Genomic DNA, 72,089 nt, shown 5'->3' on the forward strand with positions numbered 1-72,089 from the left:
TGAGGTCTTGCATTCATAATCCAAATGATGCATGGCATGCATATTATTTGAAAATGGGTAGGCGTATTTTTACGTCCAAACACAGTGCAAATGCTAATATTTAAGTATCTTCGTCCTGTCAAGCCAAAGACTCCGTCTCTTGACTCTCCAGACAAAGAAACTTAAATAGGGGCAGCTGTTATACCCTGTTTTTGGACCTAAAAATACTGGGCCCAATTTCATTTCAAACTTTGTCAATTATCAAATTTCAACTGCACAGTTCAAATTGTCTCTGCCTCGCAGTATTTTCAATCACAATTTCACCTATGTTTTTTCTTGCATAAAACCTTTTGAAATATCTTTACTTGTCTTGTAAGTCATTCAAAAGTGTCTCTGAATCATTACATTGCTTTTTCTACAGTTTATTTCAAAATTTGCAAAAGTCATACAGAAGGGTATTTTGGTCATTTCCTGCAGTGGGACCCATTTTCATCCTTGTGACTGTCTCTGAGTCTTTTCAGATTGTTTTTTTTACATTTCATCAGTAAACCTTGTTAAATTCATTTCAAACTTGCATCTGAGTCAGTGTCAAGTCTGTTTGAGTCAGTTTAGGTCATTTTTAGCCCTAGGGGCATTTTGGTCATTTCACACGAAATTTTGGCATAGAGAGGTTACTTTGAAGTACCTCATTTAGGTCATTGGTTCGTTTTAGTCCGTTTTGTCAATTTTATTTTTGTTTCGCTTTACGTTTGATCAAATTGCGTTTTATTCAATTTTATTTTTTATTGCATTTTGGTCCAGTTTCTTTTCCAATTTGCATTTTAGTCCTTTTTATTATTTTCATATTAGTCCCTTAATTTTTCAATTTTGCAGAAAGGTCCCAAATTAATTCTAAGTCCAAGGCCGCACCATTCTTTTTTTTTTTCAAGTCCAGGTGTCACTTTTTCATTTGATCAGATGCACACATGTCAGCTATAAAAGCAGTGGGTCAGAGTCAAAGCCATTAATCACACGCACACACTCACCTTAGATGTATGCATAGGATTGTATGGTTAAATAAGCGTTTAGGTTTTAAACACTTAGAGAAAATCCATCTTTTTTAAAAAAAAAACAATTGAACTTCACTTCAAAAATTTTCATAATAAATATGAAGTCAACACTTCATTTTTTTTCTTTTCTTTTTTCTTAAGAAAAATTCAATTCATCTTAATCATTTAGACTTTCTTTTTAATCACTAATCAAACCTCACTTTTTTGCTAAATCTAATGCCCTTGAGGCCTCTCATCTCTATTCTTCAAAATCTCTTTTCAAACTTAAAATCAACCAATAAAAACAAAAACCATCTTTGAGCAAGAACTACGCCGGTTTTGATCCCGTAAAACGGTACGTAGGCAATGAGTCAAAACTCATCCAAGCCGAAATAAAATCAAATTCTACTTCTTCTCACCTCCGTTCTTAACTAATCATACCTCCCCTTTTACAAATAAGCAATAAAACTAAAAGCGTAGAAATAAACTTAGGAGAGCGGTTCTTATGGAATACCATAATCGCTCCGGGTGCCTAACACCTTCCCGTAGCGAAAACGACCCCCGAACTTAGGATCTAAGGGTTTTTCTCAATTTTGCCCTTCCCAAGAAAAAATAGAGAATATCAACGGTCAAAAGGTTCAAGTCCAATTAATGGCTTGGCACCCAAAAACCATGATAACACAATCACACCAATAATTCATCACCACGTATATAATCATACACCATGTCATAATAAACATACACATGGATTCACCAATATCATCACCTTCTCATAATTTCATATCAATTACATGATTTACAATAATCAACAAACATCAATTATCACATGTGGTTTCACCAATATCAAGCACTCTCATATTCCAAGTAAGAGGGAAAACAACATCTCATGATAAATATCATATTCAACATCTACGATTCATCATACATCAACATGATTATCAATAATCAACAATGTCATTCAACATCATATATATATTCACCCACCATATCATAATAAGGAATGTATATGGATTCACCAAAATCATCACCTTAAGATAAACATCACATTCAAACAATCATTCAATCATACAACTTCACTTAGTCATATAAGAATAGTCACAACAACTCATAAGATAATTGGCTAAAGAAACATTTCCGACAAAAAATCCAAATCATGTGGCAAACGGCCAACATTGATAATTTTCAAGCTAGGCAACTTATTCAAGTTTGAAATCCTACAATTCAATCTTAATCAATCATGTAGTGAAGGACTTAAGCCACTTGCAAACTATTAGAAATTAGTTCAAAGTATAGCTTAAGTTCGTATGAGAAATTCCAAGACAAAACAACATTTAACTCAAAACCCGTTTTCACTGATTCAACTCCGCCCAAAATATTTCTTAAACCATCAACACATTCACATTCCCAATACATAAATGCATACTCAATTATTCACTCTAAGCACTTCATTAAATCCAATATCAAGTTTGGAAAAGTCTCACGACTCATAAAAAAAGTTATGCTAAGTTTTCACAAAAATCCACATGACTCGTGTGTAGTAATTTAATCATATCTCAAGTTCTAAAAATCATTTGGACGTCAAACCAAAACCATTAGAAAGCTAACAAAATTATCTAAAACTTTCATGTTTACACCAAAGTCCAATTCAAAACAGAAATAGGTGAAAAAGATGCAAGAATGCGAAACAGGGGGTGCTGTCACTGTGCAACTCGCCCCGCGAGTGAATCACTCGCCATGGCGAGTTGACATAGTAGCCACTCGCCCCAACTCGCCTCCAGCTCGCCATGGCGAGTTATGACAGTATGCAAAAGTACTGTTACGGGAAAAATCCATTTTTCACCCCAAAATCCCAATTTTGACTTCCCAATGCCCAAATTGATCCCAAAGTTCGTCTAAACGCTTCTAAACATGAAAAGACACTCAAATCCATATAAAAACTTGAATTAAACTTCATTTTAAACAAAATCATCATTTGACCCATTTTTGCAAAACAACCAACAACATCTTATTTCTCATCATCAATCCACAATTAAGTATACTCAAATCATGATTCACTCACAATAGCATCAGTTAACAATAACAACATCAATGGAATATGAATTACATCTCATTTCAATCAAAACATATCAAATTTCATCCATTAAGGATAATTTCATAACTTAACATTTATACATACTTTGAAACATGTAATTTCACCCACAAACATACCATAATCATCAATTCATGCACAAGAAAATAGCATCACAGCAAGAGCACGAATTTAGCAAGAATTGTTCATCAACCCATTTTCATACAACATGACAAAATGCAAAAATTGAACATGATTATGATGGTAACTAACCCCCTTACCTTAGGTTATGATCAATTCAAACTTGAGCTTCACCTTAGCTCCTAATTCTCCAATCTTCAAGTTTCCCCCTTTTGCTAACCCTTGTTCTTCCTTTCACTCACTTTCTCTCTCTACCTCTCTCTAACTTGTGAAATGAAATGAATGAATGAATTTCTCTCCAAGTTTAGGTTTAGGTGTGTTCCCACTCAATTGGGCTCAATTCTAGACCCTAATGGGCTTAACCCATTCTAACATAATTCTAAAAAGTTTCTATACACTCAACGGTAATTACTAACAACGGTAAAATATAACCAACGGTCACTAAACGGTAAAAACTAATCACTACACTAGTAACTTAGTAAAATAAGGGTTCTCACTAAACATTAAAAATAATTCTCACCAAAATTACCATTTTACCCTTACCCGTCAAATGACCAAAATACCCTTCTAATACGGTAATCCATGAAAATGCACCCAATGACAATTAAATACACACAAGCACACATAATCACATAATAATTAATTAAAAATAAATCAAGCGAAAAATCGGGCTGTTACAAAATCCACTTATGAAATGGCACCGTTGGTGGGGACTTGTCTTTAAAATATTAGAAATTGTTTCAATTTTTATTGTTTTGAATATCTGTATATATTTTTCTCTATTATGCTTAATTCGTCAGTCGATGCTTGTTCTCCCATCGAACAAGTCCGAACCTGTAAATATTTTTCTTTGTTTTACTTTTAGTTGTTAATCTTGTAAAGTTTTGGTTTGTACTAACCTATTTTTTGCATGACAAAGAAAAAATTTCTTGTTAGTTATATATGTTTCATATTCTCTCCATCATAAACGAAACCATGCATGATTGTGGTTATAACAATTTCTATACTCTATGTGACTATGAATCATATCAACAATATCAACAAAGTTCTTCCATAGACGAACGAGAATCAATGATGGAAGATATTTTGAACGTGTTCATGGAACAGTCTGTGATAAACATGCAGAATACCAAACGCAAATTGAAGAATTTGTCATGTACGTTGGAGATGATGAGTGCACAACTAGCTTTTTTGTCACTAAACATGGAAAGTCAAATCAACACTAAAACCATTATGAAAGATCGAGACGATAATCCAAGTGATGACGAGGCATTTAAAAAGAGTCTTGGAGAGGATGTTGAGGAGGAAGCGATAGAATTATAGGATGTGGAATAATGAAAATAGTAGAAGGAATAGAGACGTCACATGAAGTAGAACTTAATTAAGAATGGTCATATATTGAGGAGGACAACACTATTAATATAGAAGAAGTTATGATGGCTGCAGAGGAAATAAAAGGATTACTTGACAAGGAAGTATCATGTGAATAGGGGGGATGAAAGAGAGCAAGGCAGAACTTGATCGTGTAATAAACGTAATTTGTACCTTGTTTAACAAGCAAAATTTAGGAAGGATATGATCTCCACATCAACTCTACTTCAAATTTATGGAATTCCTCCCAAAGAAAAGAAATACAAAGGAGGATGTGTTGCCAGTCTCATCTTGGCCACTGTAACACCCCGTTATTAGAGAAAGTTAGTCTCACCTTTACCTTAGATTAGATGATCGGACTCTACAAGATTGCTCCTCTTCTCACAAGATTATTCTCTTCTCTGACTTCTCACTTTTCTCAAAAAAAAAAAAAAAAAACAGTTTGCACGTATTCTAAATTTTCTAACTCTAACTATCCCCTTTATATAAATCATTAACCTACTTATTTTTCCCTTATTTCCAATTCTGCCCCCCAAGCCTCATTATTCTAATTAATTATATTCCTCCACTAAATACTAAAATAGGGGCTACTAATATATTTCTCCACTAAATAATAAAATAGGGGCTACTAATAAATATCAAACACAACAAAAATATCACTTATCAAAATAAATCGATTAAATTATAAAAAAAAGACTCTAAACTCAATCAAATAAATAAATCATAAAATAGGGCGTTACGGCCACCCTATCAAACTTAAGTTCTCCCAAACGATTCATTTTTGGTGAATCTCATTAACCATTTTTACTTTTTCAGTTAGGCTCTTAGGTTATAGTTGATCCAAGCTAGGTGTGATTTTGTTGAACCTGTACCGGATATAGTCACACATAATACACCCCCTCTAGAGAATGTTGAGAATACTGAGCAGATTGATCAGACTGAGAATACGTCCTAATTAGAGACGTCAGTTGTCCCCCCCTCCACACTATTATTGCCAAATACTTTGGAAGGACCTTAAACTTCTTAGACAGATGAGGGTTTTGCAAAATAATAAGATCACATAAGAAGCTCTTACGCCTTATCTGATGAAGTAGAGGAAACAATTTAACAAATCTATTCCTACAATCTCGATCCAAGGGTGAACCGAATGATGGTTGAGCAACACCTTTTTTCTTAAGGACCACATTATTATTTTTTATTTTAACATGGTTTTCTTTTGAGGGTTTTGGTTTGGCCACCATCTTTACATATTTTTCCGTTGTTTTAATCTATATTACGAGTGGGTGGCAGAGGAAAATAATTATTGGGTGGACACAAGAATTTGGACTTTCTATTTGGTCACACACACACACAAAAGTTGACATACTATAATCATTTGAAAATTAATTATTATTTAATTATTATTTTTTCTACTTTTGCTTTTTTATGTGTGTGTGACCAAACAGTGAGTCTAAATCTTTGTGTCCACCCAAGAGTTGCTCAGCAGAGGATATAAGTTTCTTGGGATGTCAACTGAGTTGGGATCTCAGAGCCCTTCTCTTTAAAAAAAAAAGAGAAACGATATTTGTATAATCATTTTTCTAATAACTTTTGAACAACTTTCTATTTCATACTCATGTGATGTTATCATTTCTCTTCATTTTTCACTCTCCATTGTTTTTTAACCGATAAAAAGAAAGAAAAAGAAGGTTCTCATGGAAGTTATCAATAAATAGATGTGTCCCTTAATCAACCATTAACCAACAATGATGTGAACAATTACATGTTAATCAATTTTACACTTTTTATTTATGGGTCATGTTAATTTGTGTCCTTAGGACACAAGATAAGGAACTAAAAAGTAGAAATATTTCCTCAAATTTTGTGCATTTTATTTATTATAAATTCAAAAATTAAATTGAATGCACACATTCCAACAAAAAGTTATTATTATGGATTCCTTATCTTGTGCTCTAAGGATACAAGTTAACATTTTTCTAGAATCAGATTTACTCATTAGTATCCCCCTAATATTCATACAAGTATTATTTTATTTATTATTTTACAAAAATACATATTTTATTTTAGTAATACAATTTATATTTACCGAATCCTTAATTTTCCATTTCGCTTTTACAAAGGGATGTCACCAATATAAAATTTAAAAAATAAAATAGTCCAAAGGTTTAATTTTAATTTTAATTTGTTTTTCTTCCAAATTTAAAGACAATTTCAAAAAAATAAACCTTTGTTTTTTAAAATATTTTAGGATCTACAAAATTAATTAAACCTTTGTTTTTTAAGAAGAGTAGTCATAAGTAAACCGAAATGATAAAGGATTAGCCAAGGGAGTAAGGTGAGGGGGGTAAGGTTCCCGTTCTATCCATCTATCTATGCTGTGCTGCCATGGATGGCATTAGATTTGTCTCCAATTGTTACACCTTTCAATTCTCCAAAACCCCTTCATTTTCTCCTTTCCCTACTGCTTTTTCCACATACACCCCCTTTGTTTCATCACTAAGAGCTTCTCGTACTACTACTGCTACAACTACTACAGGTTAACCATCTTTCCTCATTTCTCTCTTCTTTTGCTGCTATAGCATTAATTTCGTCATTTTTATTTGAAAGTTAACAATTTAAGATATGATGATGTGCCTTATGAAGCACATACTCAGAAACCTTTGATACTTAGACACCGATAATAATTTGAGAAGATAGAAGCTATTGAATATAATTATATGTGTTGGTGTCATTATTTGTCGAACTCCAATGAGTAGTTCCTTCTGCTTCAGAAATAAGAAATTCAGTTCGGAATTTGAGATATCATGTATATATAATATATCACTGTTTGTTAACTTAGAGAGCACACATTATACTTTCTCCGTGGACAAATTAATTGAACAACAACAATAACCACGTCTTATTTCAATAAATGCGGTTGGCTACATGATTCAAACGACACCATATCGCTCTATCAAGCACAACATTTTATAGTATTTTGTTTTGGGTTTTCATAATCTTGATCTATGCTGACTAGCATGATCACAAGAGAATATGGCATTGCGAAGTAAAATATTTGGTTAAAAGACTAATACTCTGATTTAATTAGGTATGATACCGCCTTAACCTGTTATTACTTTTTTAGTATATGTATAATTTTTAGAGCTTAGATAACAAGAGCATTGGATTAAAAAGAATAGAAGTTTGAAATTCTAGTTTAATACCTTGTTGATACATTCAACTTAAGGGTTCTTCTAAACAACGGAACAAATGTTGCCAAGAACAGGCTTCTGCTATTTGATTGGGAATTTAATGGCCTCTTTGCTTATATTTCATATTGTAGACTACATATTTGGGTTTCAATTTTCTCCCTAGCCCTTATTATTAAAAGCTAATCAGGTGACATTCTTACAATGTTGTTAAATGACGGTCATGGCTGCCAAGGTGGAAATGGAATGGTGTGGCGGATTTTTTTTACCACTTCCATTGCCAATTTGTGAAGGGATTCCTGCCATGGTGGTGCCATAGGCTGCAATTGTGTGTTTATATGGCAGAATGTTGGCCTTCCGCCACGACAACACTGAATTCTTATCACTACTTTCTTTTTTATTCTAGGGTCTTCTTTTCTTTCCATTGATAATATTGTTAGATGTAAAATTATTCATGAACTTTCTTTCACTTAACGGCGTAAGCTTTGGGGAGAACTGATCTCGATTTGGTATCAGTGTCTCTTTGACCAAGTAATCAAGGTAGCTGAGCATGAGCATTGTCCTCACCTCAAGCCCCAAAAAACAAGGCTTTTGCATGAGGTGGCATAAATGAAAGTTGAATTTTAGCACACGATAGCATTGCAGGGCCGATCCAACTTATACTTTATTTTTAGTTTAGTATAGTATATAGAATATAATAGCTTATGTTAAAAAAAGGGCATCTGGTCTAATGGCTAAAGCTCCTAATTTTAATTAGAGGAGTGCTAGCAAGACACTCTATAGGCTTCATTTGATAAATTTTAATGGGTTTTACTTATTTTTCATACTAAGGTTAAACTTTATTAGATTTAACTTAAAAGCCTTGCATTAACATTTGCTTCATGCCTACAAATTTGTTGGGCCGGTGCTGGAGCTTTGTCCACTATTCATCAGTTGTAGGGTTTGGCAAGTAATTCAACGTTGTAGTTTCTATACCTATTGAAGTAAATGTTCTGCCACCATTATTTCTATCCATTGTGCACCTAAAAAAATTATACCTAATCATTGACATGGTATCCTATGTTTTCATGTCATTGGCATTCCGTTTCTGCTGAGAGCTAATTGGTTGGAATCCTTAATGTTTAGTGAGTGATGTAGATGAGGATGTCTTGCAAACATTTTTGAAGGATAGAGAATTAAATGGTGATTTTGTATCAAGAACTTGTGATTTACTATGGCGAATGGATATCAGAGATTCTGGTGATTATGATGTTAGTGAGCTCAATGACGACAACAATGCTCAACAAATAGAACAGGTGCGAATTTCAAACTATTCTGATTCAATTTTATAGTATTGATCGTGTGAGTTTTGGAAATTCTACACCTTGTACCAATCCAGTTGCGAATTCTGTGTATGGTTTCTTTGATCAGGCAATTCAGTTTCATATCATTCTTCTAATACTTGTAGATCATAGAGACTAACAGTGATGGCGGTTTTTTGAAACTTTCAAGTACCCAAGAGTGGTTATTAGGCGACAATTCTGCACCAGTAAACAGGAAGATGACTGCAAAGGTATGGTTTTTGTTTTTTATTTGGATTTGGTGTACAATGATTTTCTTGCATATGCCATTATCCCTTAACAAAAAGTTGGAAACTGGATGTGAAATTAATATACTTTTTCAACTAATTTTCAAGTTTGCCTTCTTTCCTGGTAACTAAATAATAATTCAATCATTTTATAATGTTTGATGCTTCACTTCATATATCAACAGACAATCCTAGACAACAGAGCAAGACTCAAGAAACTGAACGCGCTCAAATACCAATCTGTATGATACCTCTCTTGACTCAGTATGTTCTTTTGCTAAAGTCGGTAACACTTGCCTCAAGGCATGTATGTTTTGATCAGTAACTATTGTTCTGATATTGTTTAACCTGCTGATTTTTTATGTTTTAAAATTTTAGCTCAAGAAAGAATTATTACTTCTCTCTGTGGGTATTGGATTGGGTTGTAGCGGATATTGCTTGGTAGTTTTTTCTGTACAGGTAAACTTTAGATTTGCATACCTTTGTTTTTCCAGTCTCGTCAACTCACTATTATAATTCGTAACTAGATCAATTTAATGCTTCTTACCGCTCAATTATGTTCTTTCTTCATGATAAGATTAACTTTAGATGGATGTTATTTCCTATGTCTTATCATAATGGTTTAACTTTCACCATCTTGGTGTAAGTTCCAAATTATCTCTTTCATCTTGTAACAAAAATATGCACATCCACACATGTTGTCTATGTGCGTAAATTTTTTGTAGCGAACTGATTTTAATGCCCGTCTTTTCAGGCTGCTATAAGTTATGCAATTGGGGTCCTTTTCAGGTTTGTTGTTGCATTTTTCTATATTCTGTCTTGTTGAATTTAAATAGATTTGTGCTTGGCTCAAAAGTATAAAATTTTCGAAACATCACTTCAGATAAGTTTATGAGATTACTTTTGACGTACTGTAAGTGTAAACTCTTTACACTGTCAACCGATCATGAACTATCAATTGTATGACTTTTAAGGAAATATGATTAAAGTCAAATAGGGGGAGTCTTGACGCAATGGTAGAGTTGTTGTCACGTGACTGAAAGGTCACGGGTTCAAGTCCTGGAAACAACATCTTGTGTAAAAAACAGGGTAAGGCTGCGTACAATACACCAATTGGTGGGACCCCTTTCCAGACTCTGCGTATGTGGGAGCTTTAGTGCACCGGACAACTCTTTTTTGGTGGGACTCCTTCCCGGACCCCACTTATGCGGGAGCTTTAGTGCACCGGGCTGCCCTTTTTTATTAAAGTCAAATGTTTCTAATGATCTCATGGTTATGCTTGATTGACATTGTAAAAGTTATTTACACTGTCAGTGCATATCAATTAAATATTAAGTTTATTGTTCTATAAAATTTTAGAAACGCTTTTTTGAATCTGAGAAGCCTAGTGAATTTTAAATGGTTGGCTATCCCTATTTTAAACCAGTACTACATGTGTGGATTAAAAACAAGCTAATTAGCATTCACATTATACTATTTTAATCAGGCCAGTTAACTTAATATTTGTTCATGACAATTGCTCTCTCTGGGTCGAATGAAAATGAAATATGTAGCTGTCAATCTTCGTTGCTTATTTTGGTACTTCACTGATATACTATTTTCAATGCAGTTGCTTGTACCTTCAGCTCTTGTATCAACAAGCAGACAACATATCCAGTGAAACTGTTCCTCAAATATTCATGAAAAAGAAGTCAAAGAAGTACGGCCGAAAACTTTCACTTTGAATTTGTTTTAGTTGAGACAGTTAGCATTCTGTTGTTAATATTCGCTTATCCCTTGTTTTGATCAAAAAATATTTTATAAGCAGAATTGGCATAAGAAGCGAAGACCTTAGTGATTCTTTCGAGAAAACAATCAGGGGTAGCGGTATAGCACTTTCGTCACCAAGGCTTGTGATCCCGGCAGCAATTTATGGACTTTGGGCTGTGTCTCATCAGTATTTTATCAACGACTTGTTGGATTTTCAGGTAAACCTTGGAAACATCAAAAATTTGTATTAAAAACCACACTTTCTTGAGGGATTTAGATCGCATGCAGTCTAAAATCTGTCCATTAATGCAGTCAGGACATTGGTAGTCGTTGGATCAAGATCGAACAATGCATATTTTAAGTTTGGTATTTTAGATTTAAAAAAGAAAATCAAAATTTGCATGTTTTCTGCAGCTTCCGATTTTTATCCAACAACCAACAATGTTTTGACTGCATAAATGCGCGAATGTATAACTTCATGCAATCCAAATCCCTTTCTTGAGAGCGCTTTATTATTCTACTATCGTCTAACACATTGGTCATTTTGATTACTGTTTCGTTCTCCCTCAGCTTGTGCCAGCCATGTTTGGGATGTTTGTCTACAAAGCTGCTGCTCTTGTGCAAGTTTATAGAGACAATAAAGACTTAGGCTTTGAATTTCCGGAAGAATTTTGAAGGAAGGCTGAAGTGGCTGAAATATTTATTTTGCCATGTTCAGCAGATCACACTATTATTCCCTACATCCTCAAATATTGGAAATAACCAGCTGCATCCGGAACTAAGCACTACTTACATTTATCTTGTACCAAAAAATGTCATGTAGTATGTGTATATTGAAAGAATGGAAGATAATTTGAAATGATAAAAAAATAAAAGTCTGTTTAAGTCCAATGGTATGAGTTAGAACTTCTAATGAGTATAGAGAAAGTTCAAAGTTCGATCTTTGTTGCTAACAATTTTTCGCTCTAACAAACTAACTATTAACATTTGCCTATAAAAAATGTCTTTGTAGTATGCGTGTAAATGTAAGTTTGTAGTTATTCTACTTGGCCGTTGTTGTACACTTATTTAAGGCACCGTGTTTTTGGTTCGGCAATCATGTGATCATGAGAAGTCATCCAATGTAGTGTGACAAAATTGTTTCTTTTACTTTGGGAAATGTTACTTAAATGTAATCATGAGGTGTAAGGGAGAAAATAATTGATATCATTGCAGAACCATGCGTCAATGATAATTGATAAACCATCATTAGTCTTATTAATTATGGAATTCCGATTTTTTCAACAAAAAAGGCATGAGGCGACTTGCATGTCATAAGTATTTGTTCAGAACCTTGATCTTGATTAGAAACTAAGATACATACTCCAACAAAACACTAGATAACAATAATTTACAAACTCCCAATACAAGCTAAATTTATAAGGAATGCATATCCTACAAGAAACAATTTTGCAATAAACAATATTACAAACTCCCAATGCCTGCAATTACAAGTTAGAATAACTCCACATAAGACAATTTTTCATGTTAATCCATTAAAACAATCCACTAGATACAGCATACAATATATCCTACAAAACCAAAAAAACCTGCTCTAAAACTGTACTCCCAATGCAAATGGAAATTAACATCACAAACTATGTGTGAATCTGTCACACAGAGTATCCAGATTGCAGAATCCTGATTAAACCAAATTGCTCACATCCACAGTTTAGAAACGTGGCATACAAGCAACAACTTCCAACTCAGAAAGATGTGGTGCCAACTAAATGTACGAACACTTGGAGGATTAGGAAAAACTACACTTGCAAAGGCAGTGTTTAATGTTAAGAGTTTAGATGAGACTTTTCCATTGAAGATGTGGGTGTGTGTTTTGAACTTGCAAATCTGCTTGTTAAAATACTCAATTCAGCTAGTGTTAGTGGTTCTGTTGCTCCTACTAAGCCAATTCACCAAGAGAAGTTTAGAAACCTTGATTTGGAGCAGCTAGGAAATCATCTGAGAAAAGATGTTTTGCTTGCTTCTCCCTCTTTGGAAAGGACTTTCAATTTGGGAGGCACTTGGTTATGGGAGGCACTTGGTTTTCATGTTCATGTGTTATGGGAGGCACTTGGTTTTCTTCCACAACCAAACAGAGGTAAAACCTTGGTAGATATTAGCATTCAGTTTCTGCATGAGCTTTGGTCAAGATCATTCCTTCAAGATTTTGAAGACATTGGTGATGTTTGTTGTTACTTTAACTTGCATGATTTAGTGCACGATCTTGCATTGTATGTTGCAAAAGATGAGTTTCAGTTGTTGAAATTTCATAATGAAAATATATCAGAGAATATTCTTCATCTGTCATTTATTGAAAATGATTTGCTTGGCAAAACACCAATTCCTACTGGTCTAAGAACTATCATATTTCCTAAGGGAGCCAACGATGAAGCTTTCTTGAACATTTTGGTATCAAGGTGCAATTAGATAACGATATCCCGAAGTTAAAACTGAAGTTGCTAAATCTTGTATCTTTGCCAAAACTTGTGAGTATTCCTAAATGGTTGCAAGGATCTGTCGACACATTACACACCTTGCAAATTGTTTACTGTGAAAATCTTGATGAGCTTCCTGAGTGGTTATCAACTCTTATTTGTCTCAATAGACTTGTTATTCTAAATTGTCCGAAATTGCTTTCGCTTCCTCAAGACACACATTGCCTTCCAAACCTTGAAAATTTATTAATTAAAGGTTGTCCTGAATCACACATCAAACAAGTGAAGGTTGACTCAAGAGAAGTAAAAATTAAAAGGGATTTATAGATATATCCCGATCAAGATTTAAAGGTATTAAAATGCTTGTATTTTCTTTTTCTTTTTTGTAATAATAAATTGTTTATAAGACTTGTTTTTTTTACTAGTCATGTATGATTTATTTTGTATGTTTGTATTTCGCTGTCTTAGAATAATTGTATATTTTTTCGGAGCAAATCGACCAAATAGCTCGAAAATCGGATTTTCGATTAGAACATGGCAGGAACAACTAACAATGACCTAAAACACGAGGATGTAGGTTAGAATGGTTAGTATGGTTCTTAAACTGACTATATATGTGTTACAAACAGGCTCAGTCTTTATGCTAATACAGTTTAGATTATATAATCCGAATTATTTTCTCTGAATTATTGGCACAAGAAGGGTGTTTAGTGGGTGTTCGGATTTTATAATCCAGAAAGAAAAAAACAAGGAACACGCCATAGTTTTTGGAGTGTTCGGATTGTATAATCTGAATTAGTGAAAAACTCATTTTTCACCCCAAAACATGGGAAAACTCATAGAATCCAAAAACCTCATGGGTATTTTTGTAAAAAAAAAACAAAAAATAGAGTGCGCGCGAAATGAACAGAGTGGAAAAAGAAACAGTCTTGTATTAATATCTATTCTCACACAAGTCTCACACTTACGTTTCAACCCAATATTTTGAGATCTAGTCAAAATGGAAATAAATTCAATATTCTACATTCTAACTGTGTTTATTTCATTTTAGGATGGTGAAATGGTGATGCAAGTCAATGAAGATGTTTGAAGTTGAAATTTAGTTTGTTTATCAAATCATTTAACTAGACTATCTGGTCATTTTAGTGAACTATCATTATAATTTATATTTAGAATTTATTTCGTATCATTTTATGTGAACTATTTGGTTTGTAATTAATTTGAGATTTAAAGTTGTGTGTTAAAGTTTGTAATTCGATATTTAATATGCAATATGTTGTAATTTGAGATTTAATACGCAAGTGAAACTGATTTAGAATGCATGTTTTCAACCGTAAAGCTAGCAATATTTTAATGAGGTGGCCAAACATAAAGATTTTTTTCTTAAACTAATCTAACTAGGCAGGAAAAGAAAACTCACAATACTTACTACTTATATAAAATGTTCTTTATAAAATATACACTTGATTAAATAAGAACAGATTATACCAAAAATACGGTAATAGCATATTGTACCAAAAAAGCCACAATAGAATAGCGAATTGTACCAAAAAATCTACAACAAAAGAAATAAAAACTAATAGTAGCTATATATGAAAATTGAACTCAGCGACCCTTCAAACACTCAAATTCATCCATAATTGCATCTGAGCTAAACTGACTTGCAATTTCCTTTTCAATGTAAATAATCAAGCTATTTGCAAGAAAATCATCTATCATTTTGTTTCTTTGTTTTGTCTTGAGATTTTTCATTGATGAGAAAGTTCTCTTCGTTGTTGCTGTGGAGATTGGGAGTGTTAAAATGAGAAAGTTCTCTTCGTTGTTGCTGTGGAGATTGAGAGTGTTAAAACAAGATGAATCAATCTATCAATTAAATGATAACGCATTGACTTCCTCGATCCTACTTGGAGATTGGGAGTGTTAAAACAAGACGAATCAATCTATCAATTAAATGAAAAATGCACATGAACTTTGAATTTTCGAAACTTGGTTTTAATGAACGAAATGATGAGGTTATGACTTGTCTTCTGTAACAATGGACTTAGAACAGCAAAGTAGGATTAATATGACCTTGAAACTTGATTTTTGTGAGAAAAAAATGTCAAAATGGATTAGCTTTGGAATTAATAGACGAACTTTGATGAAATGTTGAAATATGACTTGTTAGCTTGCAAATGACTTATGCTCATGATAATACGTTGGATTAGGGTGGAATTGAGGATTAATATGCATGAGAAATGATGAATTGTGTGAAAATGTCAAAATAGACGATTTTGTGAAAATAGACGAACTTTGGTAAAATAAGGAATTTTGATTTGATAACTTGTAATTGACCTTGCATTCATGATAGAATGATGAAATATGAATGAAACAATGATTGATTGATGTATAATAGGTTTGTTATCATGATGTGAGTGATTGTTGTTCGTCTATTATGTGAATTGTGCTTCATGAAACGATGTTGTTTCTTTGTGGTGATGATTATTTGATGATGAATATGTAGAGATGATTATTTGATGATGAATATGTAGAGATGATTATTTGATAATTGTTGATATGTGGATGTATTTTTTGATCATGTAATATGGTGAAAATGTAGAGAATATGAAGAGTTAATTGGTGTTGTGCATTACCAAGTCAATACTTGGCATTCATGCATTCATAAGTCCTATACGTAGAGAATATGTGGAGAATATGTAGAGAATATGTAGAGGGGTCAATCAGTAAAATTACCTCTGACATCCAAATGGTACCACATACATGTATAGTCGAGTCTAGAGCATTACATGCACTTGAGATGTATGCTAAGCTAAACATAGCTATTTTCTCTTGTTCTATTTCTTCTAAATCTGATATATGGCTTCTAGATTCAGGAGCCAATGAACACATTGTTTCATCCGCACATTGGTTCACTTCTTATAATAAAATTAATCCTAAGCTTGTAAATTTACCTAATGGTACTTCAATACTTTTTTAATATGTTGGTACCATTCATTTTTCACCTCAATTTCACCTTGACAATGTTTTGTATTCACCTTTATTCAACTTAAACTTGATTTATATTTCCAAACTTTGTCAGACTTTGAATTTTCATGCCATTTTTCGTGATAATAAATGTTTCTTACATGATCTTCACTCCTAGAAGATGATTGATTTGGGTGATCAGATTGAAGGTCTATATAGATTAGCTTTAGATTCCTTTAATCTTCCTTTATGCAATGATTTTTCTGTTAATCGTGTTTCCTCCAATACAAATTTAACCATTCCTTCTTCTGCTTTATGGCACTTCAGGTTAGGTCATGTATCTCATAAGACACTTTCTTATATGTCTCAATTATATCCTAGTTTTACTTTTGATCATAATGCTATTTGTGACATATGTCATTTTGCAAAACAAAAGAAATTACCTTTCACTTCTAGTTTGTCTGTTACTTCTAGCAAGTTTGCACTTTTGCATTTTGATATTTGGGGTCTTTATCCATTATTTCTGTACATAATCATAAATAATTTCTTACCATACTTGATGATTACAGTATATTTGTTTGGATTGTTCTATTAAAATCCAAGTCTGAAGTATCTCAACATGTCAAAAATTTCATTTCCCTCATTGAAAATCAGTTTCATATTACTCCTAAAGCTGTCAGGTCTGATAATGGTCCTGAATATTTACTTCATTCCTTTTATGCCTCTAAGGGTATCTTGCATCATAAATCATGTGTTGAGTCCCCCCAACAGAATGGTAGAGTAGAAAGAAAACACCAACACATTCGCAATGTAGGAAAAGCCCTTTTATATCAATTCAAACTTCCCGCTTCTTATTGGTCATATGCTCTCATGCATGCTACTTTTATCATCAATAAAGTTACTTCTCCTAATCTTCACAACAAATCCACATACCAGTTACTCCACAATAAGATCCCTGATATTAAATCTTTCAAATTTTTTGGTTCTTTATGTTACTCAACTACTCTTCAAACACAAAGATCCAAGCTTTCACCTAGAGCCAGAAAATCTGTCTTCTTAGGTTACTCTATTGGTTTTAAAGGTTTAGTTCTCTTAGGCATTCATTCTAGACAGATTCACATATCCAGACATGTCAATTTTCATGAACACATTTTACCTTATCCCTCTAATCCCTCATCCATAACTACTACCTGAAACTATTTTTCATCTGATACTTGCTCTGTAAGTAACCTCATACCTGACAGTCCTCATACTCCCTCTCCACCTATTATAGATCTTGATCCACCATATATTGAACCTACACCACCTACACCATCTATTTCGCCACCTATTATCAGAAAATCTTCCAGAACATAAATCTCCCATCAGACTTACATGACTATATCTGCAATAATGCATCTGCTTCATTTCATGCTTTATCTGTCAATGTTAAATATCCTATTTCACCAAAGTCCATCTATTTTTTCCAAAGTTCGTCTATTTTTACATATTTCATCAAAAACCAAATTACACAATCATAAACATCCTAGTCAACCCTACATGCTTCTTCTATATTCATTATCATAGTAGTTACATAATCATTACATTCAAGAAAACATTATTTCGTTTTAACACATGCTTATGTTCAAATTCTAAATCAAAGTTCGTCTCAAAATTAACATAACTCATTCATTTTCAAGCAATCATGGTTACATAACTTTAATTCATCAAAACAACATAAAAAAATCACATAAGGAACACCCAGGGATGTCGGAAAACATCCACAAAAGGCCGAAACGCACAAAACAACATGTGATGTTCGACACATCTGGCGAGATACCTGCTCGCTCAGCGAGCTCTGATCCCCTAGGAGTTCAGAAAATGGGTTCCCTCTCGGGAAACCCTCAAAACTTCTCAGAAATCCCAATTGTCCCAAAATCGTTGTATAAATATCACCCAAAGTATATACAATTAAAATGAACATTTAAAACACATCAAAACATGGATTTCACGTTTAAATTCATGAATTCTTCACTCAATTTTCCAAAACTCAAAAACATCTCATAATCACTTTTAAACAATGAATTCATCACTTAAATTGCATACAAACAACACCCAAATATACCCAATCATTAATCAAGAACATACATCATGAATTCAACAACATTCAAAACAACATCATGATTTTCACACGTTTAAGTCATAACCTCAAGAACAACGTATTCTATATCATCAAATATGAATTTAAGCTCATAAACAACTTAATTTCACACCCATAATTAACACAATCAATTAGCACGAAAATCAACTTAACATAACACAAATTTCATGAAAATCACATATTCAAACATGACCCATAACCACTCTATCACTCATAATCTCTAAATGGTGAATATAAACTTTCCTCTTACCTTAACCTTTCAAAAGCTAACTTTAATCTTCAATCTACTCTCCCTCTTGAGCTTTTCCCCCAAGCTAGATCTTCCTTTCTCTTGAAGTTATTCTTTCTCCTCTTTCTCTCTATTTTCTCTCTTCTCCCAACTTTGCCTCTTTTCCCTAAAATGTAACAAATGAGCTCTTGACCTATTTGTTTGTATCATGAATACTTGTAAACAGTTGTTTCAATCTAACTTTTAAAATTCTCATGTCGAGTTTAATCGAAGACAAATCAATGAGGTAGTTCATGCTTTAGTAAAGTCAGTCCCATTTTATGCTAGCTTCCACCTATTTGTTGATGTACTCTCATATATTTATACTTTAATTGTTAATAAAATGCATTGAGTTTGTTCTCCTGAAAAGAAAGACATGTACTAAGGAGTAATTTGGATATATATTTAAGGATTATAAGAATAAAATAATTGTTTGCCTGATACTATAATATCTCTTCATGTTATTAACTCTAATTGTTTTTTTGAGGAATTAACTTTAATTGTTTTTTTTAGGAATTAACTCTAATTGCCTAACCAATGTTTTTTTTTTTTTAAACTTTAATTGCATTTCTATTATAAAAAAATAAAGTAGAAAATACACACTCCATCCAAAGACAATGATAACCACCAATCTCATTGAATATTACAATCTATCACTTGTGGAATTATGAACTATAACCAATAATTCAAATTATAACAATTGTGAGTAAAATGTCTAACCATATGTATCAACTGCAATCGACAACTTTATTTTCTTTTTAAAAATTATAAATACTATTCAAACAAATTATTAAAAACCTTTAAATAAAGTATTATAAAAAAATAATAATTTGTATTTAAAGGGTCATGCACATATGTCATGACTCTTAGATCGATAAATATTGGGTTTACTATGATTGATTTTGCTATCTAAAAAAGCGTAGCGGATATGGTATTTAGTAACTAAAAAAAAATCTAGATATATAGACAAAGACATTTCTTTTAGGGTTAAATATGTTTTTGATCCCTATAAATATGTCAACTTTTCATTTTAGTCCTTCTAAAAAATTTCTTCAACATTTAGTCCCTCCTTTAAAGTAAACTCACATGTAAAATTCATTTTTTTGTCAAAAAGTTTGCAAAAAAAATTCATAATATTATAAGAATCTCTCCCACAAAAAATTAGATTTTTTTTAACAAAACATGAATTTAATATGAATTTTTATATTTTTGACGGTAAAAAATTCATATTTAATTTATGTTTTGTTAAAAAATTATAATTTTTTTGGGATTTTTTTTACAATATTCTACACAATTTCACTAAAAAAAAATACAAACATTAACTTAAAAATAGGAGTTCGGGTATGCTCCATTTACTCCATTTAAGATTTGGATGCAAGACATGCGACAAAAAAAAATCTAACGGTTGAGATTTTAAATTAAAAAACAAATATTTGTTTAATAAAAATACATAATAATAACAAACAAATCATGTTCCATTTTTCTCTCATATCGCAACAACCTTTTATTGTTTTTTAATTTAACATCTCAATCGTTAGATTTTTTTGCCACATGTCTTGCATCCAAATCCTAAATGGAGTAAATGAAGTATTTTAGTACTCAAAAATAGGGACCAAAATTAATGATTGAAAATTTTATAGGGACTAAGAGTTGAAGGAAAATTTTAGAGAGACTAAAACGAAAAATTGATATATTTATAGGGATAAAAAACATATTTAACCTTTTCTTTTATAACATGTAAATCTTTTTCTAACTATCTTTTAATCTTAAGATTTTCCCTATTTGGCGAAGGTCTCACTTTATCACCTTAAATTTAACAAAAAGATATTTATTCAACTCAAGAATTAATGTATTTTATTTAAAATCGAATAGTTGAAGATGATTTAAATTCAATTTTTAGGTGAACAATCTCGAAGCCCATTTCTTACCAACCATAAATCTACAAAGATAATAGAAAATAGTTTATTTGTATAATTAAAAAAAACATTTATATTTTTAATTAAAATTAAAATTTTATAAAAAATACTGTTCATAATTTTCAAACGTGTAGGAAAAAGATCGAAAAACGGGCACATGTTAACATAAAGATCACACTCACTCAATCATTTTAATTTATTTTATTTTGAAAAAGAAACTCAATCATATTATCAAAAAAGAACAAAAGAGAAAAAAAAATTCACTCGTCCCAGTGAAGTAAGTATAAGGTTCTACTGAACTGATAGCTGCATAAGTAACATCGCTTCATTCTTGATCCCTCTTCGATCTGCATCACCGATCTTCTTCTAATATGATAAATTAACAACAACAATCACAATCATTATTATATTAATATTTATCATATTTAAGACTAGATCGGAATCATTCTGTTAAACCCTAACCAGATCCAATCTCAATTCTCAATTCTCAACGCCACCATGGCTACGGTGTCGAAAAAACCTCGCAACCGCGAAATTCTCTTCGACTCCGTAATCGCACTCGTCTTCATCCTCGTCGCCTGCGTCGACCTCTGTGACGGCGCCACCGTAGTAGATGTTTACCGTCTTATCCAATACGATATCTCCGGTGTTCCGTTTGGATCTCGTCTTGCTAGCATCAATCACCACGCTGCTTCTCTTCATTTCGCTCCGAGTGCTGATCTCTCTCGTACTGTTCTTCTTATTCCTCTTCGTGAACTCAACATGTCCTTTGTTCAAGGTGAGATAATTTTCTTCTAATTGATTTTTTCTTTTTATTTATTTTTTAATTTAATTTTTAGTTGTTTTTGCTGATTGTGAATGATTTTGACGTGGAACGTAATTTTTGAATTACGGAAGTTATTAATAGTGTTTATGAAACTGTTGAAGTGTTTTTATGTTTAATGCTAATTTTTTTTAGTTGTTAATTTTTTATTTTATTTTCTGTTTTTATATCTATTTTATTTTCTGATTGTTTATTGGAAGATATAAATTTGGAGGATAATTTTTAGTTTGCGACAAAATAAGTAAGTAGAGATATATGAGTTGTAATGTTATGGTTCATTTAATGTTATAGAATAAGAATGTATTAATTATTATATATTTCTGAAAAGTATATTAAGGAAGAATCTTACGAATACATTAGGGATTTTGATGGTGAGTGTAAAATTAGAAGATGCTACATCTGTTAAGATGTCTTTTAGATATAGGGTATGTTTGGATTGAGTTATTTGAGCTTATCAGCTGGGAATAAACACTTGATTGTACTGTTTGTGAGAGCTTATTAAAACAACTTATGGCCCTGTTTGGATAAACAACTTAATTTGCAGCTTATAATATAGGCAATTATCATGATAAGTGCTTAGTCATAAGTTATTTTTATAACAAGAGATAAAATGAAGTTAATTTTTTTTTAATACGCTATAACCTGTTTTTATAAGCTATCTTGGAGAGCTTATTAGCATAAGCTGATATAACAAGAGATAAAATGAAGTTAAATTGTTTTTTTAATATGCTGTAACCTGTTTTTATAAGCTATCTTGGAGAGCTTATTAGAATAAGCTGATATAACAAGAGATAAAATGAAGTTAAATTGTTTTTTCAATGCACTATATCCTGTTTTTATAAGCTATCTTGGAGAGCTTATTAAGATAAGGTGAACTTATAAATATGCCACAAGTTGTTTACATAAATTCAGCCAGACAGTCTTGTTAGCACTTGTGCAAGTAGTTCAGCTCAAATAAGCTAATCCAAACAGATCCTATGTCCATAAGCTACTCAGCTTATTTCCAAAAACTCTCTAATATGGCTTATGTTAGCAGGTTATAGCTTTTATGAAATTATTTTGACTTTATTTTATCTTTTTCTAAAGAAATAGCTTATACATAAAATAAGAGCATGATTAAGCAGTTTATACAAACAGGGCCATAGTAATGTAGCTGGATCTGTAAACGTAAAACATCATAGTAATATATTTGTTGTAACAATCAGGTTTGAAATTGGTCTTGTCCATGTAGCAAATAGTTGTTGTGTTTGCCTCATCCCAAAATTATCTGTTCTAGTTGAGCTCTGAAAATTGTCGTTACTATTCTGTTTTGATCATTGTTTGAAGAATGGGATTTTCATTCATAATTATAAATTTAACAAGATCACAATTTTGTGTGACTTGTCCGACAGAGTATATTGGTGGTAGCAAGCCTCTGGGGGGTTTAATATTTTTGCTGCCCCAGATATTCAGTTTTAAAAACAAAGGTGGTGCGAGTAGTAATCATGATGATGGGAGCAAAGAACCGCTGAAGAATGTGCTGGACAAGCTTGAACAAATACTTATACACACCAACTTACCTGTGAGTAAATTTCAGAAAGATGCTCCTTTATCCAGATTGTTGTAAACTTGTAATTATTTTTCTTTTGGAATTTCAAATCAAATGAACTGTTTGCTTGAATTCAGGTAGCAAAGTTTAACTGCTTAGTTCATTAACTTTGAATTCCTTAACATTATCATTTTTTTTTTCATTCTACGTCATCAAGTCATATTTTACCGTTTAAAGTAATTTATGCAGTGTATTTGTGTTCTCCTAAAAGTTAACCGATGTTACTAGCAAATTTATTGGTTTCTTTCAGTGATTTGTTTGATGAAGTAGTACGGGTTTTTTAAATTTCTCATTGATTTGTTGATGATTGAATACTGTGGCTACTGGCTAGCTTCTTTATGTTCAAGTCAAATTTGTTTTGAATTACAAATGTCATCATGTGCATGCAGTAGTGATCTACAGGTCTTGTTTATTCGCTTGCTCTAGATGATTTAGTTATTTATTTTTTTAATATAAATTGTGGCAGATGATTTATGATTATGAACCTAATTTTGATATGTATCACTATGGATGCTTTCTCAAGTTGGCCTTGTGTGTTTGCATGTCTTGGTTCTTGATTGGTCAGTTTCAGTTTGTGCCTGGAGTTACTGACAAAATTGGAATGTTTACCATAAGTTCTACTGTACATCATAGTCTTTGTCCTCTACTACCATTTCTGTAGCTTATAGCGTGGGCTATTACACATTCTTAAATTTTGTCTCATAATCAATGCACCTAGTAAGGTTCTGAAATTGGTTTCTCAATTTTTTGAAGACCAATATCTGTGTGCTGCTTGTTATGATGATGTTTTTAGTGTGGTGTGTCAGAAAGGAAAGGGACACTTCTATGATATGAATTGCATCGTTCTTCTATACTTAACTGTTTTTTGCTTTTAGTATGTGATATGGCATCCTTTTCGATTAATGTGAAGGAGCTCGGTTCTTGCAATTTGTTTTGTAATGTTTGTTACTATTATGCTATCTTTAACTTCTATTATTTTTATTTATTTTTAGTTTAACTTTTGTAGTGCTGTGTTCTTTTTGCAGTATCCTGTTTATTTTGCTTTTGAGGATGATAACATTGACACCGTGTTATTGGATATCAAGAAGAATGATGCCTCTGGTCAGCCTGCTACTGCAACTACTGGCGGGTAAGTTTAATTCAGAGAATAATGCTTTCATTGTTTTACGTAAATTTGGAAATTTTTCTTGATGGTCACAACAAGTGACATTGAATTTTATGAATTGAATATTACATATTGTTTATTCTACATAATTTCAACTTATGGGTGGTAGATCTTGTGTTGTGTTATTGAATATTTTAGGGTTAACAGTCCTTTTCACCCCTGTAATATATGTCATTTTCGGTTTTCGCCCCTATAAAATTTTTGGTTTGATTTGCACCCTCGTAAATTATTATTTTTCCAGAAAACACCCCTAATAGGCCATTTTCAGAATTTTTTTTCAAGAAATTTTGGTTTTTGAATGGCCTATTAAGGGTGTTTTCCAGAAAATAAAATTTTTACGAGGGTGCAAATCAAACCAAAAATTTTATAGGGGCGAAAATCGGAAATGACATATATTACAGGGTGAAAAGCACTATTAACCCAATATTTTATGTTCCATTTCTTCCTTTCTTTCAGTGTTTTATTTATTGTTTTTTAAAATGTTGTAGGTACAAGTTTGTAGTTTCAGCCACTGAACCAAAGAAAGTTGGATCTCCACCCATTACAAATATTCAGGTGTTTGTTCGGCCTTCTTTTTGTAGAAATACTATGGGGTTGATACTTTTGGGTGATGGGTGTGCAAATAGCTTTGAATTTTTTAGACATCATTTTAATCTTTATTGAATATATGAATATCTCAACAATCTTATTTGAAATCAAACTAAATTTATTTCAAATAAATGGATATGTAAGTTGAGAAACATGTTTTTAACATTGGCCTCCTTTTGTTTTACTGTATTTTCCCCAGTAATTCTCAGACGTTATCTGTGAAAACTTTTAAGCTTTGAATCTAAGTCCCTAAATAGGTTCGAGGGTTGTGTATTGAGCAACAGTTTAGCTACATGTTTAAGCAAAAACAATAAATACTCAGTACTAATAGGATAATCTGCTTCTTGTCATATACTTTTTCCTGGATGTGTGATTGTAATTTTATTTTCTTAATGCATTTTAGTGACGACTCAGGAAATTTTGATCGGTTGTAGACTCTTGTCATACTAGTTACCTGTTTGAATAATGAGCTACATGATTGTGAAGTCTCAATTCCTTACTTCTATATCACTTTCATTTGTCTTGCTCTATATTTCTACTTAACTAGTTTTTTCGTTTTGATTTTTTCTTCTCGATTTTTTTTTCGAGAAAGCGCAGGCATGCTTAGTTTTGTAATTTCTTAAATTCTTGTCTCCTTTCTTGTTATCATCTTCCATAGTTTGTGCAAGTTTCATTTTAATTATAATATCGAAATGTGAGCTTGCACTTTATGTTATAAACTTGGAAAACATACAGTTTATGCTTTATAAAATGTAACAGATAAAGACACGTGTTACATATATCTTTATAGTCACAAGCTTTCTAAGGTTAATGTGTTTTGGGTAGAAAGAACTTGTGTGGATATTTGATATCTTTTATATGGTTGCAGGGATGGTTGCCAGGGCTGAAGACAGATGGTGATTCTCATCAATTACCCACCATTGCGATAGTGGCATCATATGACACCTTTGGGGCTGCTCCGGTATGTTATTTATTAATTCCTCCACCTATTAAACAATACTGAATTACCTTCTTGGTGGCTGTGTTAAAGCATCTGTAATTGTAGGCGTTATCAGTGGGAAGCGACAGCAATGGAAGTGGCATTGTGGCTCTTCTTGAAGTAGCTAGATTATTTTCTCTTTTATATTCAAATCCGAAGACAAGAGGACAATACAATCTGCTGTTTGGGCTAACGTCTGGTGGGCCTTACAACTACAATGGAACCCGTAAGGTGATACATCCTGTTTGGAAGATCATTTATTTTTTTGGCTCAAATGCTGTTTTCATCCCCTTAAGATAGTCAATCTGTAATTTTGGTCCCGTGATTTCTAATTTCAAATTTAGTCCCCTAATTTTTTAAAATTTGTACATTTTGCCTTGCTTTTAATTTTGACCAAGATTTTGATGTTGTGCCAATTTGGTAAGTAATGTGGATACAAATAGGTTCCTATGTGTTTAAATAGTTTTAAACACATTTATTTTTGAAATATAATAAATGCTTAAAACTTTAAAAAATCTGTTTTTAAAATAAAATACAAATATGAAGCATAAGGAAAGTTTTCCATATTTATATAAATCAAGGGACCAACGTTGTGAAATTAAAATTGAGGGGACCAAAATTGTGGGTTGACCATAATAAGGTGACCAGAACTGCTTTTATGCCTTTTTCTTTCTTTCTTTCTTTCGTCTGTCAGGTCTGTGACATGTCAGCATGCTCTATGTGTTATGATTCTTATAACTAATAGTTTTGTATTTCAGTGGCTTCAGAGCTTTGATCAACGTCTGCGCGAGAGCATTGACTATGCTATTTGCTTAGATAGTATTGGCTCATGGGAAAATGATCTATGGATTCATGTGTCTAAGCCTCCAGAAAATGCCTTTATTAAACAAATTCTAGAAGTAAGTGACTCTGTCACAGTGGCTTGGACTTCACTAAAATAAATTGATTGACTTGCAGTTGAGTTACTGACTTCTTTTTATGGAAAATATTGGTGTAGGATTTTTCAAGTGTTGCAGAAGATTTAGGTTTCCAAGTTAATCTGAAGCATAAGAAAATAAATATTTCAAATCCTCGAGTAAGTGATAAACTCTCACATTTCTGCTTCACCTGCATAGCTACGACAGTTTATATTTAGCTTCCATTGAATCTCATGTGGCTGTGAAATTCGCATCCCTGTCCAACTCCTTTTATTGCCATGAACTGGACATCTAATCTTATATGGTTTGCACATTGATCAGAGAAATTTGAAATTGTGATATATCTTTTTTCAAATTATAATAATCTGAAATCAAACCTTACTCTTCATTTCTATTCTTTGTGCTTAATTCATGAGATCCTTGAGATCTTGTTCTTGAAAGAAATATTTTTTTAAGGCAAAACTACATTGGGGGTCTTTTAACATACTTTAAAGTTTCAAACATGTCCTTTATTTTTTTTTTTTTAGTGTCAAATCAGTTCTTTATCTTTAAAAATGGTTACACCATTGAATCAACATTCATTCTTTTCTTAGTTCACTTCTGTTACAAATTAGTGTACTTGATCATTGAATGATATACTGTAAATAATGTTTCACAACAAAGTGCCAAAATTAGACCCTCATTGAAAATGAGTTCACAATGTATCAACAGAATCATTTAATCATTTCGGCTAATGATTCTAACAAAAATCAGTAAAATAAGAAATAGGAAGATTTTGTTGAAATTGTCTGTTTGGAAATTTCCATAAGTAAAAGCAATCATTTTAATTTTGATGGACTAGATACTGTAACCGTCATTATGATGTAATTTAGATGTTTTCTTGATGAATTCTAAATATAATTTACTTCTTTGAATGGTCAAGTAAGACTTTTGGTCACATATTTAGATGCAAACTGAAGTCTGGTCCCACATCGTTGACGTTTTTAAACATTAAGAATCAACCTGACATGAAGAAAGGACTAGCTTGACTCGAAAAAAAGATTGAAGACCTATTTGAAATTTTAATGTGGTTTTGCCGATTTGTAACGATTTAATGTTTCCTCTACAACTGCCTATTGGTTACTATTTCATTCTTCTAATCATACAAGCTTGCATAATAAGTTTTAGTGAAATATTCTTCCTGATAGCAAGCATGTACTTCCTACATTTGTCTAACTACTATTTCTAAAGTTGGGTATTAAAGCGTGACATCTGCTGTAGGTAGCTTGGGAGCATGAACAGTTTTCAAGGCTGAGAGTTACTGCTGCCACCCTCTCTGAACTCTCTACGGCACCTGAATTGCTACAGAGCACCGGTGGTTTGGTCGATGGCAGGTTCGTCTTTGGACTTGAATGCAAGAATTTTATAATTTCTATGCCTGTTTGCTGAGACTTTTGTTCTGCAGGCAATTTGTCAACGAAGCAGCAATTGTCAGAAGTGTGAAACTAATTGCTGAGTCTCTCGCGGTAAGTATATTTTTAGATTGGGGACCCATCTGTTTTCGTAATTATGCTTGGAAAATATAGTGTTAATACTCACTAGATTTTGTCAAAGTTAGCCTGATCATATTTTTCTCTGTAGTTACAACTATTTCTTCATTTATTATTCATTAGATTTTTTTGAAGTTAGTGTTGGCATATTTTTCTCTAGTAGCTGTAGTAACAAAACTATTTCTTCATTGGGTATCAAGTTGGTGTTTCTACTACTATGCACATTTAATTGCAGACATGGTAGCATTTTTGGCCCTGCCAGAATGATTTAGCTTTCTTGTCCACCCTTTGATGGATTAGTGGCCCTGCCAATTTGTCTTATCCAAAGACAACATACAATCAAGAAAAACTTTAGCTAATTGTTACAGCATGTGGCACTACCTACTCTTATTGTTGATACTGATTCATTTTATGATGTGGTTTTTATTACATTATAACAGTAGCAATGTATTAAGGGTAGCTAACGAGATCCTTTTGTTTGCGAAATTTCCAATTCTTATTTGTTCAAACACCACAAAATGGGTGACTCATGGGGCTTAGTTTACTCCGCATTGTTCCTTCCACCTCATCTTACACTGTCCTTTTATGGATTATCACAGTGGTTGCAAATTATCTTGTTGGCATTTGATTTTATTTAATTATGGGGTTTGCTATTGCTAATGTCATAATTATATTAATAGTTGACGGTGTTTAATCATAAACATATTTTTTGAATTTGACATGCTTGTGTAATTGACATTGTATGCCTTAATGAGAGTTATCCTTTTCTTGATTTATTCCTATGGAAATATGCCACATAAATTCTGATTATTAGCATTATTTATTTCCTAGAATAAGAGGGGTCTGGGAATTATATTACCTTGACTCGTGAGTAGTTAGTTTATTTCCATTTTTATTCTCCATGTTTATGGGGAGTTATTTTCTTGTTTATGAGCAGTTATGGTATTTATTTTTCTGTTTCCTAGACTGAGGGTGGTTGTGTGCCTCCTCCCTCTATTTAAACCTTGTAACTCTTCTATTCCAAACATGAGAATACAGCATATATTTTCTCTGAGTTTCTACAATTCCTCTTTATTGTTTGGCTCTTGCAATCTGGCTTATTTGCCAATGAATTATTAAATTTTTTGAATGCCATTAATTGCCACTACTTTTTAAGTGTCCTCTGTTTTTAAACTGCCAGATGCAGTATCGTATGATGTGACATGTGGTCTCAAGAAGATTAATATATATATTTTTTATGCAAAGTCAAGCTCCTTTATTTAAACAGTCTTTTGAAATATATTTTGCAGAAACATATTTATGGGCATCAAGGAAAGAACGTACAGATCTTTGCAGACAACAGTAATTTGGCTGTAAATCCTTCTTATATTCGATCATGGTTAGATGTTTTGTCCCGAACACCTCGAGTAGCACCATTTTTATCAAAAGACGATCCTTTTATTACGGCATTGAAAAAGGTATCATTGGATGTCGGATCATTATATTTTGTAAATTTTTGTCATATATTTAACATCTGGTTCAAGTCAAGGGTTAAGTCCAGTAGGATGGATATGGTGGTGGGTCGACCAGTTATGGGAATGTTTGCAACAACTTCGGAGTGTATATAGTTTTTTGGGTTGATAAGGGATTATGGGCTATTTTCTACCTGCTAATATCATGAAGTAGATTTGATTTGAGGATACTATTTATACATTTGTATACTATTTATATTAGTCTATTATGAAGATACCAATAGGATTTGATTTGAGGATGCCCACTGCTCAATATCTTTGGTATCTTATTGAAGCTTGAAGCATTCCTGTTGGTGTCACTAGTATACTCATCCAAGTATTTTGCATGTTTAAAGGAATTAGAAGATCATACCGATGAAGTTAATCTACAACGAGAAGTGCTAGATGGGATGTTCACTTTCTATGATTCAACGACAGCACAGCTGAACATATATCAGGTATTTGAAGTTATTTTCTTTGCACCTTTTTTGTATTCAAATATCGGCCATTTTCATTGTCCTCTTTCCCCATTTAGAGCATCTGAATCAAACTTAAAGGGATCTTTGACATAATTTTGTTTAGACCATGTTTGTAGTTAAAGTGTTTTTTCAATTTCTTCTGAGTGCAACCATTTTTTGGTTAGTTGACTGTTGACCTGTTTTCCTTTGGTTTCTAAAGGACATGTTTTCGTGACTGAGGAAATTTTCACGACAAACAAAATGTGTTGTATGTTCAAATTTAGTGTATTACTTTCTGGTTCGTACTTCGTAGTTAAACACTCAGTCTGGAAAGTAAATGTTTTTTTGGTTTTGCAGGTTGCAAGTGTCACGTTTGACTTGCTGTTGCTTCTAGTGTTGGGATCATATTTAATTGTGCTCTTCAGTTTCTTGGTCATCACTACGAGGGTATCTATTTATTATCAACTAACTTCCGTTGCAAACTTTAGATTCCTAGTTTGTATGTGTGCATTTAATCTTAGTGATGTTGTTTTACAGGGTCTTGATGATCTAATCAGTTTATTTCGGCGGCCTCCTTCACGAAAAATGAAGACTGCATAATGACAGGCAGGATTGTGCTCCCATGTTTGGTCTACGCAGTTCTCAAGTTTTAATTAAATAGTTTCTTAGGATGGAAGTTTCTAATGAAAAGCTTTGTAGTGGATTATATTCATTAGTTGTTAAGTTCAGCTGGTTTAGTGGTTAAAAACAAGTGTTTTTGCCTGTGCTAAAATTATGAACGCCAAATTTTTGATATTCTTTGCCCGTCTTATTTGGTGCATTTATGTAGAGGAAAAGGGTTGCTAATTTTCTGTGTAGCTAGATATTGTTCACTATTTACTTTGATGTAGCTCAATAAAAGATTGATTTGGTTAATTTATAAAATATAAATTTGCTTTGCTGCTTAGCAAAAACAAAATAAAAACTTTGCACTAGGTTGCAATTGAGTACAACTACTTACTTCTCAACCCTGAAATGTGTTGTCTTGGGAAATAAATTATAGGCTTAATACATGCTTTGGTCCCTTAATTTATTTTTGGATTTCAATTTGGTCCCTTATGTCTTTTGCCGTTATCTCTTTTGGTCCTATCCGTTACATTTTAACTGTTTGATCTATTTTTCAAATAGAAACCGTTGGATCATGTAGGTTTATTGTAGCCTACGGTGAATGATTAACACCTAATTTTTTTTTATATAAACTATGAAGAAAAAATATTCCAGATTTTTTATAAAATTATTTTCAAAATTTAAAAAAATTATTTTTTTACAAAATTTTTAAAAAGGGTTAGATTTTTTTTTTCCCGAAAAAAAATATTTTTTTAATTTTTTTCTGCAAAATTCTGGAACATCTTTTTCAAAATTCAGGAATAATTTTTTTTCTTCATATTTTATAAAAACCTGAACTTTTTTTTATATATTTTTCAAATTTTGAAAAAAAAGGTCAGGAATATTTTTTTTTTTCTTCATATTTTATAAAAATCAGAATTTTTTTTATATATTTTTCAAAATTAAAATATTTTCCAGAATTTTGTAGAAAAAAATTTAAAAAACTTTTTTTTTTGAGAAAAAAAACTGACATTTTTTTTGAAATTTTGTAATTTTTTTTTTCTTTCAAATTTTTAAATCTTGGAAAAGAGTTTATAAAAATTCTGAAATATATATATTTTTTTCTAATTTTAAAATCTGAATTTTTTATAAATTTTTCCAGAATTTTATAGGAAAAAATTTTAAAAACCTATTTTTTTCGAAAAAAATAAATCTGACCTTTATTAAAAATTTCATAAAAAATAAAATTTTTTAATTTTGAAAATGATTTTATAAAAATTCTGAAGAAAAAAAATTTGGAATATTTTTTTTCTTCATATTTTATAAAAAAATATGAATTTTTTTATATATTTTTGCTTTCAAAAAAATCAGGTGTTAATCATTCACCGTAGGCTACAATAAATCTACATGATCCAACGGTTTCTATTTGAAAAATAGCACCAAAAGAGGTAATGACAAAAGACATAAGGGACCAAATTGAGACACTTTATAATTAGGGGATCAAAATGAAATCCAAAAATAAGTTAAGGGACCAAACATATATTAAGCCTAAATTATATTAAAAGATACGTATTTTTACTTTTTTATGTATTATTAGTTAAATAATTTCAATTTTAACATTGTGCGTATTACTTTAAAAATTGTTGGAATCTATTTGCATTGACTTGTTTTACTCATGCATCCAATCAAGTCATACCAAAATACCACTTTTAGAAGTAGTTCCTTTTTTAAATCCTTCGATTAGATGTATGTGTAAAATAGTTTTACAACTTTGATGCATAAGAATTAAATACTAATCGTTCACAAAAACAAAAAGTGAACTGGGATAATTTTATAAATGCACACATACAAACTGATTAAATACAAAGAAGTCTCGGACTCTGCACTTCCGTTATCACTTTAGTCTCCGACGTTAAATAATTCTATTAAGTGATGATGTGACATGTTTTACGATGATATGGCATATGAGGTGTCACATGGACTAAAGTGAAAGTATAAAATGATCACTTTGGTCCTTGAAGCAAAAATCAATATCCCTAAATTGAATCTCAAATCCCTAAATGCCATCTAAATCTCTTTTTTGTTCAAAATCAATTTTCCATTAAACACCAACTTACTGTCAGGTCCTTGCAGTAAACATGTACTCTCACTAACGTCTCTAACAAGTTGTTACTTAACAGAATGCTTCCATAATTGAGTACCATAACGGGAAGGAGGAACATCTGTATTGCAAACTTGGCAGCTCCCTCTCAACAAACATGTATCATGAGCTCCTTGCTTTGGAGCAATATGAGGGCATTTTCATCTATATCTGCCTCCTATAACACATAATGCTTTTAGTTTCAAATCCTTATTTTTAATAAAACTAAATACATGCGTGTCTATCATGTATTCTTTAAGAAAAGAAACTTATTAGTGTATGTAAGAAGATGAAATGACAATAATAACAGTTATAGTTATAATGTTTTCTCTATTCTGCCTTCACATGATTGTTATAGTTATGAAGCCTTCACATGATTGTTGACAATAAAAAAAGATGAAAATCCTATTCTGCCCATAAATCAAATGTTGCAATGCCTCCTTCCTGTTATGGTATTCAATTATGGAAGCATTCTGTTAAACTAACAACTTGCCAGAGACCTTAGTGAGAGTACATGTTTACTGTCAGAGACCTAACTGATAGTAAATATGCACAGTCAGGGACCTAACAATAAGTTGATTAATGGAAGATTGATTTTGAACAAAAGAGCGAACTAGATGACATTTAGAGATTTGAGATTTAGGGATTTGATTTGAGATTCAAGTTGGGGATAACGAAAGTGTAGAGTCAGAGACTTCTTTGTATTTAATCTCGAGTCAGTGACCTTTGTGCCAACGAGGTGTAGAGTCAGGGACTAAAGTGACCATTTGCTCAATGGATTTATCTCATGCACATTTGCACAATCTTTTGAAGGAAATTGCTCTTTAGGCACTTCTAGTTTGCTGACAAGCACCTCAAACTGATGAAAATACCCCAAACAACAATTAATTATTGTTTACTTTTAACGACAGTTAATTGCCGTTCCAGACCTTCCATATCCAGTAATGCATAAATAGACATGTTCATGTTAGAAATGGTAATTAATTATTGTTGAAACAAGTTGTCGTATTCTGATGCATATTTTCACATGTATGAAATTTCTGAACATTGGCATGTTCTTTTAGTACATGCAAGACATCTTTTGAGTTGTGTCAAGTACTCTTTTGTCTAGTACTATATGACAAGTGAAACTTAAAAAATTGTAATCCTCTTCATATAATAGAAAGTGCCATTTAGAGAGAGATGACCTCATTAAATATAATTATTATTATCCTGAATGAGTCCATTTATCTCCAAATAGCAATTTTTATTAAATCGAAAGGATCCTAACTCAACTTAAAACTTCTTGGTCTTTCTCACGTAGGGGATCTTTATTGATGTGTTGTTGATTTCTTATTTGCCTGTGTTCTTTTACAAGTAGTGCTGACATACAAAAATGGAGCATTCCTTTTAAAATATTCTTTTTGTAATATAATGCTTGAACATGCTTGAAATATTCTGCTCAACTTGTTTGAATGATAATTAATTACCGTTCCTAACAAAAACATGGATGTTTCTGCATTTATTTACGATTAATTGTTGTTTACGAGCAAACAATAATTAATTGCGAGATTTATAAAATGTTTGACAATATTGCTATTGTATGTATAATTATAGCAAATAATAATAGTGTTTAATCGTGAGAATGTTAGTAATTCTAATTGAAAGAGTCCAGAGTTTAAGTCAGGTTAAGAATTTGAGGAGTGCTCAGAAACTATTTGCAGCGGATTAAGATAACACAAAGATGTGAGAGAGAGAGAGAGAGAGAGAGAGAGAGAGAGAGGAGAGAGAGAGAGAGAGAGAGAGAGAAGAGAGAGAGAGAGAGAGAGAGAGAGAGAGAGGAGAGAGAGAGAGAGAGAGAGAGAGAGAGAGAGAGAGAGAAGAGAGAGAGAGAGAGAGAGGAGAGAGAGAGAGAGAGAGAGAGAGAGAGAGAGAGAGAGAGGAGAGAGAGAGAGAGAGAGAGAGAGAGAGAGAGAGAGAGAGAGAGAGAGAGAGAGAGAGAGAGAGAGAGAGAGGAGAGAGAGAGAGAGAGAGAGAGAGGAGAGAGAGAGAGAGAGAGAGAGAGAGAGAGAGAGAGAGAGAGAGAGGAGAGAGAGAGAGAGAGAGAGAGAGAGAGAGAGAGAGAGAGAGAGAGAGAGAGAGGAGAGAGAGAGAGAGGAGAGAGAGAGAGAGAGAGAGAGAGAGAGAGAGCAGACACAAATCAATCATACTGGTTCCTCCTACAAGAGTAGTCCAGTCCCCTTGCACTTCCAAGGGATTTCACTATAATCACACAAGATTACAATTGCTCAAGGACACAACCAAGAGAATTTCAAATGCTCAAGCACAGAAGCAAGAAACTTTCAATACTCAATCACAACTGAAAGGTACTTCTAAGAGTTTACAAATAAACAATTTTGTTCTTACATGTGATGTACAATCATAGGTATAAACAATACAAATCAGAACAGACTCCAAGACTTAGAATTTCTAAGATACAAACTTTGATAAAAAAGTTTTAAGTGTTCTATGCGCTTTTGATTTGACAGAGTAATGACACAGTAAAAATAGCAGAGTCTTGTTTTTGTTCTTCAAGTCTTCAACTCCTTATATAGGCAAGGATTAGAGGAACGTTGGAGAAGAGTGCCAACACATTAAGAGTCGTTAAGAAGCTTCAAATCAAGGGCGTTGGGCCATTGCCTGATATGGATAATGTCATTGATTAGATTCGAAATTCCTTTGCTAAAATTGAAATTACATGTTCATTCTCTTGGTCCTTGAAGTTCTTTGTTTGTTTCTGCACGTGGTCAGAAGAAGATAAACTATACAATCAGAGACAACTACAGAAGAGGACAAATCTGACACGACTTCTAGGTCCATCAGGATCTTCTGTACTTCAGAGTCTAGAGGTCTTCAGATTCTGATGCTCTTCAGAGTCTGATGCAGATCTTCAGCTTCTGAGTGGCTTCCTTTCTTATGATCCAAGATATTGCTTATGGTTAACTTTTCTTTAGATCTTCTACAATAGTCTTTTAGCTTCTCTTTGTGCTTCTGATGCTCTTATATATTTTCAGACCTTGTTAAATTTTAATTTATGGTCCAGCACACTTGAACATATATTAGCATATCTAATTGTTCTTAATACTTTTGTTATCATCAAAACTCTAGAGGAATTGAACAAACCAATTTTGTTCCAAGAATCTTCCCCTTTTTGATGATGAAAAACACAAGTATTTAAGACAATTGTTGTTAATTTAATTAACGAGTTGACTTCAGAGTCTAAGGTGTGTAAGCTTTCCCTGAGTCTGATAGTCCATAAAGTGAGACTTTTAAGCTCCCCAAAACTCTTATTTAGGTTAATTAAATTCATCTTTTATCAAATTAAAGTGCATCGGAGCAAAATGTATTCAAATCACATATAAGAGCATATTAGAATAGCCGAGTCTTTCAACTAGAGTCTAGTTTTAATTAAAAGTTCTTAGGTATTGAATCTCGTCAGATTCAAACTTGGTGTTTTAATCTTGCCAGAGTTCAAAACTTTAAGATTCATTTATTAAAAATCCAATACCAGAGTTAGAAGGTTCTTAGACTTCCTTATCCATTCAGACTCAGACTTAACTTAAAATACGTATATCCTACTTCCCTTTTGTCATCCTCACAAAAATCATAATAAAACAAAGCACAAATTGACTTAAAAAACACTTGTATATTAAAATCAAAAGGGTTAAATATGTTTTTGGTCCCTATAAATATGTCAACTTTTCGTTTTAGTCCCTCTAAAATTTTCCTTCAATTTTTAGTCTCTATAAAATTTTCAATCATTACTTTTGGTCCCTATTTTTAATTTAATTTTTTTATTTTTTAATAAAATTTTGCAGAAATGTGTAAAATATTCTAAAAAACATTCTTAAAAAAAATTAGAATTTTTTAACAAAGTACAAATTAAATATGAATTTTTAACCGTAAAAAATATAAAAATTCATATTAAATTCATTTTTTGTTAAAAAATTTTAAAAATTTTTGGTAGTGATTCTTATAATATTTTGAATTTTTCTAGAAAATTTTATTAAAAAATATGAATTCTACATATGAGTTTACTTTAAAAGAGGGACCAAAAATGAAAATTGAAAATTTTATAGGGACTAAAAGTTGAAGGAAGATTTTAGAGGGACTAAAATGAAAAGTTGACATATTTACAGGGACTAAAAACATATTTAACCCAAACCAAAATGCCAGAATATACATAAATAATAGATTTTGATTGTGCAAAAGGAACGATCATAAAGGGTATCCCGGGTTTTCTTGGTCAGAAGTTGCATCACAGTCTAAATAGTATTATTATTATTTTTTTAAATCTTATTCACCACAAATTCATTGAAGTAGCAAACAATCGAAATTCAAGCAATCACACAACCAACAAAGATCATTTTTATTTAAACACAATATTTCAATTAAAAAACTAATGATCTATTATAATTACATTAGTCATGACAACTTAAAAAAAATATATTATTATAATGAAATTTTATGACTAAACTAATAAAATATATTATCAACATTAAATCCGAATTGAAGATATAATTAACAAACACCGAAAGTTCAAAACAAACTTTCTAAAATTTTCCATTAATGCAACACTAATTGAAAGTAAACATAATTACATAACATACTCAGTTTATTGAATAACTATTAATGCAACACTAGATAATCCTAATAATTGAGTTTTTGAAAGTAGTAACCTGGGATGAAAATATGATGGTAATAACCATAACAGTGGGAAATATGTGGTGTGATTCTTGTGGTGGTGGCCTTCACGTCATGTAAGAGATGAGATATATCACCAATTAAATTCTTGATTCCATGGATAGCTAGAGAAGGTGTAAGCATGATGTAACATGTGATAGTGTGAAGTTGGAGGTTGAAACATGAGTCACTCTTACAAAATTAGACGGAAACACAGTAGTAATTAAAGATTTGAGAGAAAATTCCAACAAAGCATTGAACGTAAGCCTTCAATTGGAGCGGTCGCCGACGCCAGAGTTGATGCGATGATGAAAATGGAGAATTGATGAAGACGCGACGACGAGTTGCAACAAGTATTTCTTTTACTTGTTGACTACGGTAGGTACGAAAACTTCACCAAATTAATATATTCATTAACTATTTTTTTAACCTCATCTAGATTGTAATAAAAAAAAAATTAAAAAAAACTTATATAGTGGTCCGCATATTACCTTTGGGTACTATTTTTCTTTTCTTTCATTCACCATATAGTAAATTATGGTTAAATTAATGGGAATTGATCTTGTAATTTACACATAAAAGTGAAATGTAATATCTCACCATTCATTAAGAGATAGAAACATAAGAGGAAAATAGATAAAATGAAATTGAATGGTGAAAGATCACATTTTAAACTTTCATTTGTAAATTACTTGAGAGAATTCATTTTGTAAGTTAAGTGTACTTTTGCTCGGGTCATCCGGCTCAACACTAATTTGACTCGACGAATAATGCATAAAAGAGAACTTAAAATAATTGTGGCAAAACAAAGTAATACCACCACTCCTACCATTACTACTTATTGTAAAACAATTATCAAAACCAAGTATGTAGCTAAATTCTTGAGTTTTATTAGAGTGGACTAAAGTCTCACTCAAAAATAAGGCATCAAACTTATAATAACGGACTACATTTTTAGTTTTTAAACTGCACTTAGGTTCCCTAGGTCTAGCCAATTTCAACTTATGAGACTCATATTTTTGGACAATTTTCGTTGTCACCACCATCACTATTCACACTCATCATTCGTCAATAACATAGGACCAAAAACAGGAATAGAACAAGCCCTAAACATTTTTATGATATATATATTAACTGTGTTTTATTTTTTATTTTTTTATAGTTTTTTTAGTTAACAAAGCATGTTTTGAAGGAGACTGAAAAGTGTTTTATAAATTTTGTTAATGAATTAAAGAATGGTTTAGACGGTGTGTGTGTGAAAAACAATGGTGGCCTTGAGCACGGTCACGATGGGTAACCGCCCAATGTTCTATATTTAGAGGGGCGCTAAATATTTTGAGTGATATAAATATAGTATGTATAAATATATTTAGAGTAATACTATTTTTTTTATTAAAGTATACGTTAATATTTCAAGGGGTAACAAAAGAATAGTTAAAAGATAAATGAGAGAATACAGAAATTATTAATATTTTTAATGTTCCTTGTCTAATTTTAAAGTAGTAATTGATGTAATTTATAATTTGTTCATAAAATAATAGAACGTAATAAATTTTATGTGGTTATTTAAATATTTATTTGATAGATAATAGATACATAATGAAATTTACAATAAAATTGTATTTCCAACATATATAATATTCACTTTAACGTGACATGCATGATTAAAATAATCATATTTAATACATGAAAATAAGAAAGATATGTATTCTTTGCAAGATATATCGATGATTCATGGTAGTAGTTGGTGGTGGTGTTTATGATTGAAATTCATAACTCCATGAGTCATGCCTACTTCATGATAATGAGATACAATCAAATATGTAAGATTTATCTAATATTTAAATTTGATTTTCAGTTTAAAAAACATGATATATATTAACTGTGTTTTTATAGTTTCTTTAGTTAACAAAGCACATTTTCAACGATGTATGATAGGTTACTAAAATGCTTCTCTTTGTTAAATGATTTAAGCAATTTGAAAAAGGATTCACAATTCTAAATATTGCAACGACTAATTCCTCATCATGATATAAGTTATTTAATTTTTAGATAATTTCATATCAACAAAAAAATAACTACTACCATGTGAATGACATTAAATTGCCATAGATAATATCAAATTAAAATACAAAGAAAATTTCTCAACATGTATATTGTTTATTTACCTCATTCTTTCAAACGCCAAAATCACGCGGTTCACCTTATATTACACAAACATACATACATCTTCAAAATTTGCTATGGTGAAAAAGATTGCAGAAATATCATCTGCATTTCCTACTTGTTTTTGCTTGGTAATATGTTTAAACAATGAATGGTAACCCCCTTTAGTTAAAAAATAAATTCGATAAAAAGTATAGTATCAACTTCGTATTGCATTTTATATCTTTAGCTTCCACCCTCTGGCAGCAAGTGCTTCACGAATTCGTTTAGCTGCATCAGCAGTATCGTTAAGTGGCGGATAGCTCCAACTCTCTGAAATCTGGAAATTTAAGAAAACATACATCCATTACAAAATCTACATACTTGACAATATGTATAATTTCAAAAAGCCGTCCTTCTATAATAAAACTAATTCCTTGCATTGAGATATACAAGTCTTTGAGTTTTACTTACATCCTCAGAACCTGTAAAAGACCGAACAACTCCCAGGTCTGTCAATGATCTGTGAAATTCTGTGTACTTCCATTTGCAACGCTCAGCCCCCACAACGTAAACGGGCTTCCTGTGGGACGAGCAAAATAATTTATCAATAACATAATATCAAATACTTGTATCAAGAGAAAGTGTATAAAATTTGTGTTCATTATAAAAATACTTCTTGACAAGCATACCCGGTGCTGCAAGCTTCACTTATCATACTAACTGAATCTGCTGTCACAACAAATGCATCAGCCCAAGCTAGATGGCCCATGTGCGGGTTACGTCCTGAAAGTGGTATGTTATTATCAGGTTAGCCACTTAATATCTGAATAGAAAATCAACTTGAAACCTAAATAAATCTTTACCTTGCCCATCCCAAATATAAACTTTTGGATTATTTCCAAGTTCTTTCACTATAATTTTGGCCACCTGTTTAAAAGACCACAGAGAAGAAAGAAAAAGTGAGTAGGAGATGAAAGTGTTACTGGAAGATATTATTTGTTTGAGAAACTTTATGACTGGCCATACTTTTTGAGGAGTCTTCTCTGTAAAGGATATTCTAACACTCCCACAACTAGCAAGAACACTGAGCAAAGAGGCTACCAACTGCTTTGCAAGGTCTCCACCGTATCGACAATTACCTAAATCAATTATGGAAATTAGTCAAATAACCTAAAATGTTTGGCCACTAGTCAAGAAGCTTAAATACTTCTCCAAGTTTTACTACATATCAAACAATTAAATTCACATAGAAATTACTTGTTGGTCCTCCAATGTTGACAACTAGCAGGGGCCTGCTGACACTTGCAAATTCATCATGCCACGTGGCAGCAGCACTGCGTATTGAAGTGAAATCTATTTGATGTAGGGCTCCAGTCGTGAGAATCTAGGTGTACATTACCACATAATATTCTTTAGCAACTAACAGGGGCCAGCATAAAGTACTCATAGTTTTTCTGTCAAAGCAACAAGCTACTTATAGCCATATCATATGCACACTATACTTACCACATGACTATCTGGAGGATCACGCGGAGTTATCCAACTTCGAAGAAGCCGAGGAACTTGTTCCTGTCCTTGTGGAGTCAGAGGATAATAGTCATGCTTAGGTGTAATCACCATGTCAAACCTATTCAAATGCAATCTTGGATGTTGTATCTGGCGACGAGACAAGAACAATAAAAAATACAAAGATTAAATATCAAAGCATATATTTTATGTAGCTATGAAGGTCAGAGCAAAATAGGAGCAATAACACGGCGCCATATTAACAATTAAATTTAAAACCGAACATAGATACTCCAACGTTTATTAGAGATGAGCACATATGTAAATTTTATTACTTTTTGGATCAAAGAGAATACATTTATCATTTAATGCTGATTTGCTTCATGATTGATTAAGTCTAGGACAAGCATGTCCTCCTGAACTTGACTAGTTTACATTATAAATCACACAATTTTAGACATGAAATGAGCAAGGTTTTCAAGTGTAAACAGCATAATGCTATGCAGCGGCGATAACAGAATACATACACAAGCAGGAGCACAACTACAACTTAAAACCTTGAATCTGATAAATATTAGAAGTAAATAAAATAAAGTAAAAAGATATGAAATTTCATAAAGGAAAGAGATCGCGGAAGTAGAAAACCATTCCCTTAATTTCCTAGCAAGATCATGTCGAAGACTTTGGAAAATAAACTGCTTTAAAGATTGAAAGTAGGCATGGAGAATTTCTACTCCACAAAGTCGTTTTGGAATGCATTCACAACCCCACTTTTGTCAATCGCCAGCTCAATTTTGTTCTAGGTGAATTTTTGGTACTAACCCTTTTTTAATTGCCTTATCACAATCATATCTACAGATAGATCTCGTTTGAATCAAAATCCTAATTAATGGTTAGCTTTAAGAAATTCCATGATCTTCTATTTCAAACTAATATACTATCTTCCATCTGAACTATCCTACTTAGCATGGCTTCTAGAGTCTTTCACAGTTCATACATGTGCAAACCGCCTAAGATATGATTCTACCATATAATCTTTTCCAGAATAGGAACTACACCTACTTTTTCTCTAATGATGATGATATCATTTCTAATTTCATCTTGTCTTGTGTGACCACTCATCAATCATAGCACTCTCAAGTCTCATTGCCACAACATCGATCTTATGTTCATGTTGGAGTATTCCTGTCCAACGATCTGTTTCATACAACATAGCAGGCAGGTCTTTATAAATGTGTGGTCAAATTTTCTTTTAATTTGAGTCATACATTTTAAGCACCCTGGTGTTACCAGTAAATTGTTGTCCTAAATTTTTATGCGTGCACTAAAAATTTGCTTAATTTACAAGATGTAAGAGCAGAGTTGGATAAAAGAAAAATATGCATTAAATCTGCAGACCTGAACGACAAAAACATTCTCAGATGCTAAACTTTTTATGGAACTTGCAGTAGAAATGGTATCTCTTCCACATGCAACCACCAACAAAGGTCCCTCCCTGAAGATATTATCAATCATATCATTATTTGTAAGGAGAGAAAGAACTAGATGATGATGATACAAGAAAAAGACTACAGTTCGCAAGAAGTACTAAAATGTGAATCAGCACAAATATCACAGTACTATGAGAATTAGAATACTGACTTGAATTTGTATAGTAGATCAATTAATTAGTCAAAACTTTAAGTTCCTGTCCAAAAAAAAAAAAGTTTCTGTCCAAAAAAAAAACGTTTCTCTCCAGAGCATCACAAAGGGGAGTTTGGTACAAGTGTAACATAAATTAACTGGAAATCTTCTGCAAATTCTAGTAGCTATCTCAGTAGAATACATTAATTACACAACATATAAATTGTCAAGGAAGTGATGTCAAATAAGACATTCAGAACACATGTCACCTTAATATATTAAATAGGATAAATTGATATATAAATAATTTAGTATACTACTATTGTTAAAAGGAAAATCATTATTCCAAAGAAGATTATTAATGGTAAAGCCACACAGATATTTGAATCCAGTCGTCATAAAAATCAAAGAAAAAGGTATGTAGCCAGGCTATACACAACAGTTTCACAAATAAAAGAATAGGTGAAGAGAATTTACTTCTCATAAGTTTCTTGAGCAAAATTCACTATCTGCTTTGCATCAGCTTCTAAGACACCCAACAAGCCTGCACGCTCACCATTTACTGATGGCACAAGCTTCTTCTGTTGAGATTTCAACAGTATCTGAGAATAATCGCGAACCGTTGTTACTATATAATATATTTTCTTATGGAGCGAGACTGGAAGCCAATGAAGCCATTCATTAACTCCCCCTTTAGGCCTGGTAACCCGCTGCAACAAATCAATAATGAAATGATGAGCAAACTTATTCAGCTGTGAAGTGGTATTCTCAATTTAGAAAAGGATGGGAAAAAAATGTAAGCCAAATTTGAGCTCAAAATAGTATTAAGAGTTAGCTTTATCAATAAACAAAGGCCCAAATTACAGTGTGCTTTAGTTGTAGACTAATAAAAAATATTCATTAGATTCTTTTCCTTAAGAAATTCTCAAATAAGAGAAAGTTTAACTCAGACGAAAGTCCACCCATATTTTCCTTTCACATCAAGCATACATATACCATAAACAAAGAACACCAAGCTATGATATAACGCCTAACTTTGTTAAACTTAAACAAATTTATAAAAAATGATACATATTTGTAAAGAGACGATATTTTCTTTAGTAATATATAGCTATATATGCAGATGATAATCACAACTTACAAAAGATACTTGTGAGTTGTGATCATAACGAAAAAGCATGGACACATATCAGTGTTAACAATAGCAGATCACAAGAAATCCTCTACGTGAAATAGCAGTTAGGGTTGCAGGAAAATAGCGGAGACCAAATAGCGATTGAAAGAGATCATATAAATATATATAAAAGATTGCTGCATATAAATAAAAGTTGCATAAAAGTTTATTAAAAATAGGTATTTTAAACACGAGTCAATGTGCAGCTCACATGCTGCCTCTTCAGTTTTATTGTTCAACAACAACAACAACAACAACAACCAAGCCTTATCCCACTAGGTGGGGTCGGCTACATGGATCAAATGACGCCATAGTGTTCTATCATACACCATAGTGTTCAGTTTTATTGTTCAAAGAAGGAAAAAAAAAACTAGAATTATCTTTTTTTTTTTCTGCTATTGCGACTCCTATGGCTGAAACTGAAACTGGAATTGTAACTATTTCCCCAATAGTAAAACTTTCAAAAGTCGCTATCAAAGAGTGTGTGTCAAAATGTGTGTTGCTAGCATTCCTCAAGCACCGTAATAACACTACTATTTTACAAAACTTTGTACTAAATAGCATATCAAAACAATAGAGATTTGTTCAAACTCCCCTACACTATAACACTATAGCCGCTATTTGCAACAATCCTTTATAACTATAATAATCACAAAGCACAATATTAACTTCAAAACAAACTAGTGGTTTGACACAGTTACAATGGTGAATTACTACTAAACCACAAAAATTAAAGTAAAAGGGTGATTAAATAAATGCTTACATATAAGAAATAGTTATCAGAGAATCCAAGAGCGCGAACCAATCCAATACTCTGATTCTCTGAAGCGGCGAAACCGTTTCCGATAACAACAGCGCGTCGGACGAAAGTATGAACTCCAGATTCAAAGATGTCAGGTGTGCCTCTATGGGAGTTAGGGCTTGGCGGTTCTGGAAGTTTAATTGGTCTCATCGATTTCGGTTTATTCCAGTTGAAGAATTTCAACCATGGATTTTCTCGAGAAAATTGGAAGAAAAAGTTGAATCAGATTCTGGTGCAAGGAAGTAACACGGTGTGGTCGTTGTTTGGCAAAATAATTAATTTTTTTTATTTTTAATGAAAATAATATATAATTCTTGGGAAAAAAGAAAGTATAAGGGCAACACCCATGGGCCAAAATACCATTGTTTTTAGATTTAGGTTTTATTATTTGCACCCCGTTTACGGTACTAACATTAGTTTAATAGTGCGGTCAACACACCAAACACAGCCTAAGTTGGTCAAATTTATGGATTTTTTTTAGTTTAAACGTTGTAAAGGAACTATATATAGACAACCAATCAAAACCCATCTTTTTCCATTTTCGCAACAACCAATTCATTCACTCTCCAGATATCTTCTTTCTTCTTCTTCTTCATCTGATGGCAAAATAGACTTGCTAGGACTAGAAATCAGGACGAGTTGGTATTGGCATCGATGTCGCTACTGGTGGTTGGCGGCATGTAATGGAATTTCATAGTTGCAGGAAAAGTAGGAGTAAGCAGTTTACCATCACCATTTTAAATTACAAAAATAAAATAAAAAATAAAAAAATCTCACATGGCTACCTTTGATGGCGGGGTTTAATGGAATTAGAGTCACGGGGGTGGGGCGATAAAATATTGAATCGATGTGGGACCTGCCTTTCCCGCATCAAAGTTAAAGAACCCTGGTCCATTTATTCTCTCCTTGATCAAGTCAAACAAATCTGGGTAGATTACCTAGCAATTCTTGTAGCAGATACTTTTGTAGCCTATCTTCAAACCTCTTCTTTTTTACAAGAGCCTATTTTGAAACTTGAAAGCTGCTTCTAGCTCGATTTGTTCACTACTCTGCAGTAGCTTAAGTTTCTTTCACAAGCATTTGTCAGTATAATTCATTATTTGTTTTCTAGACGATTTACTATCAACTTATCATACAAAACCAGCAATGTGTTGAGATGTTTAGAACCGTTCCTCAATTAAAACATACAGGGTGTATGTTTATTTTATTTTTGTTATTAACAAAACATGTAGGAGAGCACCAACATACAAAAGCATTAAAATGGATATAATGTGTACGAAAATTAATTTAAACCTAGAACTTGAAAGAAAGATAGTAAAAATCCTCATTTACAGATTAGGGCCCTATGATCACAAAATAGTATCTTTGCAGGCTTTCATGTGTAATCTTTATAATACAGAACCAAGAACGGCGAAAGCATGAAACCATATGTAACTGTTTCTGGACCGTTTACAAACTTTCTCACCCAGCTCATAATTTTGAATCTGAAACACTGAAGTGCCCAATGTAGAATATTGACAGGAATCTTCTTGATCTTTGCAGAGCTCAGAAAATATAACCAGCAGGAGTGACAATTAAGATCTGCATGATGGTAGAGTAATGCCACCGCAGCAAGCAGCGATTAAAAAGTACAGCAGAAGAACAATCAAGCATGTCAACAATGCCCTGCAAAGACCAAAATACATACAGTCAAGACAAGGATAGAAGAAAAATGGAAAGAGCCCATTTTGCTTTCCAGAATAAATAAAAAATCTATATTTTCCAAATATATATTACTTATGCTAAGGAAAGAAATTTCACTCACAAGAGTTTGAAGTTTTTCATCCAAAGAGCTCTTCGAAGGCGCTTCGATTGTTTTCTAAAGTGAAATGAACTATCTTGCATTGTTGCTGTCTTATCAACTAGAAGTTCAATCCGGTCACCTCTCTCCAATATTTTTTCAATATTATCCACCATTATAGTGCGTATCTGAATGATAGAGTGAAAATTCTAATGTCATCAACAATGCGATAGGACTTAACAGCCTTAGCATGCATGACACACATTAACAACTTAATTAACAGTACATCATCTATACAACTTAAAATTAAATAGAGTGCTCTTCAGAAGCATGCTGCAAAATAATCAACATATGATTTTCAGGAAAAAAGGTACACATCACATTTCAAGTCAAGAGGGTATACCACTTCTACATAGCTTTACCAACTATATACAAAAATAAATCCTATATAACAACTCATAATCACATCCATTTTTACTGAAAGCATAACTAGGGCATAAACAAATACATTGGAATCGTATTATCACATGTGTTTTTCTTTGGTCCCACAACCCAGATATATTGATGTCTGCTATAGAAACTTGATTATATGTTAAAGTTGTCTGTGACTTGTAGTACATACTTAGGAAGAACATAAATTTATCAACAGAAACTAGAGTAGCATATTGAACTAACAAGAGCACAACTTCACCTATCATATTATCTCACTTGAGTAGCTTATGTAGTGTTCTGTTCTCATTTTCTCACTTTGTGCTAGATAAATAAAATGGTGGCCATACATCAAAATAAGAAATCAGGAGGGACAGAGATTTTTTTAAATTACTTGCCTCGCCAACTTCACCTCTCACACGATTGAGGGCATCAACACTGGGATTACTAGAAAAAAACTCCATTTGCTGATGCAAAACCCTTGAAAACTCATCATTCATTGCATAAGCCGGTGCATAATTGGCAACTCTGCTGTAGTTCTTCATAAACCTCATTTGGATATCTTCCAAGTATGAGAAAGGGATTCTCCCTGGAAAAATAAAACATGCGACATAATAAGCACATGAAAACAATAACAAAGGTTAAAACAGAATAGCAAGTTCTAGCTTCTTCGACTTAAAATGTGCTAATGACAGTTTAGTCATTGTTTGTGTAGAGATAAATACACTAATCCTATACATTAGTTTTAAAGTTATTGCTTTTCACAAAAAAATGGAAATTTCCACAACAGCTTGGACAAGATTAAAATGAACATAATAATTATGCAGTGAATTTTGGAAAAAATAAATAGCCAAGTCTGTTTCCCCAAATAGTAGTTTCTACATATGTGGAGCCTCAAATGACGTTATAGACCTATCTACCAAATATAAGCATAATATTACTACTAGCACACAGATTCTAGGAATAGTTGGCTGATTCCATGACTGGAACAAACCTGACCTTGTTGAAAGTGTAGAGAATAGCTGAAAATGTCTTTCTAGCTCAAGAATCAATATAAAGAATTATAAGAAAGTCATAGCAAATCGCACTTAATAAGAGGATACTTTTTCTTCCCCCTTCCATTTGAGGTATCGTTAGCTGTGTATCTTCTATCATGCATTAACATGAATGACACTCATGCAACAAGCACTAACCAATGATTTTCTACTTATTTTACAGGTCCTACCAGGACTACCCCTGAAAGGAAAATAAAGATAACCTAAAAGCTTGCCTGGTATATTCTTATTTTAAAAACTATTTAATAGAATAGATATTTCACATAATAATTAAGAAAAAAAAACTGTTTGATGAGTTTTGTTGAGAATAATTTTATAATAGTTTCAGGACACTGTGTTAACGCTGGTGGTGGGAACCATGGTGTCAGCCGTTGTAGTAGCAGTGGAAAATACGGTGGTAATGAATTGAAGTGTGAGTAAAGAATCTATGGAAACAAGTGAAAGAAAATATAAACTAAAACAGGCTATCAATTTATACCGTAACAACAGAGTAAGGAGAAAAAGCTTCAAATAAACAACATGACTTCTTCTACTATTAATTTCAGAAGCTAAAGTTGTGCAATCTCACGTATCAAAATGCCATGTGGTTTAGACGTTTAGTCAAACAATTTCGGGACAATCTACTTCACCAGTTAGTTACCCAAAAAAATCAGTTTAAATCATGTCTAGGCTTGTTAGGAATAGGATATTGTACATCTTAACATTTTGGACAAAGAGTGTGTTTTGATAATCTGATAAGGCAAAACCACATGAGTTTGGATCATGTTTTGAAAACTCACATGATTACCGTTCTAGCCAAATTTGACCAATACCAAAGATACAATCTTAGAGATTACGTTCAGCTGCTGTGTATTCTGCATTCTCATGGATTCAGGGTTGGTCTGATCAATATTGGAGACAAAGCGCGAGGGATCTACTGGCTTATATTTAGGCAGTATTGATTAGGGAAGGCAGATATTAAGGCATATTAAGCTGTAGTTATGCCTCATAAATGTCATAAATATGCCTCGTAATCATCAAAAAAGAAATAAAAGGAGCGGAGCTAAAAAACAAAGAGAATATCTTATTAAATGGTTTGAAACATGTGTCATGGATTAGCAAGTATCTGATTGGTGGAAGGTGTCATCTATGGGTCCAAATGATGTTCCTAGAAGGTATACATGCCACGTGATCGGCCACGTATGTCTCGGTCGGTATTCAACCCCCTAGCTCTAAGCTTGAAACGTGAAAGAGCTTAGTATAAGCTGAAGGCTCGGCTTACAGTGTCTGGACAGTCCGTTCCTATAGTTATTGACTGTTCACAGACTCTGCTCCCGACTGTTTCTGTATGGAAAAGGGTCTTTCAAAAACAACAAGTGCATTAGACATCATGGTAGATCATGCCACAACGATGTCAATTGAACGAAATCAATGGAGAAACTCATATCGCTATCAATTACAATGTCAGACACAAACAATTAGCCGAAGCCGGAAACAACGCTCAAGAAAACTTCTACAATTGAATTTCCTATTTGATGAACTGATGATACAAAAACAAGCTTGCAAATCATGCCTTTCATAGTTTATATTTAGTTTCACTATTACAGGACGCAAATTGATTCCAGAGATATAAAATTGATTTTGACATGTTTAGATATTCTCACATATAATTGGTTTTGTCTCTAAAATCATTCTAACTTAAATCTAGAATTTGAAGCTTTTGTCTCTACAATTGATTATTAGCCTCGAATTTATTTATTGTTCGACCCAATTTACATTCAACTCACTTTTGGTCTAATATTTTTACTGTCAAAATAAAGAATCAACACATTGTAGCTTCAAGCTGGACGCGTGTTCAAAATCAATAGGCTAAATCAACTTTGCAAAATCAATTAGTTCAAAATCAATATCACACACACACACACACACACACTTAATTTCAGAACACTAATACCAAGATATACACCAAAAGCAATCAAACACATAAATTTCCTGTTAAAAAAAAAAACACTTATCTATAGTAATTAAAACATATCAAAATCAATCCTATCTCCTTTCTTCAAAGAAGTAATACTTCATCCATAAACTAATTTTTTTTCCTACTCAAAACACATTATTTCATCTTTTCAAATTCATTCAACAAAAATTCACAATTTTCAGTTACTCTTTATTCACTCAAACATAAACAAGCAAAAATCACTCATCTCATAAGAAATTCAAAATTCGAATTGGATCATGAATCAACGAAATCAAAAACAAGAAAGCAAGAAAAAACTAACTACTCACTTCCAAAGGTATCATTCGCCATACAAAGGAACGTAAGGCCATCGGATCGGAGAATATGAAATATGTATCTATCTTGCGAGAAGCAAAGTCTCGAATCTGATTCGGTCGGAAGCTTCTCGAGTAAGCGACGAGCTACGGCGCCGGTGTTGCCGGTGACGGCGCTGAATTCTGCTAGAACCACCGTGCCTCTTGCTACCAAAGCGTAGAGGATCGCCATCGACGAAAAACGCGTTCTTCGTCGGAAATTTCAGTTTGAAGTTAGATCTTTGAGTTTATTTTCATAGGAATTGGAATTGGAATTGGATTATTCAAAAGAAAAACGTTGAAATGGTAAATGTGTTATTTTATTGTTATTTTTTTTGGTTTGGTAAGTGTTTTATGGTGTGGGGTTAAAATTTTGAATGGAATTTATAATTCGGTATGGGTGGTGAGTGGGGACTGGGGGTTGGTTCACATACCAACACACATGATGTAAAGACATATCCATATCGATGGTCTCTAGATATTCGTACATGGATAAATGAACTCTCGAAATTAACTTTTTTATTATATGATATTTATAAGTTGCTTCACATATACACACAGTGGTCGAGCGCCACAGTGGAGTTTATGGAAACACCGAAATTTGAGAGTATGGGAGGATGTTACAGAAACAAGCGCCACAGTGGTCGAGCGTGCCAGGCATTTGGTTGAAGACTGGCAGCTAGCGAACACCCCAGATATTCGTGCGACTAGCTTAACTCATCAGCAAACAACCGCCTCCTCTTCTCACGACCACCGCATTACATGGCAGCTTCCTGGAGTAGGCCGATATAAATGTAATATTGATGCAGCTTTCTCTTCTCATGTCAACCGTACAGGTATCGGTATGTGTGTTCAAGATGCAGAAGGTACATTTGTTCTGGCTAAAGCTTTTACATATCCTTGTAATGTATCGGTGGATGTAGGTGAAGCCTTAGGGTTGCATTCTGTTGTACAATGGTTGAGTGACATGCAGTTTGATAATATGGATTTTGAAACAGACTCGAAGTTGACAGCTGATGCTTTCCTCTCTAGCAGGAACGACTTGTCCGAATTTGGTTAACTGCCGAGGAACACAAGTAAAACGAATTGTTGTTCCCACATGTTGTTTGGCTGAGAAACACAAGTAAATTACCCAAATACCCCCTCGGCAGTTAATTGCCGAGGAATTTGAAATCCGGCTGCAGTTAACTGCCGAGGAAAACCTCGGTAGTTAACTGCCGAGGAAAACTGATTATGCAGACAGTGGGTCTGCATAATTGTAAACATTTCCAAGCCATTTTTTCGACCAGTTTTTACTTGTAATTAAACCAGAGCATTTCCAAAGGCAAAATAATTCATACAAGATTGAAACTCGGACATAATGAAGATAAGTAAAATATCTTTTACAATTGTTCATAATTAAATTAAACCGACATTTGGTTAAAATTAAACAAACGTTTGAAATTCATCAAATTAAACTACTCAAAACATTACAAAGTGTCCATAATTAAACTACTCATTGCACATCATTAAATTAAATCCCTACTTACATTCAACGCAATTGCATATGGAACGAACATACATGTATAATATATTATCTTCCACCATATTCCGAAACATAAACCCGACGTCGCCGTCGTCGCGAATAAGCAAAGGCATATAGCTTGCCGTTTTCCATGCGTATTCATCTCTATCTTCTCCTAGGTCTATGCATGGCATTTGACCAAACAAGTGACGTGTATATTGATTTTCACCAAGATGCTCAAAATAAGTGTTAAGTTGTGCCTTCAAATTGTCAAGAGAGTCCGTCGGCGTTATCATAACCTTAACCGTCTTTTTAAACGCGGAGTACCTAACACGCCCTTCAATTTGTGCAACCTCAGACATGTCTCACTTGAAAAAAAAAATTAACAAAAGAATCATATATTAGAACAAAATTAAATGGAATGTAATAACGAATAAATCAAATGCGTAAACATTAATAAGCTATAAATAAGTATTGCATTATTTTCACCACATAAAAGTCATATTATCATATATATATATATATATATATATATATATATATATCAATATAAATTACATAATGTTAGTTATATATTGGCCACAAAAAATTGACGTTACAATTTCGACCCCAAAAAATACGTCGGTGTAATTTCTACCAAAAAAAAAAAACTAACACCGACAAAAAAATCACTCATTAAAGACCAAGTGATTGGAGAAGATCAAGTGACATAGAATCTTCCTCATCTTCCGCAATAACTTCAAATTGTTGCTTTGGTTTTTCGGGAGTGTCCAACAAAATAGGCGCCGCTTTGTTTGACTCCTTTTGTGGTTTGGACGGTTTGTTTCCACTTTCAATAGCCATGAGCTTTCGGAACAACTCATGTTGATCCAAATACTCATCTTCCCAAGTCACCGCATCTTCTTTCTTGTGATTGTGCCACTCCGTAGATGATGGAGGTAGTGGACAACCATTCTTCAAGGAAATAAGCACAAAATGATTTGGAATTGCCCCAAGGCACAAGATGGGAGTTTTTTGATTACCCGACGGTGGTGGCCCTCTTAGTGGGAAAAACGATTCCGACTTTCCAACTTCAAGATTTGTCAACACCACCACACACATTTTGTAATAATTAGCAACAATATGTCCCATGTCCGGAAAAGTCAACCACTTATCAACAAGATGTGCACAAGTTTTTGTATTTGCGGGAGGATGTAATCCGTTTAAAATGTAGTTATAACGATCCTCACCTGCAAATACTTCAACATAATCATCTCTATGATCTATCAACTCTTGAATAAGATGTGTACGGATCATGAGATGATTTTTTTCGGTCAAGCCCATGAACTCGGCTATAGCCCGGAATCCGCAATGTCCATCGCCGATAACATCCACCACTTTTTCAATAAATGGAAGCATGAAGCGTGGCATATAATCAATAGGACGCATAACCGGGATAGCCTTAGGCTTTGGATACCGAGTAGGTGGTGGAAGTGGGGAAAGTGATGTTTTACCAAGACGAGCACCTTTTTTCCTTTTATACGATGATGTTTTTGGTGATGGTGACGGTTGGCTATCCGGATTTTGGGAATCAACAACCTCCCAAGAAGAAGGGATCCGACTAGTCGATGTAATTTTTCCTTTAGACCTCGCAATGTCGACTTTTTTCTTTGCTCCCTTGGTTGGTACTTTTCGTGGTGGTGGAGACATCAAGGTGGTTTCAGGAAATGCCAACTGCCGCAACCCTCTTTGACCTCAAGCTTCATTTGGAAAGGGAGTTTCTTTAGACGTTCTACAATAGCCTTTAACTCAACCTCGACACAAAAAGCAACTTCGTTACTTTCTTCGCCCATAGATAACCTTAGCCAATGGTGGTATATCTCATCCAATAAAATTGGCTTCTCTTGAAGGAGCTTAGTAGCAATTTCGCATGCACATGGTAGGCCGTAAGATGTCCTTTGAACATAACCACAAATGTCATTGTCCATGCACAATGTTTCCCTACAACGTGTCTCTTCCAAAACAATGTTGTCCAAAGCATATCTAGACACATGACCACCTAACCCCGAGTACAAAGTGACATCTTTGAATCTATGTTCCAACACGCAAACACTGTGACCAAAGGATGTTTGTATAGCAGTGAACTGAAGCAACAACATGTCATGTATTTTCTCCCAACAAGTACCCAAATCACCCACACTATTGTCCAAGTATTTCTTCAACAAAGCATGAGCCGATTCGACCCTGTTTGTGGTCATGCAACCTAGATGCAACACATGGTCTGTCCATGCCCTCACAATTTTGTCCTTCACTTCATTCAAGGTGGTCATGGCATAATCTACAAAAATTGAGAAATCACTACATGAATCTTTGAACTCCACTAATGCATTTGCATATAACTGTTGAATGGGCAATTCAACCATAGCTTTCCATGCCTTCATTATCTTCTTCACCACATCGCGATTGCTCACCTCTTTCCCATCCTTTTTAAAGCCCAAAGGATATTTACAATCTAAGACACACCTTTGTTTAACATTAGCTTGCACATGAAAGTAACAATTCATTGCATAACTTTCCGGAAAAACATGTGCAACCGCTTTCATCAAAGACATATCCCTATCAGTAACAATCACCTTAGGAATATTCATCTTTGATGAAAGAAGTTTACGCAACATTTTTAAAACCCAAACAAAGTTTTCCTCTTTCTCATGTGTCATAAATCGAAACCCAACCGAATATGTCAAATCGGTTGAAGTCACCCCAACTACCTCAAACATTGGCATCCTATACATGTTGGTTTTGTAGGTGGAGTCCATAACCAAAACCGTTGGAAAATTGTTAAACAACTTAATGGATGTTGGATGAGCCCAAAAAATATCTTCAATAGTATTACTTTCAAGTTGTGTTCTTGAGTAATAAGTATAGTTATGCTCCTCCAACTTCGAGATTAGAAATTGCAACGGCTTCTTGTCATCCCTATTTCCTTTCCATATTTGTTGACGTTCATTGTACACTTGCTTCACATTTGTCATGCAACGTGGTCTTTGGTTTTTCAAATGTATCAAAATATTTCTTGGAAGCATCTTGCTCTTGGTCAAGTCACGTACAATCTTCTTGTCGTCCTCCTTTAATCTACCGGCAAGAATGTGTCCTTCTAAAGCCGGCTCCATGGGATGGTTGTGAACTCCATTAAGAATGTTCAATCCCCATTCCTTTGTTTGCTTACTTTGATATCCACTAATCATGAATAAGCAACCACATTTTCTTGAGCCCGTTCTCGCATGCTTCGGTTTTTTTTTCCGGAACTTTGTAAGTTCCACTCCTTTCACAAACTAGCTGGAACATTGGATTGATCAAGCTTGATCTTTGTGTGACAATTGTAAATCCCGCCTTATTTGCTTGTCGACGCAGCCACTCAAGCAATTCATCTCTATCTTTCGACTTAACGTCGTCTGAAAAAAAACTTAGCCGTGTCGACCTCGTGGGCTTGAAGTGGGAGGACACCGGAGCCGGCAACATACTTTGAAGCTTCAACATTGACGGAAGCTCCATCAATGTTTGGTTTCGCTTCAACCTTAGGCGGTTTGACATCTCCGAAATTTTCAACAAAATTTTGTTTTGTCTCTCCCGAAACATCTTCCGCGTTCTCTACCATTACTATAATTATACAACATATAAATATGAATTAACAACTAACTAATGTATAAACATCAATGCCATGATGAATTAAAACAAAAAAAAAGAAAAAAAAATTGAAAACTGGCAGTTGCTGCCATTTTTCGTTGTGAAAAATTTTCACTAAGAGTTCCTCGGCACCTTACTACCGAGGTTTTCCTCGGCACTATACTACCGAGGTTTTCCTCGGCAGTTTACTGCCGAGGATTCCCATGACAGGGTTCTACGTAACTCACGTAGATACCCATAAAATAATAAAAAAATCAATCGAATAAAATGCACAATACCTGTTTTTTTACGTCAAAAGTGTGTTGATACCTCCTATGCTTGATGCTTGAATGATTTTGGATCAAGGATTGATGGAAAAAATATTGGATTTTGTGATTGGAATGGAGATGGAAAATGAAGTTGATGAAGAAAATAGTGTGTAGGGGGAGCAGGTGGCTGTTTCATCTGATGAAACAGACCATCGGCAGTTAACTACCGAGGATTTCCTCGGCAGTTAACTGCAGCCGGATTTCAAATTCCGAGGAGGTAAAATCGTATTTTACTGGTGTGGCACAACCTTATCACATGTGGGAACAACAATTCTCAATAAGTGGAACTCTCACGCGGTATCTATTTTCACCTCCACAACTGGGTCTTCTTCTTCATTCTATCCCTCAGTTAGATCTTCCTTTTCACTCTCATATATATGATTACTCCCCTCTTTGCATCCTTCTTATATTCCTCCCTCGCAAATTCTTCGTGTTCAATTTTCTTCACGACAACATGTATTCTCTATACACATACCATTATGGCATTATGTATGCTTCATTTTTTTGAAATCTGATCTATTTGCATTTCAATTTGTTTTATGAAAGCATCATTGATGATTTCGGCCTCGTCATGATTCTTTGCTAACACTTCAATTGGTGTTTGGGATGTCTTCATGTAATGAGTCAAAACCTATACCAAATTCAACTTTGGTAGAGGTTGAAGATTGTTGTTTCCTCTCTGAGAATAATTTGGGTGATCCACCAAGCCCAGATTGTAAGTGTCGGAATACGGATTCCTTTATTGCCTTGTAAATGACCCCATGTATTTGACATGCTCATTTGATTACCCAAAATTTGTTGGGAGGCATGCACCGTTTGCATGAGCTTAATCGCATAAGTCACACATTAAGCCATGTGATAAGAGTTGAGATAGATATTTTCCTTCCAACTTCTGTAAGATGGTTTCCAGTAGAAAACTAATATGTTTGTTTCTAGCTAATAAGGCATATCATGTGTATCCATGTCGATCATATCTCTTTTCTTTTGAACAAGTCCCTCATTGCTTTATGAGAGGTACTCATTCAAGGGCATTTTGTCAATCAACTCTCTTACTTCTCTAGCCATTTTGATCTTCATGGTACCTCATGCGGATGCATCTAGAAGCATGCATGCATCAGCTTTCAAGCCGGTGGTGAATGTTTTCATCGTAACCTTTTTGAAAGTTAGTTTGAACCTTTCTCAAGGATCATAGTCTTTCATCTTGCTATTTGAAACCAGAAATCTCTTGCTTCCTCTCTAAATAATTTTGTGTCGGAACGAAACAATCTAGGAATTTCCTATTCAGTTGATCCCAAATAGCTATGTTGTCACTTAGAAGTGCATTTATCCAGTATTTTTTGCGCCCACTTAGATAATGTACCAACATTCGAAGCCGCTTATCTAATTTTGATACCCAGGTGTGTTGATTGTAACACCCTAAATCCTTAATGCGATAAATTACGCAAATAATACAAATCATGTAAATGATTTAGATGTTACTTTTTCTATAAGTTCAACATGAGTTTGGGTATACTCCATTCAGATGATGCTCCATTTAGGGGTTTGGATGAAAGACATGTGGCAAACAAACATTCAATGGCTGAGATTTTAAATTAAAAATAAATAAATATTTCTTTAATTAAACAAAAAAGTGAAAAACGTACTCCTTCTTCTTCTCAAATAGTAACGCATCCCTTCCTCTTCCTTAAGCACCACCGCCCCCTCATTCCCGTCGACCCTCTCCGCCGCCGCCCTCCAACGCTTTGTTGAAACCACCGGCATCAACATGTTGCAATCAATTTCTTCTTCACGAGTTTTCGTCACACTCCCGTTATTGCAACCGCAATTTTGATAAATATTCTTAAGATTGATGTCGCAGTAAATATTGATTGAGGTTCCGCAAATTATTGTTAAAATCGATCTGCTATAAATCAAGTTCAACCAATATTGTTCTAATTTCTTCATAGCAAGTGTCTAAAAACATCAATCTGCAGAAACTAGATGCTCAACAACAACAACGAACAGAGACAACACCATGAAGAAGAAATGGGTTGTGGCGATGGTGATACAAATGGTTTCAACGGCGGTGGTGGAAGGCCTCGCCGGAGATGGGGGTGGGGGCGGTTGTGCACAGGGAAGGGAAGGGAAGAGATTTGTTACTGTTTGAGAGGAAGAAGAAAAAGGGGAGAGTAGGAGCGTTTTTTAATGTTTGATTAAAGAAATATTTATTTATTTTTAATTTAAAATCTTAGCCATTGAATGTTTGTTTGCCACATGTCTTTCATCCAATTCCTAAATGGACTAAATGGAGCATCACCTAAATGGAGAATACCCAAGCCCGTTCAACATGCATAGATAATTTTCTCAAACATCGCAGCGGAAATAATATCATACAACTTCGTCAACAGATAATAAAAATCTCCAAAGTAGCTATGTCAAACAATCATGATACATCACCAAAATAAATCTCCAATCTCAACATACTAAGTGAATAAAATCTCAACAAGTCATAAAATGTAAATAACAGACATACACCCATAATTAGAGCTGACACACTAAGACTCTGAAAGCAAGAGATGAGGTAGCTCCAAAGCTAGCCTCTAGCAACTCACAAAGCAAAGCAATAACTACTCATGCACACCGTCTATCCATTCATAAGAATAAGGCAGGAGGTCAACCAAACGACCACTGAGGTTAGTTCACATTTCACAATTAAAGTATAATCAAACATAAGCATTCAAGGATTTCATGCATAACACAAATTCACATAATCGCAACATTCACGAATGCACAAATTCATCAAGTATTCAAATGCATGCAATGTTCTAGACTTTTCTTTAGATGCATGTGGTACCATTGGATTCCGGAGATAATATTACTGTATTGAATCCACACCCACATAAGAGTACATCTCCTCTTACGTATTTCACATACGTAAAAATACACCTCCTTTTACATTCCTCATATGACTATCTTAATGTATAATACGAAGGTACATAATGCATACTCTAATTTCCCAAACCCTGATTGTTTTGGCGGGAATTATACTTGCCATCCAAATTTATTGCAAAATTTGAAATTCAAATCTCACCTAACCGACCTCCTAACAATTTCCCTCCTAACTCACCTCCTAATCCCTTATTTTAGATTCAAATTCGGCCACTACCATTAACTATACGCACTGCTCAAACAAAGTCTGCTACATTTAATTACAAGTTTTGAATACATTCTCCATATCTTAAGAGGTGTTTAGAATAGAACCATTCAACCACATGTTAATTGCAAGCTTTGGAAATGACAAAAATTTAGTTGTTTTTTTTATCCCATACGCATATCTCGATGTACATATTGAAATGCCATATACAATGCAAGTTTACATATCTTATATACTACATGGTAGTAAAATTGTACCTTGCAGGTTGGACTCACATAATTTCTTGCAAATCTCTTCATTTCAGAATCTCTTTGTACCATTAATTGAACCATTTCATAGATAGGCTTATGCGAGTTTGAAAATATCTTCTAATCAGAATTTTGTAACTGCACATAACAAGCAAGAGGTTGCATCTTCTTTGCTAAGCTTGAAAGGTTGTTTGATTATTGTTTTTATTTTCCTTTCTTGATTTTCTTCATAGTTCTTTTTTCCATTAATTAACTATTTGCTAATAAACTATTGGAGCTTTGGGTGGTTTGATAAGAATTTTGCAGAACTTGAGCTTTTATTTAAACATATAAAGGCATAGTCCAGAAATAGAGGAAGAAAATCCAAAATAGAAATTGTAGGGCTTAGTTATGTTGATAGATTGATGGAGTACAATGATGAGTTATATCCAATGAGTTTAGGCGTAGAAGCTGCAATTGATTAACCTAAGGTGGAAAAGAAGAAAAAAGTAAAGAAAATAGAAAAAGGATATCCTATGCCAAGATTATTATGGAATCATTGGAGAGATTATCATGGGAGATTGATTGATCAGAATTTCGTAGAAGACGTTAACTTATATTAAAGTGAAGTGATATAAAAGGTGATTAAGGAATCGCCATGTCTGGTTGTTCATTTGTCGAGGTACCAAAGGAAATAGTTAGAATGAGCTTTAAAGTAGGAAAGTTCTATAAATAATGGAGAATCCTTTCCGATAAAATGAGTATGGGGAAAATTATTCAAGAACTTTTCCTTGTCCTTGCTAAGCGTGAATTACAACCAATGTGATAGAAATTCACGTTTAGATAATAACTCTTTATAGTCAGATGAATCAGTTAATTTTTGGTTCTAAACATGAATTACAAATATTATTATAATTCAAGTTTAGCAAGAACAAGGGAAATTCCATGAATACTTATCTACATAACCTTTTCACCGGCAAGGATTCCTCCACTAGTTATAGAACATCCTGCTCAAATCCCACGGTAACCATTCCCTTTGGTACCTCAACAAAGGAATAATCAAATTCGATGATGCGTTAGTTATCTCAATCATCATTTCACTTTGATCAAAATTAACGTCTTCTAACAAATTCAGATCAATCCACCTCTCATGTTTATCTCTCCAAGGATGCCATAACAATACTATCTTAGTGTTTTTTTTTCGTCTTCTTTACTTTTTTCTTCTTTTCACCTTAGGTAAGTCAATTGGAGCTTCTTAACCTAAAATCATTGGATGTAACTCATCATCGTACTCCATCACTCTATCTACATGACTTATGCATTTAATTTCTATTTTATATTTTCTTCCTCTATTTTTGGAATATGCCTTTATCGGTTTAGATAAAGGCTATCTAAAATCAGATAAATCAAAAGTGTTATGCTCTCCATCATAAACATTAATGCTTAAAGTTGGATTTGGATTCAAGTCAAAAGGGAATTGATGAACAAAGTCTTTAGTTGCATCAAATTTTTCAAGGAGAAGTTTTCACCTGTTTTCCCATAATGAAATTTATCACTAAGTTTTCAATATAAAAGTGTTCCAGTTTTCATCTTAACAGAAACAAAAAATTTCTCAAGTAAATTTTTCTCTTCATTCATAGTTCAATCATAAGTTAACTAGCCTTGTAATCAAACTAACATATCATAGACATTTTGTCAAGTTTAAGGTCACAATTTTTTTAAGGATATGAATATTATGCCTTTGTGATAGACTATATATAACTTTCAACATCTTAAACAAATACATGATCACAAAATTTCAAACATAGGAAGAAAAGTGAAAAAATATACTTTCATAATGATAATCATATTTCAAAGACACAACATGATCATCTTCATCAGTATAAATTCCATTTTTATGATGGAGAATATAATTCTTCAATGCAATTAAAGACTTGTTGGAAAATACCGTTTTGACTTGTATCAAAACCTAAATTTAAGCATTAGTGTTTATGATGGAGAATATAATTCTTATGACTTGTTTTTATTATAGAGAGCCTTTATTTAAACATATAAAGGCATAGTCCAGAAATAGTGGAAGAAAATCCAAAATAGAAATTGTAGGGCTTAGTTATGTTGATAGATTGATGGAGTACAATGATGAGTTTGATGAGTTATATCCAATGAGTTTATAGATTGAATGAGTACAATGATGGAGTGCAACTGATTAACCTAAGGTGGAAAAGAAGAAAAAAGTAAAGAAAATAGAAAAGGGATATCCTATGCCAAGATTATTATGGAATCATTGGAGAGATTATCATGGGAGATTGATTGATCAAAATTTCGTAGAAGACGTTAACTTATATTAAAGTGAAGTGATGTAAAAGGTGATTAAGGAATCGTCATATTTGATTGTTCATTTGTTGGGGTACCAAAGGGAATAGTTAGAATGAGCTTTAAAGTAGGAAAGTTCTATAAATAATGGAGAATCTTTTCCGATAAAATGAGTATGGGGAAAATAATTCAAGAATTTGTGCTTGTCCTTGCTAAGCGTGAATTACAACCAATGTGATAGAAATTCACGTTTAGATAATGACTCTCTATAGTCAGATGAATCAGTTCATTTTTGGTTCTAAACATGAATTATAAATGTTATTATAATTCAAGTTTAGCAACAACAAAGAAAATTCCAGAAATACATATCTACATACCCTTTTCACCGGCTAGGATTCCTCCACTAGTGATAGAACTTCTTGCTCAAATCTCATGGTAACCATTTGTAACATCCCGATTTTTGTTATAGAACTTCTTGTATTTATATATGCTCGTAAGTGATTATTTGTCTCTAGGTGCATTTTGGTGGGTTTTCGTGTTAGAGGTGTATTTTGGTCATTGTGTGAGCAAGGGTAAATTAGTAATTTCACTGTGAGGATAATTTTTAGTGTTTCAAGTGAGAACCATTATTTTTAATAAGTTACTAGTGAGTGGGGTTATTGACTAAGAGCTGGTAACTATCCGATATTTTTAACTGTAAGTGAGTAGAAACTTTGTGAATTGATTAATGAGTATTTTGAACCCATTAAGACATTAAGGGTTAAGCCCAATACTGATGAGCCTATTTAAACTCTAGTTTTGAGGAAATTTGGTCACATAGAATCATTTGTTCATTTTCACAAAACTTTTGAGAGAGGTAGAGAGAGAAAGAGCAAGAACAAGGGTTAGAGAGTGGAAGCTTGGGAGAAGAAGAAAAATGTTAGAGATTCAAGGGGTTGGAGCTAAACTGAAGCTAAGGCCAGGATTTTCTTGTTGTGAGGTAAGGGGGCTAGTATTCTCTCATAATCTCTTGTATAATCTCTTTTCTACTTAAACCCATAAGTGCTTAATTGTGCAAAGTGATTATTGTGAATTTATTTGGTTAAATTCGTGTTCATGTGTTGATGCAATGTTTGGGTATATGAATTTAATGATAATTAAGTTATTGATGTTGACTTTACATGCTTAAGTTGTGTGTGTGTGTGTGTGTCTATATATATATATATATGAGACAGGATCTGTTGACACCAGGTGTCAACGGATTCGTTGACACCAAATTTCAACCATTCATTTAAGTTTTATCAAAGGCTCATAATTCTCATTAAATGGTCTCCATAAATTTCCAACTTTCTTGATGTACGGAATCACGCTCTTTATTTCCAACCTTCAATTGCTTGGGTTCATCGCTCAACTGAATCTCTTTATATGTGCTGGGTTTCACGTTCTCTCAAATCTCATGAACTTTATGTTCTCTCTCCCGTTGATTCCCCATCAATGGTTTTTGATATGTCCAGGTACCATAATTAAACCAATTGAGTTGTTTATGATATAGGAGTGGAAGCAATTCAACTTAATTCAATTAGGAATTTAGGGGAAAAAATTACATGATTTGGCAAATTCCAACACTCATATTCTCACGGAGATCCAATCCAAATTCTTCCATGATTCACTACCTTATTCTAATGGGAAAAGATTAATTTTTTTTTGATATAAACAAGAGAGGCACAACGCAAGAATCTCGTCCTTTTGAACAACACAAAAAATTAAATTAATTTAATCTTACAAATTTATCTTTATTAAAATATTGGATCAGCTTCTAAAAAAGATTATCAATTTAAAGCTTTGTGGTGTTTCAATCAAGGTTGTGCTGCTTAGAACAGGTCAATGTTGTGTTAGTTAGAACAAAAATATTGAGTACAAGAGAGAAGGGGATCCAGCGAACATTAAATCTTGTTTAATTTCTATCCTTTAGATTAAACGATATGGACAGTGAGGATTTGGTGTTAATATAACCGTTGACACCAGGTTCTTGTCTCTCTCTCTCTCTCTATATATATATATATATATATATTTGTATACTGTGTTTTGCTCAAAATTGATGAAGAATGATGTTGTTGTTGGATTGTTGATGAATTCATGGTTAATTGTTGTTATGAGATGTGTTGTTGATGAATTGATACCATGGGTTTTCATAATTATGGAATTGTGGTGCGAATTGAGTTGTTGTTGTTGAGTTTTTGTGTGGCATTGTTGAAATTGTTGAATTGTGTTGAATGGTGTTTTGATTTCAAGTTCTATATGGTTTTGATTGCCCTTTAAGTAGATAAACCTATAAACAAACTTTGGGGACGAATTTGGGTGTTGGGGAAATCAAAATTGGGGTTTTTAGATGAAAAATTGTGAAAACCCGTAAGAAGAGGAGGAAACTCGCTTGAAGCTCGCTTATGGAGAGTTCTGTCTGGAAACATCTCGCTTATGGCCAACAACTCACTAAAAGCGAGTTACTGAGTGACAACTTTCTCTGTTTCATGTTCTTGCATCTTTTTCACACATTTCTGTTTTGGATTGGCCTTTGGTGTAAACATGAAAGTTTTAGATAAATGAGTTATCTTTCCACTGGATTTTGTTTGACATCAAAATGATTTTTAAATTTTGAGTTATGATGAAAACACTTCAAGGAGATCTTGGTAAAATTTTACGAAAATTCAGCATAACCGTTTCCAAGTCAACCCAAAACTCAAGGCTTGTTTACAAACTTCAAAACATGAGTATTAGGAGTTTAATTAAGATGTTTAAAATTATTTGACCTATGATATGATGAATCTAACTTGGTTTTGTTTTGCAAATGAATTAGTTTTGCAATATGAGAGAAACGATACGAACTTTGTGATCTTTATGATTTCATTGTATTTGGCCGGTGAAACGCACATGTATACTCAACTGCACTTATATGTGAACTAAGTGTATACATAGTTGAGGCACTAGAATTTGTTTACTTAGTTTTGGTTCAATTTTTTCAAATGATCTTTAAGGCTGAATACTTTGCAAATATTTTGTGAATAGCTTTATATGATTATATTAAGATGTATGAAGGATTGATAGGTGTTGAATATGATGTTTATCTTAGCGTGATATATTTTCTCCTTTACTTGAATTGTAAGAAATTGCATGAAGTTATTGAATTATATGATGTAGTCGATGTTGGTGAATGTATATATATTAATTGATGGTGATATTGTTGGTGAATGTATATATGCTAAATACTGGTGATGATGTGGTGAATTGTTTGTGTGAACATATGCTTTGTTGTTTGAGGCATATGTTCATGCATACATAACTGATGATGCTGGATTTTATATATCCGAAATGACGACGACGATGATATTTTTGTTGCATCAAAGGTGAAGACCGTGTTGGTGATGGTACCACATGCATATAGGAATCACGTGTAGGTGCATTACACGTCCTTGCATGAGTCTTATTTACATATGTGTTTGGTGAATGAATGTGATTGGTTAATTGTATGATGGTGATATTGTAAACTTGTTTGTGTTGATGAATAATTTTGAAGTTGAATTATCCGTTGTATAATTGATTGAAGTTTAGTTCAAGTATATATTTTAAAATTGTTTATGTTTGATTATGATTGATGTGAAGCTAACTCCGAGTGGTCTTTGACCGCCTACCTATTTGTATGAACAGGTAGACGACGCGCATGAGTAGTTGTTGCTAGCTTGGTGAGTGCTTGAGGATAGCGGGAGCTATCTCCGTTATTCGTTTTTGGAGTCTTAGATTAGGCTCTGATTAGGATGTCAGTCTTTATGTTATGCTGGATTTATTATGTTGTTGAGATTTTACGCATATGTCGGGATTTGGAGATTTTATATGGTGATGTATGTTGATTTCATGACATGTATATTTTTTGAGATGTATGTTATATATCTGCTGCGATTTTTGAGGAATTTTATATAGGCATGTTGTTTCGAAATATTTTGAAGATGTAACGCCTATTTCTTGAATATTTGCATTATTCGCGTGTTTTATCGCTTTAATAGAAGTATGATGTTATATTGTTGAAGTGATCAAATTTGCCCTTCGTACTGCCAATAATTATTTTTCCAAAACATATCATATTTAAAAATCTTATTAGTTAAAAAAGTAAGAAAATATAAAGTTTTGTAATGTTGGATTTGAACAACTTCTATTTTGGTGTGGCAGCAAAACCTTCCTAAATATGAGTCAAATTATCTGTCATTTTTTCTGTCACTCTGGTATTCTTTGGATTTTGAAAATTCAAAATCCGTGTGCATGAAGAGTTGTGGATTTCATAATTTGTCATTTTTTTAGTATGTTCAATGAATGAAGAGAAATGATGAGAATGTCCATTGAAATTGAATAGAGTCTCAGCCACTTCCTATGCTACACAAGAGTGGTAGAGGAGACATAATTGATGAGGAAGATGATGAAGTGGATGGAGAACGAGGGAAACATTACATGGTGGATGTTTTGTATGATGTATATAAGTTGATTTTCCTATTTTTTTCTGCAGTTATCATGCTACACAAGAGTGGTAGAGGAGACACAATTGATGAGGAAGATGATGAAGTGGATGGAGAATGAGGGAAACATTACATGGTGGATGTTTTGTATGATGTATATAAGTTGATTTCTCTATTTTTTCTGCAGTTATCATGTTGTGTTTTCTAAAGGATTATAGTTCTACTCTTAATGATAGTTCTTCTTATTTTGTGCAAATTTTTCAGTCATTTTAGTTATCGTCTAATCCAAATTAGACGAGTTTTAGAACAATTTCCTATGGTTTATGGGATATTTTGTAATGTATTTATTTTGAGTCATGTAATTCTAGTTTTCTCGAGACCAAAAAATTCTTAGATGTTTTTGATGTAATTCAATGCAAAATCATGCAAATTGGCAAAACAAAGCACATCGTGAAGAATTGGGAAGACAATGAATGAAGATTAAAGCGGCCTATGAAGACATTACAAAGTGGAGAACTACTATTCCAAGTGCCAAGACAAGTTTCAAGGAAGAAAGCATTCAAAAAGGCAAAGAAACAGCACAACGTGTTGGGAAAGGCTCCCACGTGCCTAGTCAAAATCCCGTGAGCCCTGGGTGTGCAAAACAGTGCTGAAAAGCACTGTTTTTACACTAATGCATGAGTCGCATGCATTCCAAGAACAGCACACGTTTGTGAAAAAACAACATTTTATTGATTTATGGCTGCAGGTTTGGGAAAAAAGCCCAGGTTTCTAGCCCAAACCCGTTGGAAAATCAGCCTATAAATACGATTTCTCTCATTCACAATTGCTCATTCAGAACGAGGCGGTTCAAAAGGAGGGCAAGCGCTAAGAGCATCAAGGGAGGAGTCTCTCCTTAACCTTAGCCTCTAGGGTATGTTTTATTCTTTTGTAATTTTGTCTTTAGTTAGCATGAGTAGACAAACCCTAATTGGGCAGAATTCTAAGATGAACCTCTATTTGTTTGTTCAATCTTTTTAATTCAAATCTTTTATTCAGTTATTTTATGAGATTTATTTAATTTTCATATGCAAAAGTCTTAGTGCTTATGCCGTCTCTAGGGAGTATATATTCAGTTTGCATATGCAAATCGACGAAGCTACTATTAAGAACCTAGGGATACAAATGAGGTGGATATATATTCAGTTTGCAAACTTTACTAGAACATGATTTTCAGGCACTACACTTGATAACCCTAGGAATGAAACATGCAAGCTTGGTAAAAGTGGTAAAGGAAGGAGCAACATTCGAAACGAAGAGACACTCAATGTAAAAGAACTCCTGACGGTAGAGGAAGACCTAAAAGATGTTGATGGAGAATAAAGTAAGGATCTAGAGGAGAATGAAAGTTCTCAACAACTAGTTAAACTTATGGGAAAGCTTAAGGTCAACCTGCCCATATGAGAAATGTTAAAGCATAGCCCTTTTTGTGTGAATTTTATGAAAGATCTTTTACTACTTAATGGTAAGCCATCAGATGATAAGATGGTAGTTGTTACCATAGATTATTGTGTTGTTTTTAAGGACAAACCTCTAAAGAAGATGGAAGACCCTGGTTGTCTCAACAACCCTATCACCATCAAGGATTTTTATTTAGTAGAAGTGATATGCGATCTAGGAGCAAGCATGATGGACGAGTTGACAAGTGCACAAAATCATAACAAAATAAAGTAGTAAGTTACCGTCTCCACATGAATTGTCGTTCAGCTTAGCAATTAGCGGAATTGAGATTGTCCTTAAACATTTTACTATTGTATGATTCCTCAAAAAAATGTATTATTGTATATTTTTTTAGACAAACGAAATAACAACATCTATTTGACACTCACAAATATAGGCGAATGAGCTAATAATTTCGACGTCTTTATTAGTTGAGTTAGAACTTGGACAAAATTATATTATTGTAAAAATAAATGAATTGATGTTCAAATTTATTGTGAGGAATAATGACATAGTTACAAAGATCCTTATTTTCATGGGTAAAATGAATCATACTATTCCTATTCTAAACAAATATGATGATTATGTTACAAAATTTCACTATAAGCTTTTGTCAGATATTGTTGAAGAAGACTTGAAGTCGTATTCTAACAAGTCGTGTTTATACTTGACGGGTCTTGCTTGAGTATCCCACCATGAGCTGGAGTTAATTAGGACCAATTAAAATGTTCACTGTCCCATTCCCATAGTGATTCTTGGAATTGAACCTCATCACCATTATTTTCATTGTTACTATTTACATGCCAATTAGTGCTATTTGAACCTCCTACAACCTCTGGTGGCATATGAGTACTTTGGAGTCCCCCTAATTGAGAAATTTCAAATGAACTTGTTGCATTTTGATGAGTAGATGTGGCACCAAATGGATTTTGATCAATCTCATTAACCGGTAATTGATCAACTCTTTCTCTCTCTAATGGACGTCTATCAAAAGCTCGAAAGCTTCCTGATATTACATATATTCGACACAAACTGAATTCTCTCCTCAACTATAAAACACCAAAAAACAAAAGAGAAAGTTAAAACTAAAAATATAAATGAAGAATAAACTTGTTAGAAAGAAAGTTAAAATTTCTTTGTTCATTTGTTGGTTTTTAGCTTAAAGAATTCTTTTTATAGAATATTAAAATTTGAATTAAATAATAAAATTAGATAAAATTATAAAATATCTCCTACTTGATTTGAAAACTCCTCTCAACTGTTATTTCCTTTTTTCTTGTTGAAAATTTTCATATATCTAATAAATTTTAAGAAAAATAGTAGAAAAATAGATACCCTAAATTTTTTTTTTTGAAGGAAAATACATACTATGTCAAATCATATTTAATCAATTATGGCTATTTTGCTCTGATATATTTATAAATTTAAAAATACGCTAAAACAAAATACACTTTATACTTTTGATCCAAGTATTTGGTTGGTCATAAAATACTATACTATTGTTTTATTTATAGGCAAATGTTACTTGTATTAATTTCATTTTAAAGATACATATATGTTAATTTTTATTTTTACTTATTTGCTAAACATAATTTATTTGAAAATATGTGTTACTTATTTGAAAATACATACCCTAAATGGCATGCATGCTATGTCAAATCATATTTAATCAATTATGGCTATTTCGCTCTGATATATTTATAAATTTAAAAATACGCTAAAACAATATACACTTTATACTTTTGATCCAAGTATTGGTTGGTCATAAAATACTATACTATTGTTTTATTTATAGGCAAATGTTACTAGTATTAATTTCATTTTAAAGATACATATATGTTAATTTTCATTTTTACTTATTTGCTAAACATAATTTATTTTCTATTGTAACAATTTTTTTTTTATTTTCTATTACTTTTTATACACGTTTTATAGACAAAAAAACGTTTTTTTTTATCAACTTGCACCTATTGTATGCCTTAATTATTACATCATGATGATGATGTATAATGATGCAATATATACCTGAGGTGTGGCAGTGTTGGATTGGTTAGAGACTTGAATGGCTCTGTATTCATTCATCTTCCATTTTGTTTTCCTTCCACTTGGAGCTTTTCCTTTATAGAAAACCATGGTTTTCTTCACCCCAATAACTTTGTTATCTGAAGAATAAACATAACCAGGAGAACCTGTTGCCTTCCAGTATCCACAAGCAGTAGTTCTATTAGGTCTCCCTCCCCTTGCTTCTCTCTCTTGACCTGGTGAAAAGAAAAACCATTGCTCTTTATCTTCGCGGCAAAGCTCTCCCGCAAGAGCTGCAAAAACACATTGCAACAAAATCATCAAACTAAGTCTTTGTAATAAAAAAATAATCATCAAACTAAGTAAATTCGTAATAAGTTCAAAGTTAGCAGACAGCTCGGCTGGTGAACTGAGAAACATCAAAGAAATATTATCCAGTAGGGTTAGGGTTCGAATCCTGGATACAAACATAACCTAATAGAATTTGTCTATAGTAATGTTATGAAATTTAATGTACTTACTTGGGAGATTCCATGGTTCTACACCATTGATATCAATGACTGGAATAACCCTATCTATAGCATTTGTTACTCCTTGTAGTTTATTATTTAGATAAAAGCTAACAAGCTCTTCTTCAGTTGGGAAGAAACGAAAACCAGGTGGAAAGATATCTTCCATTGAATTAATTGAATTCTACTTGATTTCGTGTCTCTTTTTACTTTTAAAAGTTTCAAGTGTATTGAATATATATATGCAAACCATATATGTACGTACAAGTGTGCAAATACTTAGGTGTAGGGACAAAAGATGAAAGGTGTGGGACATATTGGAGTAGAAATTTTGTGGGTTTGTGATAGAGGGTAGAAACTTCCACACGGTTATAGGGGAAAGAAAATGTCTTCGCAAATGCAAAATTATTTTAGGTTCCTTGTATTGGATACTAATGCTCCTATCATCCAATTAATTTCCCTTTTGAATAAGTCATCGACTCTAAAAACCTATTAGAAAAAGAAAAAATTAAGTAACGTAGCTGTCTCCCATTAGTTGGCAATATACGTAATCATTTCATTGTTTTTATGAGCATATACGTAATCATTTTATCTTTGTAATTTTTTATTATAGTAATATTTAGATTTTATGATAAAAAATTATGGAGTTGCTCGCTTGAGATTGTAGTTTGTTTTTAAGTTTAATTATCTTTTTGGTCCTCTAACTATTTAGTTGGTATCGGAATGATCCTCTAACTAAAAATTGATTTATTTCGGTCCTCTAAGTTTAATACCGTTACTACATTTAGTCCTTTCTGTTAGTTTTATTCAAATAAACGTTAGGGTTTGTGTTATGTGGGTACCTGACCTCCTGTTTCACACATACATATGAACCATAACAGTTACCAATAATATCAGTCACTATTTAATCATAATACCTTAACAAGGAATAAGATCAAAATGATACTAATAAATAAAGTTAGAGGACCCACATAACACAAACCCTAACGTTTATTTGAATAAAACTAACAGAAATGACTAAATATAGTAACAGTGAGAAACTTAGAGGACCGAAATAAATCAATTTTTAGTTAGAGGATTAATCTGATACCAATTAAATAGTTAGAGGACCAAAAAGGTAATTTAGCCTTATTTTTATCATTTCTTCTCTTGATCAAAAAATTATATCAATATTATATGGATAAAATTTGAATGCATTTCTTTAGGTGTTTTTCGAATGAAATTTAACTAAAAGTGCACTTAAATTTTCTTTTCTATATTATATATCGAAAGAAACCACTGAATCTAGGGTAAATGGTCCGTGTGCATGGATAAATATTGTAATCTTCAAGTATCAAGTTCATTCCAACTTAAAAAAAATGAATATTTATCTCCGTAAGCTTAACTTTGTTGGTAAACACAATGTATAACATAATATATGCAAGGTGCAGGGGAAATTATTTCGCACATTTAATTAAGTTGAGTAAACTTTTTTTTTTGTTTTGCAAAACAAAAGTTGAGTGAAATTTTTCAATAGAAAAGACATCTTCTTTAGCTCACGTTTATTTTATCAACATTAATTCATGTCTATTTCATGGGAGCTTCTACGGTGCAGTCAGGAAATTGACTTTTTTGATAAAGTTAATTTTGATTTTAACGATTGATTCATTTTTAAATTGTTGATTACTGATTAATGATCAATAGTAATTCATCTAGTAATGCTTGCAACATCTTGGACTTACAGGTACTATTTTATCGTTGAAATCTTTAACATGCGAACAACGTTGATGATATTATGTGATAGTCTTAAGTGTTACACTTTGTAGGGTGTTACGCATATAGCAAGGTAGGA

The 72,089-nt window shown here is 32.9% G+C and overlaps 6 protein-coding genes across 6 annotated transcripts; 3 read left to right on the top strand and 3 right to left on the bottom strand.

Moving 5' to 3' along the window:
* The first annotated feature begins 6,873 nt into the window (after positions 1-6,873).
* LOC25492260 (uncharacterized) lies at positions 6,874-11,982 on the top strand. The gene is made up of 9 exons (XM_024781065.2): positions 6,874-7,123; positions 8,901-9,070; positions 9,223-9,327; positions 9,528-9,584; positions 9,721-9,801; positions 10,097-10,131; positions 10,952-11,041; positions 11,150-11,309; positions 11,662-11,982. The coding sequence occupies exons 1-9, from the start codon at positions 6,973-6,975 to the stop codon at positions 11,764-11,766; spliced, it is 954 nt and encodes a 317-aa protein (XP_024636833.1). The 5' UTR covers positions 6,874-6,972; the 3' UTR covers positions 11,767-11,982.
* A 9,142-nt stretch (positions 11,983-21,124) lies between these two features.
* Positions 21,125-31,314, top strand: LOC25492261 (nicalin). The gene is made up of 14 exons (XM_013600345.3): positions 21,125-21,631; positions 23,068-23,237; positions 24,290-24,393; positions 24,918-24,984; positions 25,886-25,978; positions 26,063-26,227; positions 26,755-26,895; positions 26,994-27,071; positions 28,174-28,286; positions 28,358-28,418; positions 29,732-29,899; positions 30,289-30,390; positions 30,748-30,837; positions 30,928-31,314. The coding sequence occupies exons 1-14, from the start codon at positions 21,352-21,354 to the stop codon at positions 30,988-30,990; spliced, it is 1,695 nt and encodes a 564-aa protein (XP_013455799.1). The 5' UTR covers positions 21,125-21,351; the 3' UTR covers positions 30,991-31,314.
* Positions 31,315-39,905: 8,591 nt separating this feature from the next.
* LOC25492262 (mitochondrial fission protein ELM1) lies at positions 39,906-45,442 on the bottom strand. The gene is made up of 10 exons (XM_013600346.2): positions 45,031-45,442; positions 43,571-43,803; positions 42,869-42,965; positions 41,471-41,620; positions 41,222-41,348; positions 40,991-41,103; positions 40,828-40,891; positions 40,654-40,747; positions 40,436-40,544; positions 39,906-40,301 (listed from the first exon to the last, which is right to left on the bottom strand). Exons 1-10 carry the CDS (start codon positions 45,217-45,219, stop codon positions 40,200-40,202), a joined length of 1,278 nt encoding a protein of 425 aa, XP_013455800.1. The 5' UTR covers positions 45,220-45,442; the 3' UTR covers positions 39,906-40,199.
* An 872-nt stretch (positions 45,443-46,314) lies between these two features.
* Positions 46,315-50,976, bottom strand: LOC25492263 (vesicle-associated membrane protein 714). The gene is made up of 4 exons (XM_013600347.3): positions 50,599-50,976; positions 47,677-47,867; positions 46,874-47,037; positions 46,315-46,734 (listed from the first exon to the last, which is right to left on the bottom strand). The coding sequence occupies exons 1-4, from the start codon at positions 50,813-50,815 to the stop codon at positions 46,644-46,646; spliced, it is 663 nt and encodes a 220-aa protein (XP_013455801.1). The 5' UTR covers positions 50,816-50,976; the 3' UTR covers positions 46,315-46,643.
* A 42-nt stretch (positions 50,977-51,018) lies between these two features.
* LOC112420843 (uncharacterized) lies at positions 51,019-51,682 on the top strand. Its single transcript, XM_024780581.1, has 2 exons — positions 51,019-51,092; positions 51,184-51,682. The coding sequence occupies exons 1-2, from the start codon at positions 51,019-51,021 to the stop codon at positions 51,680-51,682; spliced, it is 573 nt and encodes a 190-aa protein (XP_024636349.1).
* A 16,515-nt stretch (positions 51,683-68,197) lies between these two features.
* Positions 68,198-70,621, bottom strand: LOC25492266 (NAC domain-containing protein 90). Its single transcript, XM_013600350.3, has 3 exons — positions 70,271-70,621; positions 69,753-70,042; positions 68,198-68,776 (listed from the first exon to the last, which is right to left on the bottom strand). Exons 1-3 carry the CDS (start codon positions 70,425-70,427, stop codon positions 68,438-68,440), a joined length of 786 nt encoding a protein of 261 aa, XP_013455804.1. The 5' UTR covers positions 70,428-70,621; the 3' UTR covers positions 68,198-68,437.
* Positions 70,622-72,089: the final 1,468 nt, after the last annotated feature.

This window comes from Medicago truncatula, chromosome 4 (assembly GCF_003473485.1).
Source record: "Medicago truncatula cultivar Jemalong A17 chromosome 4, MtrunA17r5.0-ANR, whole genome shotgun sequence".
In the NCBI taxonomy this organism is placed as follows: Eukaryota; Viridiplantae; Streptophyta; class Magnoliopsida; order Fabales; family Fabaceae; genus Medicago; species Medicago truncatula.

Coding starts and splice junctions, on each gene's coding strand:
- LOC25492260 (XM_024781065.2), top strand. CDS start 6,973: ATGGATGGCATTAGATTTGTCTCCAATTGTTACACCTTTCAATTCTCC. Junction 10,132..10,951: donor GCAATTGGGGTCCTTTTCAG/GTTTGTTGTTGC, acceptor TTTTCAATGCAG/TTGCTTGTACCTTCAGCTCT. Junction 11,042..11,149: donor ATGAAAAAGAAGTCAAAGAA/GTACGGCCGAAA, acceptor TTTTATAAGCAG/AATTGGCATAAGAAGCGAAG.
- LOC25492261 (XM_013600345.3), top strand. CDS start 21,352: ATGGCTACGGTGTCGAAAAAACCTCGCAACCGCGAAATTCTCTTCGAC. Junction 21,632..23,067: donor CAACATGTCCTTTGTTCAAG/GTGAGATAATTT, acceptor CTTGTCCGACAG/AGTATATTGGTGGTAGCAAG. Junction 26,228..26,754: donor ACTACAATGGAACCCGTAAG/GTGATACATCCT, acceptor TTTGTATTTCAG/TGGCTTCAGAGCTTTGATCA.
- LOC25492262 (XM_013600346.2), bottom strand. CDS start 45,219: ATGAGACCAATTAAACTTCCAGAACCGCCAAGCCCTAACTCCCATAGA. Junction 41,104..41,221: donor CAACATTGGAGGACCAACAA/GTAATTTCTATG, acceptor TAATTGATTTAG/GTAATTGTCGATACGGTGGA. Junction 40,302..40,435: donor CTTTTACAGGTTCTGAGGAT/GTAAGTAAAACT, acceptor TTAAATTTCCAG/ATTTCAGAGAGTTGGAGCTA.
- LOC25492263 (XM_013600347.3), bottom strand. CDS start 50,815: ATGGCGATCCTCTACGCTTTGGTAGCAAGAGGCACGGTGGTTCTAGCA. Junction 47,038..47,676: donor TGAGAGGTGAAGTTGGCGAG/GCAAGTAATTTA, acceptor TCTATCATTCAG/ATACGCACTATAATGGTGGA. Junction 46,735..46,873: donor ATGAAAAACTTCAAACTCTT/GTGAGTGAAATT, acceptor TGGTCTTTGCAG/GGCATTGTTGACATGCTTGA.
- LOC112420843 (XM_024780581.1), top strand. CDS start 51,019: ATGGGTGGTGAGTGGGGACTGGGGGTTGGTTCACATACCAACACACAT. Junction 51,093..51,183: donor AAGACATATCCATATCGATG/GTCTCTAGATAT, acceptor ATATACACACAG/TGGTCGAGCGCCACAGTGGA.
- LOC25492266 (XM_013600350.3), bottom strand. CDS start 70,427: ATGGAAGATATCTTTCCACCTGGTTTTCGTTTCTTCCCAACTGAAGAA. Junction 70,043..70,270: donor AGAACCATGGAATCTCCCAA/GTAAGTACATTA, acceptor GTGTTTTTGCAG/CTCTTGCGGGAGAGCTTTGC. Junction 68,777..69,752: donor CCAACACTGCCACACCTCAG/GTATATATTGCA, acceptor GGTGTTTTATAG/TTGAGGAGAGAATTCAGTTT.